This window comes from Salmo salar, chromosome 29 (assembly GCF_965601325.2).
Source record: "Salmo salar chromosome 29, fSalSal1, whole genome shotgun sequence".
Taxonomy (NCBI): Eukaryota; Metazoa; Chordata; class Actinopteri; order Salmoniformes; family Salmonidae; genus Salmo; species Salmo salar.
Window position 1 is genome coordinate 31,443,352 of NC_138319.1, and position 60,948 is coordinate 31,504,299.

General features: G+C 46.0%; 2 protein-coding genes, 1 long non-coding RNA gene and 1 pseudogene across 3 annotated transcripts in view; all 4 read right to left on the reverse strand.

The window, feature by feature from the left end:
- LOC145850400 (uncharacterized) overlaps window positions 1-5,328 on the reverse strand; it is an 11,496-nt pseudogene extending 6,168 nt beyond the window's left edge.
- Window positions 1-7,108, reverse strand: part of LOC106590583 (uncharacterized) — a 14,453-nt gene extending 7,345 nt beyond the window's left edge. Inside the window, exon 1 of the long non-coding RNA XR_014383098.1 lies at window positions 5,341-7,108. This is a non-coding gene — a long non-coding RNA (uncharacterized LOC106590583). The remainder of the gene's footprint in view (window positions 1-5,340) is intronic.
- A 12,823-nt stretch (window positions 7,109-19,931) lies between these two features.
- Window positions 19,932-23,606, reverse strand: LOC106590585 (APC membrane recruitment protein 2). The gene has a single exon (XM_014181698.3). It carries the CDS (start codon window positions 22,960-22,962, stop codon window positions 21,022-21,024), a length of 1,941 nt encoding a protein of 646 aa, XP_014037173.3. The 5' UTR covers window positions 22,963-23,606; the 3' UTR covers window positions 19,932-21,021.
- Window positions 23,607-30,409: 6,803 nt separating this feature from the next.
- LOC106590572 (phosphatidylinositol-3,5-bisphosphate 3-phosphatase MTMR6) lies at window positions 30,410-60,490 on the reverse strand. The gene is made up of 14 exons (XM_014181681.3): window positions 60,227-60,490; window positions 47,051-47,170; window positions 43,359-43,521; window positions 42,894-43,051; window positions 42,644-42,772; window positions 39,621-39,755; window positions 39,399-39,531; window positions 39,171-39,280; window positions 32,965-33,090; window positions 32,427-32,570; window positions 32,245-32,351; window positions 32,023-32,157; window positions 31,591-31,717; window positions 30,410-30,982 (listed from the first exon to the last, which is right to left on the reverse strand). The coding sequence occupies exons 1-14, from the start codon at window positions 60,248-60,250 to the stop codon at window positions 30,668-30,670; spliced, it is 1,926 nt and encodes a 641-aa protein (XP_014037156.2). The 5' UTR covers window positions 60,251-60,490; the 3' UTR covers window positions 30,410-30,667.
- Window positions 60,491-60,948: the final 458 nt, after the last annotated feature.

Consider the following 60,948-nt stretch of genomic DNA (forward strand, 5'->3'; position numbering starts at 1 on the left):
TATAAAATCATCAGTTGTTTTAGTTCTAAACTCAGAATATACAAGTAGATGTTCCCAGTTAAGATTGTGCCTGATTCATATTGAATTATACAGTATACTACAGTACCTAGATTGTGCTTGATTCATATTGAATTATACAGTAACTACAGTACCTAGATTGTGCTTGATTCATATTGAATTATACAGTATACTACAGTACCTAGATTGTGCTTGATTCATATTGAATTATACAGTATACTACAGTACCTAGATTGTGGGAGTATTAAAGATGCAGTTCGTTGTTGTTAAGTGCTTACAAATTCATAACACATTGTACAAATTGGAATTCGTAACATATTACACGAATTTCAAAAGTAATACAAATATATTTGAAAAACAATTGCAGGATGTAACATATCATACAAAATGGATGACGTGGTACACAATTCTGCACAATTTTCAGGGACCCGTTACAATGGGGTCACAATTAAATACCTGTCTGTAATAGATAAAATAGCTTTTTAGTAACAACAGAAAAACAATTTCTCAAGCATGAATTTAGCTAGGACTGTCTGGGTGTGGTCTGAGTGGGGAGGGGACAACTGAAAACTAGCTGTTATTGGGAGAGAGGTTTGGAACTCTTTCTTATTGGTCTATTAGCCAATTCACCACATGAGGATGTCACTATGGAAAGACGAAACTCCCGCCCATGCAAAGCTTGTAATTAGAATGTCCTGTGCATATTGTATTTTCAACCAGCAACTATCAGGAAGTAACACTGATCAATTTTGTTCACACTTTTACAGTGTCAGTTTCATCAGCTGTTGTACAGTATGATATAAAACACAGGACTTTTGACTGCACTGGGCCTTAAATCAATACTGTATTCACCGAATCTAAAATACAAACCTAAAATAAGTGTTCCTGGTCATGTCACATGATCAGGAAAAACTCTAGTTCTTTTGCCTTGAACAAAACCTTCCATAGATGTTTGCCCATGTTAGAAGTGCTCATTAAGTGACTTTTTGGACCTGAATGCCAAAACACTCAGGAGACAGAGGTGCTCAAGTTTGCCCATTTTGCATACCCCACCCTGCCATGAGACATCCATGTCTTCATCACCGAATAAGATAAATGGTTGAGTTTGACATTATTTTAAGGTTTACAAACAGTGGTGTCAAACCTTTTTCTAATGTCTTAAAAAAAGTATTCTTAATCAAATATAATTTGTTTTTTACTGTTAACGTTAATGATGTAAAAACACGTAATTTTTCTCATTTTCACACACTGTATGTTGTAGCCTAGTCCTTAATTTGCATTATCTGAGGTTTTTGTATTGCTCCTGTCATCGGTTGAGACACAACATGCAGGGTGGGTGTCATTTCATTCATAGAAATAGAATTTGTAGAATAGACCTATCCTATTAGACCACTGCAATTTAGTTGGTACATCATTGAAATTTAAATATAATAGAAATGTTAACTTCTAATTAATACCAGAAAGATGGCCGCCGGTCCACCCACCATTGATTGTCAACTTGAATGAGAATGTTTACTCTGTTTATCTATGATCATTTCAATAGGTTTCCTATGGAAGATCGACAGTTTAATTTGTAACAAGGGATATTTACACTCAACTCAACATTCTCTGATGTGTGGACCTCCAGCCAATGTTGTGGTACCATTTGAAAGTTTTATTTTACATTTTATTCACATTTTAGTACATTTATCAGCCAAAACATGACACCCACCCTGTATTCAAGAGAATGCTGTGACTCAATCGATGGTGGGCACAACACAAACACCTCTGATTATGTAAAATAGGGTTTAAGCTAAAACATACAGAAATAATCTGAGTTAATGCGTTTCAGATCATTTACATTAAAGGTTAAGAAATTACATATTTTTTTATTCCAAAACTTTTCTTTTTCAATACATTTTCAGTGATGAAGACATGGATGTCTCATGGTAGGGTGGGGTATGCTAAATGTTTTGACTTTGAGCACCTCTATCTCCTAAATGTTTTGACATTCAGGTACCAGAAAATCCCTTTATGACCACTTCTATCATCAGCAAACATGTAGGCTATGGAAGGTTTCAATCAAATCATAAGGGGTGCTGTCAGAAAGTGATTGAAATTATATGGAACTACCCTATAGTCATAGTTAATCATGCAATTACAAACATAATGTTTTTATCACTCATTTGACGGCTTTACAGTTGAATACATTCAGTTGGACAACTGACTAGGTATCCCCCTTTCCCCTATTTATGGGTAATCCAACTAACCAACTTGGTTCCTAAACTGATAACTTTATTAGGCTAAATAACACGATACTGAAGTATTCAATAAAATAGTCAAACTGAACAACAGCTGCTATGGTCATTCATTCTCCCCTTACTATGAAACTACTTATACCAAATACGCAGCCTAATCATGGCCCTTGGCAGCTTAACTCACTTCTGCTATCAGAAGAACCCTGTTGCTTTTACATCATCTCAAATTGAGCCATTTCCAGTTGTCTAAAGTAACAAAGTAGAAATACTTTGTTACTGTACTTAAGTAGTTTGTTAGGGTATCGGTACTTTACTATTTATATTTCTGTCCATTTTTACTTGTACTTCACTACATTTTCAAAAGAAAATGTATACTTTTACTGTGACACATTTCCCCTGACACCTTCGTTACTCGCTACAAAATCAAATCAATCTGAAGCTGGAAGAAAAAAAACTAATAATGTTGGAAAAAAAGATGCAACGTCGGCGAGTCACTGATGGGTGAACTTGTTTTGCTAGGCAGCAGGCGACGACATACGAGCAGAGTTGAGACAAACCTCATATGTTTGGGAAAATCCAAGGGCCCTAAAGTGTAAACCCCACCCACCAGGGAGCCTTTCACTTGCAAAACAGTCATCCCCTCAATCATGTCCGACATCACGCTACCACCACCTCCTGATTAGGACGAACACCCTTGGCTGTATTTAAAAGAAATGTTTTATTTTCTCGGAATGAAGGATTCATCCTACCGGATGGAATGTCTGTTACGTTTACCAAACGTTCAGGAAATACAAGTGTTCAAGAACTTGCCATCTCCTGCATTGTCTTGGCTGTGTGCTTCGGGTTATTGTCCTGTTGGAAGGTGAACCTTCGTCCCAGTCTGAGGTCCTGAGCGCTCTGGAGCAAGTTTTAATCAAGGATCTCTCTGTACTTTGCTCCGTTCATCTTTGCCTCGATCCTAACTAGTCTCCCAGTCCCTGCTGTTGAAAAACATCCCCACAGCATGATGCTATCACCACCATGTTTCACCGTAAGGATGGAGCCAGGTTTCCTCCAGATGTGATGCTTGGAAGTCAGGCCAACGATTTCAATCTTGGTTTCATCAGACCAGAGAATCTTGTTTCACATTGTCTGAGAGTCCTTTAGGTGCCTTTTGGCAAAACTCCAAGCGGGCTGTCATGTGCCTTTTGCTGAGGATTGGTTTCCGTCTGGCCACTCTACCATATATGCCTGATTGGTAGAGTGCTGCAGAGATGGTTGTCCTTCTGGAAGGTTCTCCCATCTCCACAAAGGAAATCTGAAGCTCTGTCAGAGTGACCATCAGGTTCTTGGTCACCTCCCTGACCAAGGCCCTTCACCCCCGATTGCTCAGTTTGGCCGGACGGTCAGCTTAAGGAAGTGTCTTGGTGGTTCCAAACTTCTTCCATTTAAGAATTATGGAGGCCACTGTGTTCTTGGGGACCTTAAATGCCGCAGAAATGTTTTGGTACCCTTCCCCAGATCTGTGCCTCGACACAATCCTGTCTCGGAGCTCTACGGACAATTTATTCGACCTCATGGCTTGGTTTTTGCTCTGAAATGCACTGTCAACCGTGGGAGCTTAAATAGACAGGTTTGTGGCTTTCCAAATCATGTCCAATCAATTGAATTTACCACAGGTGGACTCCAATCAAGTTGTAGAAACATCTCAACGATGATCAATGGAAACAGGATGCACCTGAGTTATATTTCGAGTCTCATACCAAAGGGTCTGAATACTTACAGTACCAGTGAAAAGTTTGGACATACCTACTCATTCAAAACTATAAATAACACATATGGAATCATGTAGTAACTAAAAAGGTGTTAAACAAATCAAAATATGTTTTAGATTTTAGATTCTTCAAAGTAGTCAACCTTTGTCTTGATGACAGCTTTGCACACGCTTGGCATTCTCTCAACCAGCTTCACCTGGAATGCTTTTCCAACAGTCTTGAAGGAGTTCCCACATATGCTGGGCACTTGTTGGCTGCTTTTCCTTCACTCTGCGGTTCAACTCATCCCAAACCATCTCAATTGGGTTGAGGTCGGGTGATTGTGGAGGCCAGGTCATCTGATGCAGCACTCCATCACTCTCCTTCTTGGTCAAATAGCCCTTACACAGTCTGGAGGTGTGTTGGGTCATTGTCCTGTTGAAAAACAAATGATAGTCCCACTAAGTGAAAACCAGAGGGGATGGCGTATTTGTGCAGAATGCTGTGGTAGCCATGCTGGTTAGGTGTGCCTTTGAATTCTGTAATAAATCAGAGACAGTGTCACCAGCAAAGCACCCCCACACCATCACATCTCCTCCATGCTTCACGGTGGGAACCACACAAGCGGAGATCAATCATCCATTCACCTACTCTGCGTCTCACAAAGACACAGCGGTTGGAACCAAAAATCTCACATTTGGACTCATCAGACAAAAGGACAAATTTCCACCGGTCTAATGTCCATTGCTCATATTTCTTGGCCCAAGAAAGTCCCCCACCCTCGTCCCATTGATGCGTGCAGAGGGAACATCTGCTCCTTCATCCTTCATAGCTTGAGGGAGGCGCTATCAATAACAAATCTGTAAATCTTAACCTGAAGGGTGCGTGACCCTCCTTGTGGGATTTCGTTACAACAGTGGCATTTTCTGCTGGGTTGACAGATGGAATTGTAGGACCCTTCAATACTGACACCATACTGACCTACAGTAAAGTTATCACCAACAGGCCTGCAACCCAACTACAGGTAATAACCACACTAATATGTGTGGTCATGTGACCGATGGTGTTTTCCATTCATATACAGCCATTGATTTTGTCATTCATGTGCTCAGAACCAGCAGTATCATTTTAGAACGACTAGAGGGCGATCTTGTCCTGTATTTAGACTGCCTCCGAGTCTACTCCCCAGACACACAGGGTACATTACAGTTTTATATCAGCTGAAACTGTACCAAAAAAATGATTATTTTGTACAGAAATCTATTAAATTACTACTGTCTGAAGGGTTGTACCAAGGTTACGTAATTGTTCTAGTGTGTGCATGAAGATCCCGAGCAAATTCTATCCCTTACCTTATGCATTAACTCAGTACGCTCCCTCTTATGTCAATGCAATTTTCTTCTTGTCATTTTAATCCAAACTTGTGCTGACTGATCAACAGTGTCAAGTTACTTTTCAATGTGTTACCGAAAAACTGAAGTCGCTATCCACAAGTTAAAAGTAGCATGGGTGCAGTTTGCACACAAAGCAAAGTAAAGCTAAAATAACAATGTAGCGACCTGCACAAACAGCTGTGTGTTATGTGTTAAGCTATTCGTTGGTTGTGTTGTATTTACCAGTACCCAGTGTTCGCGGGGTCCAACATGCCAATCAACCTGCTATCTGCCAATCACGGGAATGCCTGGATTGTTCTGATGCCGGGCATCCTGGTGGTTGGCGGAGTGGCGTGGAGGGGGGTTGGGCAGGGGGATGGAGCGTTGGAAGTTAAGACCATGTTTAACCTTTGTTCTCTCTCTTACGTCTGGGCTTCACAAGAGAAGGTCACGGTTGTTTTATAGGGTGTCCTTCATTTATTTGGCGTGGGCTACGGCCAATCAGTAGCCTGTGTAAAGTTGGTTAATAAACCGTCCATTCGTTAACTCCATCCTCTGTCTGGACAGCTGTTCCTTTATGATCTAGTTAGGTCATTACAATAATAATCATCATTGCTTGCTTGCGCGATCTGTACGCAGTCAAAAGAAAATGCCATGCTAACTTGGTTAGCTATGTGATAAAATGTAACAGTTTTCAACACATCAACTGTTTTACACTATTTTTTAACCAAGCAGGATAAATAATCGTTCAATCAGCACTGAGTGAATGAATAAAAACATTTTGGAACAAACGTCATCACCAGACTGTCCATTTCCATAGAGTGGTCCTGGATTCGCGAACCGGAAGGGATATTTTGACCATTCTATTTCCTTGTACAGTTTTTGACACCCCTTACCTTTCCCGACACACATCGGCACGCACACATACACGCTCAAACTCTCAAGGAAGAGGTCTTTGCCCTCATCCGTCAGAAGCACGCCATCCCTACGGTACAAATGCGCAAGATAAATTGCACAGGTTGTAAAAGTTTCTCATTTTCAGGCGCTGCTTTAAGTCATTTGAGAAGCTAAGACATTTTTCAAGCTGGCCCACGTGCATCTGACAAATGACGTAGGCTTATTAATATGCACACAGTAAATCGCACACTATCAGCAGCACGTACAGTATGTACTGTATAGTCTGTTCCAGATCTATCAATACTCCCATCTGTTTTCAGATTTACACTGAGTAAACCAAACATTAGGAACACCTTCCTAATATTGAGTTGCACCCCTGGTTTGCCCTCAGAGCAGCTTCAATTTGCTGGGGCATGGCCCATGTTGACTCTAATGCTTCCCACAGTTGTGTCAAGTTGGCTGGATGTCCCTTGGGTGGTGGACAATTCTTGATACACACAGGAAACTGTTGAGAGTGAAAAACCCAGCAGCGTTAAAGTTCTTGACACAAACCGGTGCGCTTGGCACCTACTACCATACCCTGTTCAAAAGCATATGGGGTGGCAGGTAGCCTAGTGGTTAGAGTGTTGGACTTGTAACCGAAAGGTTGCAAGATCGAATTCCCGAGCTGACAAGGTAAAAATCTGTTGTTCTACGCCTGAACAAGGCAGTTAACCCACTGTTCCTAGGCCGTCATAGAAAATAAGAATTTGTTCTTAACTGACTTGCTCAGTTAAATAAAGAAAATACATATAATCTTTTGTCTTTCCCATTCTCTCTCTGAATGGCACATATCCATGTCTCAAGGCATAAAAATCCTTCTTTAACCTGTCTCCTCCCCTTCATCTACACTGATTGAATTGGATTTAACAGCTGACATTAATAAGGGATCACAGCTTCCACCTGGTCAGTTTACTGTGTCATGGAAAGAGCATTCTTAATGTGCAGTATACTCAGTTTATATATCATTTGGCTGTATGTCTTTTTAGATATAGGCCTATTGTAAATGTGTATTATTGTTGTGTCCCCAAATAAATACAAGTACAAAGATAACTTTAAGCTACATATTCATTTGACAGAGGTAATGAACTGTCCATTGATCAGCACAACAACTGATTATACAGGACCATGCTGGAAAAAACAAGTGGTTCTGAGCTTATGTCAATATTACACAGGTAAGCTAAGAGTTCCAGAAATCAGGAATGCAGACAGGCTCTATATACCTCTATATCTATATGAGTGACTGTGTCTAACACATCACCTTCTGTTGGGTACCTACTGACAAAAATGATGTCATGAAATATTCATATTTTTCAATGGCATGTATTGTTAAATAAATGTTTAAGGAAATACAGGCAGGCACCACATTACTACAAAACAGCTCTGAAAGTTGAAATTTGCATGCTTTGAAGGTGTGTGTGTATGTGTGTTTGCGTGTGTGTGTGTGTTTCACTGCACCAGTCCAACTCCAATCAGGTCTCTCAGATTCTCTGTGTCAGCACCCCCTCCTGCCTCCCTCCTCCCCCACCCTCTCCCTCCTTGCCCAGCCCCCTCTTCTCATTGGATGACCTAGTGGGGTTGCCAAGGAAACATCTGTGGTGAGGCTACCCTGCGAAATGTGGGGTGCATCTTTTTTGAATGGGCCTCAAGCACACACAAACACACACACACACACACAAACGGGAATGCATGCATGGACACACATGTACGCATCCACATTGTCGAATACACACACACACACACACTCAGGGGAAAATCAGTGGTGAGGTTTTATAGAAGCAAGGCTAGTTACCCCTGGCGATGTAATGATGGAGGAAAAGATGACAGGAGGAGAGAACTGCTATCATTGTTACCTGGTGGTTTTATCCAAAAGAGAATATTATCTACTATAAACTGGGTGGTTCAAGCCCTGAATGCTGATTGGCTGAAAGTATGATGGGTATGACAAAACATGTATTTTTACTGCTTTAATTACATTGGTAACCATTTTATAACAGCAGCAAAGGCACCTGGGGGGTATGTGGTATATGACCAACAGGCTTGGGTAGGTTACTTTCTAAATGTAATCCGTTAGTTACTAGTTACCTGTCCAAAATTGTAATCAGTAACGTAACTTCTGGATTATCCAACTCAGTAACGTAATCTGATTACAATCCGTTACTTTTAGATTACTTTCGTCCTTAAGCGGCATTAGAAGAAGAGAAAAATGTATGTTACAAATTGAACAACATCTATTGCAGGATAAATCAATGTTAAAGTTTACATAGCTGGCCATATATGGATGTTACATTTTACGTTATGGGTTGGTTATGTAGGCCTCTTCTAACCCCATCGCTTTCTACTACATATAATAATATGATAAAATTATATCTTTACATTAAAAACCAAAGTCTATCAGAATTCCAGTCATTCCAATAAATGTTATACCCCTTGATCTTCAAGAATAGGACTTGGAAATATGGAAGTATAGATTAGTCAAATTGTTTTACCTGAGCATAACCCCAAAACGAAGGACTTATTATCCAGCCTACTTTGTTGTTTAAGATTTTGTTGTCATGGAGGACTGATTGGGCTCATTGACTCCAGTTGAAAAATAAATGCTGCGCTCATGGAATGACATGCTTTGAGCACTACTGAAAAATAGCTATTTACATGTGATAAATGAATGTCATATGCTGCATTTGCTATAGGCCTATTGTTTACCTTTTTGTTGGTGACACTTCGATATCTTGATAATATGAAGTTGTTTAAAGGGAAAATCCACAGATGAAACAATAACAACGGTCGCCCCGCCTCTGTTTTGGTAAAAAGCTGAGCGATGGACCTGGAGAAATGTAACCACTCTTATTGTTTTAACCATTTTGAGGCTTTTTTTTTGGTATATTTATTTGATAAAAAATGTTTAAATGTAACTACATTGTTGGTTAGGGGCTTGTAAGTAAGCATTTCACTGTGAGGTCTACACCTGTTGTATTCGGCACATGTGACAAATACAATATGATTTGAGTTACAGTGTTAGTTTTACATTTACAATGTTTACAAACATTGGAGAAAAACAAGCGTGTGTATATATATATGGGTTCTCATGGAGTGTGACAGTTGAACTAGGCTCATTAAGCATTTCTAAATTATATTCTTCAATAATCAATGGAGATATATATACACACTACCGTTCAAAAGTTTGGGGTCACTTAGAAATGTCCTTGTTTTTGAAAGAAAAGCTACTTTTTTTTGTCCATTAAAATAACATCAAATTGATCAGAAATACAGTGTAGACATTGTTAATGTTGTAAATGACTATTGTAGCTGGAAACGGCAGATTTTTAATGGAATATCTACATAGGCGTACAGAGGCCCATTTATCAGCAACCAGATACTCTACTAGTCTAAAGAAGGCCAGTTTTATTGCTTCTTTAATCAGAACAACAGTTTTCAGCTGTGCTAACATAATTGCAAAAGGGTTTTCTAATGATCAATTAGCCTTTTAAAATGATAAACTTGGATTAGCTAACACAATGTGCCATTCAAACACAGGAGTGATGGTTGCTGATAATGGGCCTCTGTACGCCTATGTAGATATTCCATTAAAAATCTGCCGTTTCCAGCTACAATAGTCATTTACAACATTAACAATGTCTACACTGTATTTCTGATCAATTTGATGTTATTTTAATGGACAAAAAAAGTAGCTTTTCTTTCAAAAACAAGGACATTTCTAAGTGACCACAATCTGGATGTAGCAACTACATATTGCCCCTTTAAGGCTATGAAAAGTGTGTGAGTGTCACGTCCTGACCAGCAGAGGGCGTATTGCTTAGTCTTGGTCAGGATGTGGCAGGTGGTTTGTGTTTGTTGAATGTTGTGTTGGTGATTGGGACTTCCAATTGAAGGCAGGTGTGTATAGTTGCCTTTGATTGGAAGTCCTATATAGGTGTGTGTGTTTGTCTTTGGGGTTGTGGGGAATTGTTCTTGCACTGCGTTTTTGTATGCCTGTAAGACTGGGCCTGTCGTGTGCATTGTTTTTCCAGTGGATGCTTTACTCCTTTTTTGAATTAAAACATGAGCATCCACAATCCCGCTGCGCCTTGGTCCTTCTCTCTCACATACGACATATTCGCCGAAGAGTACGACATATTCGGTGACAGTGAGTTTGAACAAGTGTCCATTAGGCCTATGGATTTAATGTTTTTATCAGCATGAATAATTTATCAGCATTTTTCACTGTCTGTCCACTGGTTTCAAAAACAATGATTGATAGGTAGTTTAAACTTCTTGAATTCAACCATTATTGGGTTTAAATACACATTTAGATTTGTTAACAGCCATCCACAACAATCCGTAAGGCACAAATAGCTAAATGATAGAGCAGCAGTGTGATTCACCTCAATGCGCTATGTAGATATCAATAAGTGATATCCGTATCGCTGTAGACTACACCACTGCTGTCATCCTTACCTCCAAGGGTTTATTCGAGTTGGATAATCTTTGGATGCCGACAGCAGTCATAACATTGGAAGACATATCTTGGACTGTAGCCTATAAAAGCCTATTCCTGCTCTTTCCCTGCAATCAATCAAACACATTGGTGTGTCATCATAGTGGTCTCTGATTTATGGTCAGACTCGCTCACATTGAACAAATTAACATTTGTGCCTTTTTTGAATGTCATTGAGAAAACAGTGTCAAAGATTTTATTTCGCAAACATCCTTTCTGAATTTAAAAGTAATCCTCGAAGTAATCATCTAGTTTCTAAAAAGTATCTGTAATCTGATTACAATATTTTTGCTGGTAACGTAACAGATTACAGTTAGTTTTTTTGTAATCCATTACTCCCCAACCCTGATGGCCAATGTACCACGGCTAAGGGCTGTATCCAGGCACTCCGCGTTGCGTCGTGCGTAAGAACAGCCCTTAGCCGTGGTATATTGGCCATATACCACACCTCCTCATGCCTTATTGGTTAAGTATATCATCATCATCATCAGTACAGTCTGACCTGAATAGTCATGCAGGTATAATTCTTCTACATTATGCAGATTCTCACACACACACACGTGCACACGCACACACAGACACTTACACTTACACACATTCTTCTCCTCCCTACCCCTCATTCTTCTCCTCCCTACCCCTCATTCTTCTCCTCCCTACCCCTCAGTCTTTAGTTCTCTTTTTCATTCTCTTAGTCTCTCATTTCTCTTCTCAGTCTGTCGTTTTTGTTTTCATCTGTACAAAATTGTAAATAATTCCACCCAGTCTTTTTTGTCAAATATAAACCCACGCTAAATGTGTGTGGGGTCAAAGTCCAGGTTGCCCAGAAAACTAAAAGGAGATGAGATCAGCAACAGTGTCTATAACCCACCACAAATGCACACAAACAAGTACACACATGTACACACACAGACCCCTCTCTCTTTCATCATGAGAAGCTTTGATCTGGTATTACCTAATGCTTTTACATAAACTACACTCTGCAGGGAGCGAGAGAGGGGGAGAAGAAGATGGGGCTAGAGATGGAGGGGAGAAAAAGAAAGATGGGGGAGGGGAGAAAGCGGGGGAGAGAGAGATTTTTTCTGCACCATTACAAAGGGGATTCACACTGCACCAAATCCTCCTGCCTTCCTTAGGCGTACACACACACACACAAATACATCCTTTCTCCAGCAACACGTGCGTCCCTCTAACAATGACAGAGAAAGATTACAAAAAGAGACATTCCCTCCCATCTATATTCAACACTCAAACACACACACTTAAGCAGATAGGGGGGTCTTAAAGTAAATGTACACACACACACACACACACACACACACACACACTTGCCCCGTTTCATATTGACAGAAAGCCTGTATCAGCTGCAGCCAGGCTCTCTCTTTGTGTCTCTCTCACACCTTCACCATTCATTCAGTCTCAGAAAGACCACACAATCTAACAATCAATATAACATTTGGATGTCTTCTTGAGGAACAAGTGATGTGAGTTGTATATCCATCAGCAGCTGTAGCTCTCTGAGCCACACACAACAACATCACCCCCCATTGCAGCAGAACAACAACATCACCCCCCACTGCAGCAGAGCAACAACATCACCCCCCACTGCAGCAGAGCAACAACATCACCCCCCACTGCAGCAGAGCAACAACATCACCCCCCACTGCAGCAGAGCAACAACATCACCCCCCCACTGCAGCAGAACAACAACATCACCCCCCACTGCAGCAGAGCAACAACATCACCCCCCACTGCAGCAGAACAACAACATCACCCCCCACTGCAGCAGAGCAACAACATCACCCCCCACTGCAGCAGAGCAACAACATCACCCCCCACTGCAGCAGAGCAACAACATCACCCCCCACTGCAGCAGAGAAACAACATCACCCCCCACTGCAGCAGAGCAACAACATCACCCCCCACTGCAGCAGAGCAACAACATCACCCCCCACTGCAGCAGAACAACATCACCCCCCACTGCAGCAGAGCAACAACATCACCCCCCACTGCAGCAGAGCAACAACATCACCCCCCACTGCAGCAGAGCAACAACATCACCCCCCACTGCAGCAGAGCAACAACATCACCCCCCCACTGCAGCAGAGCAACAACATCACCCCCCACTGCAGCAGAGCAACAACATCACCCCCCACTGCAGCAGAGCAACAACATCACCCCCCCACTGCAGCAGAGCAACAACATCACCCCCCACTGCAGCAGAGCAACAACATCACCCCCCACTGCAGCAGAACAACCACATCACCCCCCACTGCAGCAGAGCAACAACATCACCCCCCACTGCAGCAGAGCAACAACATCACCCCCCACTGCAGCAGGGCAACAACATCACCCCCCACTGCAGCAGAACAACAACAACACCCCCCACTGCAGCAGAGCAACAACATCACCCCCCACTGCAGCAGAACAACAACAACACCCCCCACTGCAGCAGAGCAACAACATCACCCCCCACTGCAGCAGAGCAACAACATCACCCCCCACTGCAGCAGAACAACAACATCACCCCCCACTGCAGCAGAACAACATCACCCCCCACTGTAGCAGAGCAACAACATCACCCCCCACTGCAGCAGAACAACAACAACACCCCCCACTGCAGCAGAGCAACAACATCACCCCCCACTGCAGCAGAGCAACAACATCACCCCCCACTGCAGCAGAACAACAACATCACCCCCCACTGCAGCAGAGCAACAACATCACCCCCCACTGCAGCAGAGCAACAACATCACCCCCCACTGCAGCAGAGCAACAACATCACCCCCCACTGCAGCAGAACAACATCACCCCCCACTGCAGCAGAGCAACAACATCACCCCCCACTGCAGCAGAACAACAACATCACCCCCCACTGCAGCAGAGCAACAACAACACCCCCCACTGCAGCAGAGCAACAACAGCATCACCCTCCCATCCCTCCTCCTGTGTGTGTGTGTGTGTGTGTGTGTGTGTGTGTGTGTGTGTGTGTGTGTGTGTGTGTGTGTGTGTGTGTGTGTGTGTGTGTGTGTGTGTGTGTGTGTGTGTGTGTGCTAGCAGGCGACTGAAATGGATGCCAACACTGAGCCAGAATCGTCTCTATTAGCGCGAACACAGCGGTTTATTAATTAAACAAAGATATTCACACCATTAACAGAATGGAGGAAAACAAAGATATTCACACCATTAACAGAATGAAAGAAAACAAAGATATTCACACCATTAACAGAGTTAAAAAAAAACAAAGATATTCACACCAGAGGGAATAAAAGAAAGACAGAGAGATGGACAGACAGGTAGGTAGATGTAAGGCTGAGAGTGACATCATGCTGCATTCAGATCTCATTGTCTATAGGTCTGTAACTCCTAATGGTATAGAATAACAGCAGGACGAGGGAAGAAGAGCGTGTCTATGATTTTGGGATGGAGGGTGAAGGTTACTCCTGATTTGGGGATTGAGGGTGAAGATTACTCCTGATTTGGGGATGGAGGGTGAAGGTTACTCCTGATTTGGGGATGGAGGGTGAAGGTTACTCCTGATTTGGGGATGAAGTGTACTCCTGATTTGGGGATGGAGGGTGAAGGTTACTCCTGATTTGGGGATGGAGGGTGAAGGTTACTCCTGATTTGGGGATGAAGGGTGAAGGTTACTCCTGATTTGGGGATGGAGGGTGAAGGTTACTCCTGATTTGGAGATGGAGGGTGAAGGTTACTCCTGATTTGGGGATGGAGGGTGAAGGTTACTCCTGATTTGGGGATGGAGGGTGAAGGTTACTCCTGATTTGGGGATGGAGGGTGAAGGTTACTCCTGATTTGGGGATGGGAGGTGAAGGTTACTCCTGATTTGGGGATGGAGGGTGAAGGTTACTCCTGATTTGGGGGTGGGAGGTGAAGGTTACTCCTGATTTGGGGATGGAGGGTGAAGGTTACTCCTGGTTTGGGGATGGAGGGTGAAGGTTACTCCTGATTTGGGGATGGAGGGTGAAGGTTACTCCTGATTTGGGGATGGGAGGTGAAGGTTACTCCTGATTTGGGGATGGAGGGTGAAGGTTACTTCTGATTTGGGGATGAAGTATACTCCTGATTTGGGGATGAAGTGTACTCCTGATTTGGGGATGGAGGGTGAAGGTTACTCCTGATTTGGGGATGGAGGGTGAAGGTTACTTCTGATTTGGGGATGAAGTATACTCCTGATTTGGGGATGAAGGGTGAAGGTTACTCCTGATTTGGGGATGGAGGGTGAAGGTTACTCCTGATTTGGGGATGGAGGGTGAAGATTACTCCTGATTTGGGGACGGAGGGTGAAGATTACTCCTGATTTGGGGATGGAGGTTGAAGATTACTCCTGATTTGGGGATGGAGGGTGAAGGTTACTCCTGATTTGGGGATGGAGGTTGAAGATTACTCCTGATTTGGGGATGGAGGTTGAAGTGTACTCCTGATTTGGGGACGGAGGGTGAAAGTTACTCCTGATTTGGGGATGAAGTGTACTCCTGATTTGGGGATGAAGTGTACTCCTGATTTGGAGATGGAGGGTGAAGGTTACTCCTGATTTGGGGATGGGGGATGAAGTGTACTCTTGATTTGGGGACGGAGGGTGAAATGTAATCCTGATTTGGGGATGGGAGGGTGAAAGTTAGTCCTGATTTGGAGATGGAGGGTGGGGGGGTGGTGAAATATACTCCTGAATGTATGCCACAGGCAAGCTTTGGCCCCCACCCCCACACACACCTCCTTCATAAATCAGAAACAAAAACGAAGGCCCACTAAGTAGCTGGTGTGTTCACAGTCAAGGTTGGTTGCGGTGTCTCATGAAACATTATTCTATAAAAAAGAGTATGAAAACTAGTGAAGAACAAAGTACTCAGTAGAAAAAAGCATTGTATTCATGTGTCCTGGTAGAGAAGAAAGTAATCCAGGGTTGGTACGAAAGACAGTTCTTGACGTGGTGTGTGTGTGTGTGTTTGCTGAGAAGCTGCTTCAGTACCTGCCCCTCGTTGCACGCTTGGACAGCCTCGGGTGGAGGTGCAAGCTGGTGGTCCTGATATTTGGCATTCTCAGCCACGTACACAGGCTTGCAGTGTGTGACCTCTAGATTGCGCGCCTGACAAAAACTAGGGCAAAGCAGTAGGCTAGGTATTGCCCTGGGCAGCCTAGCTGTTTGGAGAAGGAGCTGCTTTCTGTACCCTTGAGTACCATGCAAAAAAGGGACTTTGAAATGTTTGGATCCTTTTTTTTGTAAATTTGATTGGTGGATTCAAAAAAAGTATTTAAAATATATATATATATATATATATATATATGTGTGTGTGTGTGTGTGTGTGTGTGTGTGTGTGTGTGTGTGTGTGTGTGTGTGTGTCATTGTTCCCTGATCCTAGTGCCTTGTGTTCCAGGCACGTCATGCAGCGAGTGTTCAGTTAGTTTTCCAGTTTTCCATTAGGTGATTTGTTATGGTTGTAAATCCCAGAGAGATAGAACCTGCAGCTGTTTTCCCAGATTGCAGTGCGGCTGTGTAAGGTCATCACAGTACAGTAGTTGCTCGTTTGAGTGGTAGAGTCCATCAGGTCCAGAAGACCATGTGTGTGTTTATGTTTCACTAAGGAGGATGTTTTAGGGACGTTTCTTGGTTACATTCACTGGCAAGGTGAGGTATCCTGTGATCTCCATGTGTACCTTAATGAATAAACATACATACATTCTCTCGGATTTCTTTTAGCAATGTTGTCATCACTGCCATCCACTGGTACTTTAGCACTGGCAGAAAAATAGTCAGCAGTACAACCAATCAGGTTTTAGAAGACGGTGGTCCACTGTAGCTCAGTTGGTAGCACATAGCGCTTGCAATGCCAGGATGGTGGGTTTGATTCCTGGGATCACCCATCATAAAAAATAATCTAATAATATGCATGTATGACTCACTGGTGGGAGGATGGGCTCAATGGAATAAATGGAATGGTATCACACATATGGAAACATGTTTGACTCTGTTCCATTCATTCTTTCCAGCCATTACAATGAGCCTGCCCTCATATAGCTCCTCCCACCTGCATTACTGTACATCACTTTGGAAAAAAATGGCTGCTAAATGGCATGACAAAGTTATAGATACAGATTAAGGATTGGAGTCTGGGATTAGGAGGTAATTTGTTACAGATTAGATGATGACACATTCCAAACTGTTTAATTAGATTAGGCTGTTGTTAGATTAAACACGTTGTATCATATAAAATCTGTGTTTTAGAAAAAAGGACTTGAAAAGGTAAAGGTGCTCTGGTCCTTCCTAGCGGTGTGAAAGGTGTCCTGGTCCTTCCTAGTGATGTGAAAGGTGTACTGGTCCTTCCTAGTGGTGTGAAAGGTGCTCTGGTCCTTCCTAGCGGTGTGAAAGGTGCTCTGGTCCTTCCTAGCGGTGTGAAAGGTGTCCTGGTCCTTCCTAGTGGTGTGAAAGGTGCTCTGGTCCTTCCTAGTGGTGTGAAAGGTGCTCTGGTCCTTCCTAGTGGTGTGAAAGGTGCTCTGGTCCTTCCTAGTGGTGTGAAAGGTGTCCTGGTCCTTCCTAGTGGTGTGAAAGGTGCTCTGGTCCTTCCTAGTGGTGTGAAAGGTGTACTGGTCCTTCCTAGTGGTGTGAAAGGTGCTCTGGTCCTTCCTAGTGGTGTGAAAGGTGTCCTGGTCCTTCCTAGTGATGTGAAAGGTGTCCTGGTCCTTCCTAGTGGTGTGAAAGGTGTCCTGGTCCTTCCTAGTGGTGTGAAAGGTGTCCTGGTCCTTCCTAGTGATGTGAAAGGTGTCCTGGTCCTTCCTAGTGGTGTGAAAGGTGCTCTGGTCCTTCCTAGCGGTGTGAAAGGTGTCCTGGTCCTTCCTAGTGGTGTGAAAGGTGTCCTGGTCCTTCCTAGCGGTGTGAAAGGTGCTCTGGTCCTTCCTAGTGGTGTGAAAGGTGTCCTGGTCCTTCCTAGTGATGTGAAAGGTGCTCTGGTCCTTCCTAGTGATGTGAAAGGTGTCCTGGTCCTTCCTAGTGGTGTGAAAGGTGTACTGGTCCTTCCTAGTGGTGTGAAAGGTGCTCTGGTCCTTCCTAGTGATGTGAAAGGTGTCCTGGTCCTTCCTAGTGGTGTGAAAGGTGCCCTGGTCCTTCCTAGTGATGTGAAAGGTGCTCTGGTCCTTCCTAGTGGTGTGAAAGGTGCTCTGGTCCTTCCTAGCGGTGTGAAAGGTGTCCTGGTCCTTCCTAGTGATGTGAAAGGTGTACTGGTCCTTCCTAGTGATGTGAAAGGTGCCCTGGTCCTTCCTAGTGATGTGAAAGGTGTACTGGTCCTTCCTAGTGATGTGAAAGGTGCTCTGGTCCTTCCTAGTGATGTGAAAGGTGCCCTGGTCCTTCCTAGTGGTGTGAAAGGTGCTCTGGTCCTTCCTAGTGATGTGAAAGGTGTACTGGTCCTTCCTAGCGGTGTGAAAGGTGTACTGGTCCTTCCTAGTGATGTGAAAGGTGCTCTGGTCCTTCCTAGTGATGTGAAAGGTGTACTGGTCCTTCCTAGCGGTGTGAAAGGTGTACTGGTCCTTCCTAGTGATGTGAAAGGTGCCCTGGTCCTTCCTAGTGGTGTGAAAGGTGTACTGGTCCTTCCTAGTGGTGTGAAAGGTGTACTGGTCCTTCCTAGTGGTGTGAAAGGTGTCCTGATCCTTCCTAGTGGTGTGAAAGGTGCCCTGGTCCTTCCTAGTGGTGTGAAAGGTGCTCTGGTCCTTCCTAGTGGTGTGAAAGGTGCTCTGGTCCTTCCTAGCGGTGTGAAAGGTGCTCTGGTCCTTCCTAGCGGTGTGAAAGGTGCTCTGGTCCTTCCTAGTGGTGTGAAAGGTGTACTGGTCCTTCCTAGTGGTGTGAAAGGTGTACTGGTCCTTCCTAGTGGTGTGAAAGGTGTACTGGTCCTTCCTAGTGGTGTGAAAGGTGCTCTGGTCCTTCCTAGTGATGTGAAAGGTGTCCTGGTCCTTCCTAGTGATGTGAAAGGTGCCCTGGTCCTTCCTAGTGATGTGAAAGGTGTACTGGTCCTTCCTAGCGGTGTGAAAGGTGTACTGGTCCTTCCTAGTGGTGTGAAAGGTGCTCTGGTCCTTCCTAGTGATGTGAAAGGTGTCCTGGTCCTTCCTAGTGATGTGAAAGGTGTCCTGGTCCTTCCTAGTGGTGTGAAAGGTGTCCTGGTCCTTCCTAGCGGTGTGAAAGGTGCTCTGGTCCTTCCTAGCGGTGTGAAAGGTGTCCTGGTCCTTCCTAGTGGTGTGAAAGGTGCTCTGGTCCTTCCTAGCGGTGTGAAAGGTGTACTGGTCCTTCCTAGCGGTGTGAAAGGTGCCCTGGTCCTTCCTAGTGGTGTGAAAGGTGTCCTGGTCCTTCCTAGTGGTGTGAAAGGTGCCCTGGTCCTTCCTAGTGGTGTGAAAGGTGCCCTGGTCCTTCCTAGCGGTGTGAAAGGTGCCCTGGTCCTTCCTAGCAGTATGTAGTGCAGTTGATTTATATGACCAAAGTTCACATATCTGGTCAGGAAGCGATGAGAGTTGTCTAAAAATGTGGATCCCAAACATTATGGTGTGCTCCCTTCCCCCACTTGAAGCGTTGCCAAGTTTCTTGTCCCATACACATAATTCCAGTGATGTTGAATACACACGTCCAGTGATGTTGAACACACACGTCCAGTGATGTTGTACACACACGTCCAGTGATGTTGTACACACACGTCCAGTGATGTTGTACACACAAGTCCAGTGATGTTGAACACACACGTCCAGTGATGTTGTACACACACGTCCAGTGATGTTGTACACACACGTCCAGTGATGTTGAACACACACGTCCAGTGATGTTGTACACACACGTCCAGTGATGTTGTACACACACGTCCAGTGATGTTGAACACACACGTCCAGTGATGTTGTACACACACGTCCAGTGATGTTGTACACACACGTCCAGTGATGTTGTACACACAAGTCCAGTGATGTTGAACACACACGTCCAGTGATGTTGTACACACACGTCCAGTGATGTTGAACACACACGTCCAGTGATGTTGAACACACACGTCCAGTGATGTTGTACACACACGTCCAGTGATGTTGTACACACACGTCCAGTGATGTTGTACACACACGTCCAGTGATGTTGTACACACACGTCCAGTGATGTTGTACACACACGTCCAGTTATGTTGTACACACAAGTCCAGTGATGTTGAACACACACGTCCAGTGATGTTGTACACACACGTCCAGTGATGTTGTACACACACGTCCGGTGATGTTGTACACACACGTCCAGTGATGTTGAACACACACGTCCAGTGATGTTGAACACACACATCCGGTGATGTTGAACACACACGTTCGGTGATGTTGTACACACACGTCCGGTGATGTTGAACACACACGTCCGGTGATGTTGAACACACACGTCCGGTGATGTTGTACACACACGTCCGGTGATGTTGTACACACACGTCCAGTGATGTTGTACACACACGTCCAGTGATGTTGTACACACACGTCCAGTGATGTTGTACACACACGTCCAGTGATGTTGAACACACACGTCCAGTGATGTTGAACACACACGTCCAGTGATGTTGTACACACACCTCCAGTGATGTTGTACACACAAGTCCAGTGATGTTGAACACACACGTCCAGTGATGTTGTACACACACGTCCAGTGATGTTGTACACACACGTCCAGTGATGTTGTACACACACGTCCAGTGATGTTGTACACACACGTCCAGTGATGTTGAACACACACGTCCAGTGATGTTGAACACACACATCCAGTGATATTGAACACACACATCCAGTGATATTGAACACACACATCCAGTGATGTTGTACACACATGTCCGGTGATGTTGAACACACACGTTCGGTGATGTTGAACACACACGTCCGGTGATGTTGTACACACACGTCCAGTGATGTTGTACACACATGTCCAGTGATGTTGTACACACACGTCCAGTGATGTTGAACACACACGTCCAGTGATGTTGAGCACTTATGTTCAGTGGTTACAATATGTCAAACTTTTTTTGCCACCCAAAGTTTATTTAGTTTTCTTGTGACCCACTAGGATCCAATGGGAGAGTTGCTCTTCTCACTTTATTTCCAGTGTCTATCATTGTCTGATGCCTTCCACAACCCACCAGTCCAGCAATGTCTTACACATAAGACCAGTGATGGTGTACACAGGTTTCGTCCAAAGACACCAAAGTTCATGGCTGCCTGGTCCAAAGCTACTTCCTGGGGGCTGGCCCTTGTGTAGCGTTGCCGGCTTTGTTCCCAGGGCGACGGACTGGCACCTTGGAGACAGGGATTCTGGTCCGGGCTGGGGGAGGGGCATGGGTGGGTGTGTCAGAGGGAGGAGCGGTTGCGTGGACAGAGGAAAGAGCTGATTGGCTCACAGAGTGAGGGGGTGTGGTCTGTCTGACACTAAGAGGGATTTTGGACTCGCGTGGAAGGCTAGTGCTTCCCTTCATCGAGTGGAAAGAGGAAGAGGAGGAGGAGAAAGGAGGAGTAGTCCGGGCCAGAGGGCTGAGTTTGTACTCACATGCGGAGGTGGAAGGAGTACTCATCAGATCTTCTTCCTCTTCCTCGTCATCAGATCTTTCCAATTCCTCGTTGTAGAGGTCGTAGAGCGCATCGCCAGAGCAGCTGTCACACAATAGGCCAAGCCTCTGGTTCCGCAGGAAGCCGTTGTCTGGCGTTGCCGTGGGGGTTGCAGAGGGCGTATCCCAGTAGCCCTCATCCCTAAGAGCCGGGACATCCTGTTGGGGCAGGACTTCCTCCTTAGTCTCCTTCTTATTGGGCGAGGAGGTTTGGCAAGCGGCGTGAGTGGGGAGTTTAGTCACCCTTCCTCCCCCCACTACAGGGATCTTGCTGAGTCCCAGAGACTTGACCTGGGTGAGTTTCCGCTCTGTACCCCTCGGGGGAGCCAGGTGAGAGTTGGATCGGAGGAAGGTGGGGGAGTTTTCTCCCCCAGAGGGGAGCATGTGCCAGAGCCCCTGCATGTCTGCGTCGTCCACCCCGTCAGGGCTGGCCATCTCCTCCCCACCCCCCATGTAGGCCACCACGCCGCTGCCAGAGGGCTGCTGAGTTGGGGCAGAGTGAGAGGGCATCAGCCGTGCCCTGGCAGGGAGGGGGGCAGGGGCAGAGGCTGTAGTGGAGGTGGAGGTAGGGGTGGAAGGGGTGACATCGGTATTAACGGAGCTTCGTACTCCTCCTCCTCCTCCTTCCCCACTACTAGTGCTACTGCTAGTAGCACTTCCTCCTCCTCCCCCATTTCCTGCCCCCTCCTCTTCTGCATCTGCGATGATGTCACCGCACCCCGTCAGTGAATCGAAGCTCTTGAGTGAAGTGACGTCAGTGAAGAGGACTGAACAGAGCCGGTCCACTGAGGGTTCGGATGGGGGGTCACACTGATCCAGAGGGGGGATGGCCGTTACAGAGGAAATTGACGTTTTGGGTTTTGAGTGGAGGACGGTGCGGAGAGGGGAGGGGGATGGCGTATAGAGGGATTCTGACAGGTTTGTCGTCAAGGCGATTGATTGCGTGAGTGGTGTCGTGGCGTTGTTGGAAGGAGAGGTTCCTGCCGATTCTGTGTTTTGCTCAGCCTCTGAGCTACCATGATCCTCCTGGGGTGGGCGGGGCTGGGGTTCGAGGGTCAGAGTGATGTCTTTCACTAGTTCTGTTAGAATCACTTCCCTCTCTCTCACCTCCGCTACCTCCCCCTCTCCCTCCGTCACGTTCTCCTTCCGTCGCCATTTCATACTACTGAAGAAGCCTTTTAAACCCCTCCCCCTTCTCCCAAACCCTGTATTCTCATTGGCTCTCACACTTCCTCGTCTGAGCAGCGAAAAGAAGCTCAGTGATTTGCTGAGAGACTTCACCTGTCCCGCCTCTGATATTCCGGACTCCTCCCCTCTCTGTCCGTCTGGTTCCAAGCTCGTTAGTCCGTCATGCGTTTTACTCCTGACGAGCTCGTTAGTCGCCCCCACAGAATTCACATTCACAGAATTCCCGTTCCTGTTGACCCCTTTGTTCCTGAAAGAGAAGAATCCGGCCATTCCGGAGCGTCGTTTTCCGAACAGCTTGAAGGCTGCTTTGTTGATCTTCCCTGGCGGCTGGGGATCGCATGGAGGTGGAGGAGGCTCAACGCATTCTGACTGAACCTCCATCTTCTAGCTATCACTATCACTCTATCACTCTTTTACTCTGGCTGTCTCCCTCTGTCTCTCTCACTCTCTCTCTGTCCTGCAGCTTGGTGTTCTCTCGCTTCCTCACTGGTTCTGTCTGACGCTTGCCTGTTGGTTTTCCCTCCCTCTCTCTCTCTCTTTTTTCTCACACACACAAGGTGCTGCCCCTGACTGTATCCATGGCAACTGGTTGCGCTAAGCAGCTTTCGTCAGCGTTGGCGGCTTGCCCATGCCTCTCTCTCTCTCTTCCCCTCCTCGCTCTCCACCCTCAATATACTCCTCCCTCCCCATCCCACCAGCACTATGGATCCCTCTCTTCTTTTCTCTCCTTTATTTATTTATCTATGTATGTTCACGCCCCAGATTTAATACTCCCATCACCGTGAGACAGAGAGAGAGTGACTGTCTTGTGCTGCACTGCTGTATGTGGTTGTGTGTTTGTGGTTGTGTGTAGGTTTTTGTGAGAGTTTTCAATAGTATGAAACAAATTAGCTTGTTTTTGCTTATGAACGTGTGACTGATACAGAACTTACACGATAATGTGTGTGTGTGTGTGTGTGTGTGTGTGTGTGTGTATTTAGATTTAAAAACTTTAAGTAAACAAAACTAAGCCTCTCAAATCCCACTTAGATGAGAAGATTCAGTTGTGTCGTTTTTTTCTGTGTGTGTGTGTGTGTGTGTGTGTGTGTGTGTGTGTGTGTGTGTGTGTGTGTGTGTGTGTGTGTGAGAGAGAGAAGTAGGATTTGAGCAGATCTGCTGATCAGCGGTATCTAGAGGATGAAGTAGATTTAGAGAAATATTTCAGCATTGCTAATGTTCTTAACACACACACACAAGACTGCAGACATGTCTCTGTGCATAGCATATTACCCAATCCTCTCTCTCTCAACAAATGTCTGTTTCTTCCACACATTCTGCTTCGTGCTGTCACTCTCAACAAAAGTGTTTCTTCCACAGATTCTGTTTCGTGCTGTCACTCAACAAAAGTGTTTCTTCCACAGATTCTGTTTCGTGCTGTCACTCAACAAAAGTGTTTCTTCCACAGATTCTAAGTCATCTAGATGAGCTCTGTGGGTAATATTTTTCTATTCCTCCAATCCTCCCAATCTCCCCGGGCGCCGAAGACGTGGATGTCGATTAAGGCAGCCCCCGCGCACCTCTCTGATTCAGAGGGGTTGGGTTAAATACGGAAGACACATTTCAGTTGAATGCATTCAGTTGTACAACTGACTAGGTATCCCCCTTTCCCTAAGCACCTGACCTACTTTCAGCACCTCTCTCTTCCCTCCTCCATCATCTCCTCTCTTCTTTCCTAGCTTTGAGGCACAATACCCCTTTTCCACCTCATTGCTATCAAACAATGTCTGCATTCACACACTCTCACACACACACACGAGGGCTTCCGCATAGTGAAGCATTGAGAAAGAACTTATGCTCTTTCCCAACCAACTCTGATAGACAGAGCTCACCTAGGTCTGCATGGAGGCCATGTTACCAGGTCACGTTGTCTGCCTGCCTGGAGGCCATGTTACCAGGTCAAGTTGTCTGCCTGCCTGGAGGCCATGTTACCAGGTCAAGTTGTCTGCCTGCCTGGAGGCCATGTTACCAGGTCAAGTTGTCTGCCTGCCTGGAGGCCATGTTACCAGGTCAAGTTGTCTGCCTGCCTGGAGGCCATGTTACCAGGTCAAGTTGTCTGCCTGCCTGGAGGCCATGTTACCAGGTCAAGTTGTCTGCCTGCCTGGAGGCCATGTTACCAGGTCAAGTTGTCTGCCTGCCTGGAGGCCATGTTACCAGGTCAAGTTGTCTGCCTGCCTGGAGGCCATGTTACCAGGTCAAGTCGTCTGCCTGCCTGGAGGCCATGTTACCAGGTCAAGTTGTCTGCCTGCCTGGAGGCCATGTTACCAGGTCAAGTCGTCTGCCTGCCTGGAGGCCATGTTACCAGGTCAAGTTGTCTGCCTGCCTGGATGCCATGTTACCAGGTCAAGTTGTCTGGGTGCCTGGAGGCCAAATTACCAGGTCACGTTGTCTGCCTGCCTGGAGGCCATGTTACCAGGTCAAGTTGTCTGCCTGCCTGGAGGCCAAATTACCAGGTCACGTTGTCTGCCTGCCTGGAGGCCATGTTACCAGGTCAAGTTGTCTGCCTGCCTGGATGCCATGTTACCAGGTCAAGTTGTCTGGGTGCCTGGAGGCCAAATTACCAGGTCACGTTGTCTGGGTGCCTGGAGGCCAAATTACCAGGTCACGTTGTCTGCCTGCCTGGAGGCCATGTTACCAGGTCAAGTCGTCTGCCTGCCTGGAGGCCATGTTACCAGGTCAAGTTGTCTGCCTGCCTGGATGCCATGTTACCAGGTCAAGTTGTCTGGGTGCCTGGAGGCCAAATTACCAGGTCACGTTGTCTGCCTGCCTGGAGGCCATGTTACCAGGTCAAGTTGTCTGCCTGCCTGGATGCCATGTCACCAGGTCAAGTTGTCTGCCTGCCTGGATGCCATGTCACCAGGTCAAGTTGTCTGCCTGCCTGGAGGCCATGTTACCAGGTCAAGTTGTCTGCCTGCCTGGAGGCCATGTTACCAGGTCAAGTTGTCTGCCTGCCTGGATGCCATGTCACCAGGTCAAGTTGTCTGCCTGCCTGGAGGCCATGTTACCAGGTCAAGTTGTCTGTCTGCCTGGAGGACATAACCACTAGGCTACCTGCCGCCCCAAAACCTTATTAGACAGACATCTGTCCAAGGACAGATTTGAGGGATTTAACAGGTCACGTCCTCCGCTCTGAAAGGTGCACTATACACTAAGTACAACCCTTCTTCTAATGCAGAATTAAGAACACACACACACATGTGCATGCAGACAGAAAAGACACTGGTCACCCCTTTGTAGCCCCAGGTGTCCTGTAATGAGGATTGTGGGGGAGTAGGGGCTCCAAGAGGACTGTCTCCCCAGTGTGTCTGGGGCAGGATTACACTAAACCTGTGTGTACTCCCCCAGGATTATGTAGTTCCTGTAATGAATAGAGAGCAGCTTTACATCTTATGAACTGGCAGAGACTCTCCCCACACTCTGACATAATAAGTACACACACATACAGTGCATCCGGAAAGTATTCAAACCCCTTGACTTATTCCACATTTTGTTACAGCCTTGTTCTAAAATGTATTTTACCTCAATCTACACATCATACCCCATTATGAGAAAGAAAAAAACTGTTCTAGAAGTTTTCAAATTTATTAAAAACAAAAACAGGAACATCACATTTACATAAGTATTCAGACCCTTTACTCAGTACTTTGTTGGAGCACCTTTGGCAGCGATTCCAGCCTCAAGTTTTCTTGGTTATGACGCTACAAGCTTGGCACACCTGTATTTGGGGAGTTTCTCCCATTCTTCTCTGCAGATCCTCTCAAGCTCTGTCAGGTTGGAAGGGGAATGTCTCTGCAATGATTTTTTTCAGGTCTCTCCAGAGATGTTCGATTGGATTCAAGTCCGGGCTCTGGCTGGGCCACTCAAGGACATTCAGAGACTTGTCCCGAAGCCACTCCTGCGTTGTGCTTAGGGTTGTTGTCCTGTTGGAAGGAGAACCTTCGCCCCAGTCTGAGGTCCTGAGCGCTCTGGAGCAGGTTTTCATCAAGGATCTCTCTGTACTTTGCGCCGTTCATCTTTCCCTCAATCCTGACTAGTCTTCAAGTCCCTCCCGCTGAAAAACATACCCACAGCTTGATGCTGCCACCACCATGCTTCACCATAGGGATGGTGCCATGTTTCCTCCAGATGTGACAGTTGGCATTCAGGCCAAAGAGTTCAATCTTGGTTTCGTCAGACCAGAGAATCTTGTTTCTCATGGGTGCCTTTTGGCAAACTTCAAGCGGGCTGTCATGTGCCTTTTACTGAGGAGTGGCGTCTGTCTGGCCACTAGACCATAAAGGCCTGATTGGTGGAATGCTGCAGAGATGGTTGTCCTTCTGGAAGGTTCTCCCATCTCCACAGAATAACTCTGGAAATCTATCAAGAGTTACCATCAGGTTCTTGGCTGCCTCTCTGACCAAGACTAGGACTAGTGTATGTGTGCGTACCTCTGTAGTGTCATGGCCGGCTGGGGTATAGAACATGGCAGAATGTTGGAGCGCTCTGGGAAACGGTAGGGGAACCATGTAGTCTAAAATACCTGTTAATGTTTAATGGAAGGTAAAGTGCAACGGTACAAAATGGATTAAGGAGGCCCAGTTCACCACGCAGAAAGAGAGGGAGAAGTGTGTGGGGGAAGGGGGGGGGGTAGGGGTCTTGTCTATGCAGTCCAACCCTTCACCAGACACTATTGATGGAGTGAGAGTGCAAATACAGAATGTGTGTGTCTGTGTAGTAACAATGACCTCCAGAGCTCTTATAGAAAAAGGAGTTCTTTGTCTCAGGCCACAGGGCTTTAGCTGGTCTTTACAGAAAGCTGACACACAACTACAGAGTAGCCATCTTCAGAAGCCAACAATGTGTTATTGAAAGCAGAGACAATCAGCTAGCCAGGCTAGGAATAAAACCAGCCAGGTCACCGGTGATACAAGTCAGTTTCCGATGCCCATCCATGTCGGAGGACGTTGGGAGATGTAGTGGAAACCGGCCAATAGGGGGCCACAGTGAGAGCTGTTACTTTCAAGAATGTTTTGGTTTGGCTAGGTTGTTGTGAACAGAGATGGGCGTAAGCATTCGCCTCTGAGTCAAAAGGTTGCAAGTTTGAATCCAGCAATAGAAAGTTGTTTTTACAAGAGAAAAAAAAACAAATCCCATCTCAAACCTTAACCATTCAGAGTTAACGCCTAAAGTTAAAACACTGAAAATTGACAGTTTGGAACATCTTCGAAAATTGACATTTGATTAACATGGACGAACGTCTAATTCTGACATGAGATTGTGAGAGCTGGTAGCAGAAAATAGCTGCTGAGTGTCTTCATTGAGGTTCGTAGAGAACTGGTGAAAAGAGATCACTGCTCAGGCCGAGCATATTCATGGAGAGTTTAGGAGCAAGTAGACTCACACACACTCTACATCGCTGGGGGACAGCAATGTCCTGTTCTCTCGGCACGGGCCATAGTATGACTATACTACACTGTAGTGAGAATCCACTTAAGCCGGGGACCCAAGGAAAATCAAGGAGGGCCTAGTCCTATAGTGACAGTAGTCTGTTAACCTAGTCCTATAGTGACAGTAGTCTGTTAACCTAGTCCTATAGTGACAGTAGTCTGTTAACCTAGTCCTATAGTGACAGTAGTCTGTTAACCTAGTCCTATAGTGACAGTAGTCTGTTAACCTAGTCCTATAGTGACAGCAGTCTGTTAACCTAGTCCTATAGTGACAGTAGTCTGTTAACCTAGTCCTATAGTGACAGTAGTCAGGGATCTGTTAACCTAGTCCTATAGTGACAGTAGTCTGTTAAGCTAGTCCTATAGTGACAGTAGTCTGTTAACCTAGTCCTATAGTGACAGTAGTCTGTTAACCTAGTCCTATAGTGACAGTAGTCTGTTAACCTAGTCCTATAGTGACAGTAGTCTGTTAACCTAGTCCTATAGTGACAGTAGTCAGTAGTCTGTTAACCTAGTCCTATAGTGACAGTAGTCAGGGATCTGTTAACCTAGTCCTATAGTGACACTAGTCTGTTAACCTAGTCCTATAGTGACAGTAGTCTGTTAACCTAGTCCTATAGTGACAGTAGTCTGTTAACCTAGTCCTATAGTGACAGTAGTCTGTTAACCTAGTCCTATAGTGACAGTAGTCGGTTAACCTAGTCCTATAGTGACAGTAGTCTGTTAACCTAGTCCTATAGTGACAGTAGTCTGTTAACCTAGTCCTATAGTGACAGTAGTCTGTTAACCTAGTCCTATAGTGACAGTAGTCGGTTAACCTAGTCCTATAGTGACAGTAGTCTGTTTAGAGGTCAGATCCACCATGATGACAGGGCTAAAAGCAACAGGAGACTGTCTCATTGACTGCTGTCACCGCAGTGTGTTATAGTGACCACCTGCTGGATGTCCACTAACATCAAGGCGGTGACCCGATCCTGTAGGTTCATGCTCTACAACATTCGCAGAGTACGACCCTGCCTCACACAGGAAGCGGCGCAGGTCCTAATCCAGGCACTTGTCATCACCCGTCTGGATTACTGCAACTCGCTGTTGGCTGGGCTCCCTGCCTGTGCCATTAAACCCCTACAACTCATCCAGAACGCCGCAGCCCGTCTGGTGTTCAACCTTCCCAAGTTCTCTCACGTCACCCCGCTCCTCCGCTCTCTCCACTGGCTTCCAGTTGAAGCTCGCATCCGCTACAAGACCATGGTGATTGCCTACGGAGCTGTGAAGGGAACGGCACCTCCATACCTTCAGGCTCTGATCAGGCCCTACACCCAAACAAGGGCACTGCGTTCATCCACCACTGGCCTGCTGGCCCCCCTACCTCTGAGGAAGCACAGTTCCCGCTCAGCCCAGTCAAAACTGTTCGCTGCTCTGGCACCCCAATGGTGGAACAAGCTCCCTCACGACGCCAGGACAGCGGAGTCAATCACCACCTTCCGGAGACACCTGAAACCCCACCTCTTTAAGGAATACCTAGGATAGGATAAAGTAATCCTTCTAACCCCCCCCCCCCCCCCCTTAAAATATTTAGATGCACTATTGTAAAGTGGTTGTTCCACTGGATATCATAAGGTGAATGCACCATTTTGTAAGTCGCTCTGGATAAGAGCGTCTGCTAAATTACTTAAATGTAATGTAAATGTAATGTCAGGGAACGATGGCTGTTTTCACTGATTTAACATGGTCTGAAAACTGTCTAGAACTGTCTGAAACATCTTGAAGGCCGATGTGTCTCTCCTCTTAGAATCTGGGATTGATTGGTTAATAACTCTGATAGTATATAGAAAGAGCCTGTCAAATCAGCTCACACACACAGCCTCCTTGCTCTCCTGCTGTCCCCATGTGACCCCTCTAGTGTTCCATGACCCCGAGTTACCATGGCAATGACTTCAAAATGGGGTCATGACCTCATCCAGTCAGACAGAGGTAACCAATTGGATTATCCGATCAATGCAAGAGAACCAGTGGGATGATCTCATCTATGCCATGTCCATGGCTGACTGTTGGACTTGGACATGATGCAGCAACGCCGACATTCAGCATCCATCATCATTCAGATTAAAGTGGAATCATGTTAAAACAGGGTTATTCAAAGTTGATCTGGCTTTGACAGAGGATGGAACAGTTTTAGGACTAAAATCTGTACCTGGCTGTGGTCCCATTGGGAGGATCTCAATATTGAGAACATTAAATATGGGATGTTCACAACAACTCGGCTAGGATCTGATGGTTTAAACATCAAGAGATCAGAGCACAGTGAAGTCTGGAAGGGGTCCTACAGTGCTTTAGTTACTGACTTGAATAATACATAGAACAAACGGTTTCATCTTTTCATTTATTCTCTTTAGAGATTTTCAACATTCATAAAACAGCCTTTCTAAGTGCAGTAAATGCCATAATGTCTCTTTCCACAGAGACGTACATTACAGGCATACAGTACATCCTCATAGGAATATGGCTGAACACGACACACACCAACACACAGTCACACATCTTTCAGTCACCGCATCGCTCAGTCTCCCCCCCATCTCTCCCCCCATTCCAGTCCAATCTCCCCTCCTCCAGTATCCCACAATGCCTCAGCATGTCATGCGGGCCACTCCAAACTCCAGGCTGACCACAGCGGGCTCCACCTTAGCTCCGTATGTCCCCTGCAGGTCTCCGTAGCTCTCCTTGCGCTCTGAACCGCTGCTTCCCTCTACTGTCCGCTCTGTGTCACTGCAGCATTCCTTTGCCTCCTCTCCTACCTCCTCCTGATGCTGCGCCTCCTTATGTCTGAGGGGGGCTCCCAGGATGAGGGAGTGGGGCCGTGTGTGGAGAGGGAGGGTGCGTTGATCTTTAGGGGGGGCCTGGGGGTCTGGGGTGGGGGGGCTGATGCCATGCTTCTGTAGTCTCTGGAGGGAGAGAGAGGAGACCGGGTTAAATTAGGTCACGAGAGAGAGCTATAGAGGGTGAGAGAGAGAGATATAGAGAGGGTGAGAGAGAGAGCTATAGAGAGGGTGAGAGAGAGAGCTATAGAGAGGGTGAGAGAGAGTGATATAGAGAGGGTGAGAGAGAGAGATATAGAGAGGGTGAGAGAGAGAGCTATAGAGGGTGAGAGAGAGAGATATAGAGAGGGTGAGAGAGAGAGCTATAGAGAGGGTGAGAGAGAGAGCTATAGAGAGGGTGAGAGAGAGAGCTATAGAGGGTGAGAGAGAGAGCTATAGAGAGGGTGAGAGAGAGCTATAGAGAGGGTGAGAGAGAGCTATAGAGAGGGTGAGAGAGAGAGCTATAGAGAGGGTGAGAGAGAGAGATATAGAGGGTGAGAGAGAGAGCTATAGAGAGGGTGAGAGAGAGAGATATAGAGAGGGTGAGAGAGAGAGCTATAGAGAGGGTGAGAGAGAGAGCTATAGAGAGGGTGAGAGAGAGAGCTATAGAGAGGGTGAGAGAGAGAGCTATAGAGAGGGTGAGAGAGAGAGCTATAGAGAGGGTGAGAGAGAGTGAGAACAAGGAGTGTACTCACAGCCTCCAGTTTCTTTATTGTGTCTTCCAGTTGGCGGTTGCTCTCTTTCAGGGTGAGAACGTTTTTCAGGACAGACTGACGGGGGTGCATGGAACGATCAAACTGGTGGTACATATTCCTCCAGAACCTGACGGGGGGGAATGAGAGAGAGAGAAATTAGGGCAGGGTTGATGAGAGGAGGAGAAAGAGAGCGAGAGAGCGGAGGAGAAAGAGAGCGAGAGAGCGGAGGAGAAAGAGAGCGGAGGAGAAAGAGAGCGGAGGAGAAAGAGAGCGGAGGAGAAAGAGAGCGGAGGAGAAAGAGAGCGATGGAGAGGAGTAACAAAGCTGAGGGAAGGACAGAGAAAAGAGGACTAATGCTTAGGGTAGAGTGGATGAGATTGAAAGAGAGATATAAGGAGAGAGAGCGAGATGAGGTAAACAACTAGATCTTACTTGAGGTGGCAGGGCAGGGTGGAGGGTTCTAGGACGGGGTGTGTCTCTGCGTAGGTGGGGCAGTAGGCGGGGTTTAGGTAGTTCTGCCCCTCACTCAACAGAAACGCCCACAGAGAGTGAGTCCTGTCTTTGAGTCTGGTGGGAGAAGATAGAGTTTAGTAAGTATACTGTGTGTGTATGTGTTTGTGTGTAAAGGAGTGAGTGCGTGTGTATGTTACTCACTGCAGCTCTTCTCTCTGTCTCTGGTTGTTGGCCAGGAAGTTTCCGTACTGACAGGAGTGAACATGTTCATGGATCTGCAGCAGCAGCCACTCATTGAACTCAAACGCCTGAGGAAGAGTAGGCATCATCACCATCATCACTCATGGCTGCTATGTGGTGAGTATTCTGGCACACACACCTACCTGGGGGAACTGTTCCGTGAGCTGCCACACACACTCCAGGAACTGTGTGAAGACGGGGGACACCTCCTTGGGGTCACCATCCAACTGATCACATCTGTCTGCAAACTTGTGTCCAAATGAGATCCAGTCTTTCTCTATGAGGACCTGAACCACAGAGAGAGAACAGAGTTTCTAATGGCATGACATTCCTTTTACCCATCTCTACAGGCATAGGGAAGTTGTGTTGTGTCCTAGCACGAAGCCTTTGATGGTGCGGTAGTACACAGACCTACCACGAAGCCTTTGATGGTGCGGTAGTACACAGACCTACCATGAAGCCTTTGATGGTGCGGTAGTACACAGACCTACCATGAAGCCTTTGATGGTGCGGTAGTACACAGACCTACCATGAAGCCTTTGATGGTGCGGTAGTACACAGACCTACCATGAAGCCTTTGATGGTGCGGTAGTACACAGACCTACCACGAAGCCTTTGATGGTGCGGTAGTACACAGACCTACCATGAAGCCTTTGATGGTGCGGTAGTACACAGACCTACCATGAAGCCTTTGATGGTGCGGTAGTAGGGGTCCATGAGCAGAGCTCCCAGAGAGCAGACCTGGGCTGTCCGATCCCAGCCATCTGAACAGTGGACCAACACACTGGCTCCTTCTACTGTCACTGCCTATGGAGGGAGGAGGGGAGAGAAGAGGAGGAAAACAGAGATTTGTGACCTGTTACCACAAGAAAAGGGCAACCAGTGAAGAACAAACACCATTATAACTACAACCCATATTTATGTTTATTTATTTTCCCTTTTGTCTTTAACTATTTGCACATCATTACAACACTGTATATAGACATAATATGGAAGTTGTGTGTTTAAATGCTAAATTGTAATTACTTCGCCACTATGGCCTATTTATTGCCTTACCTCATTTGCACACACTGTACATAGATTTTTTTCTACTGTATTATTGACTGTATGTGTGTTTATTCCATGTGTAACTCTGTGTTGTTGTATGTGTCAAACTGCTTTGCTTTATCTTGGCCAGGTCGCAGTTGTAAATGAGAACTTGTTCTCAACTGGCCTACCTGGTTAAATAAAGGTGATATATATATATATATATATATAAAATTACATTTGAAATGTCTATTCCTTTGTAACTTTTGTGAGGGTAATGTTTACTGTTCATTTTTTATTGTTTATTATCTACTTCACTTGCTTTGGCAATGTTAACATATGTTTCCCATGCCAATAAAGCCCTTTGAATTGAATTGTGAGAGAGTGAAAGGTTAATCATTGTCATTATCAAAACATGTAACAGATGGTGGATGCAGTCCAGTGAAGACATCCCAACATCAGTGGGACTAACTAGATCTGTAGAGCAGAAGGGGATGGGACTAACTAGATCTGTAGAGCAGAAGGGGATGGGACTAACTAGATCTGTAGAACAGAAGGGGATGGGACTAACTAGATCTGTAGAACAGAAGGGGATGGGACTAACTAGCTCTGTAGAACAGAAGGGGATGGGACTAACTAGATCTGTAGAACAGAAGGGGATGGGACTAACTAGATCTGTAGAGCAGAAGGGGATGGGACTAACTAGATCTGTAGAGCAGAAGGGGATGGGACTAACTAGATCTGTAGAGCAGAAGGGGATGGGACTAACTAGATCTGTAGAGCAGAAGGGGATGGGACTAACTAGATCTGTAGAACAGAAGGGGATGGGACTAACTAGATCTGTAGAGCAGAAGGGGATGGGACTAACTAGATCTGTAGAGCAGAAGGGGATGGGACTAACTAGATCTGTAGAGCAGAAGGGGATGGGACTAACTAGATCTGTAGAACAGAAGGGGATGGGACTAACTAGATCTGTAGAACAGAAGGGGATGGGACTAACTAGATCTGTAGAACAGAAGGGGATGGGACTAACTAGATCTGTAGAACAGAAGGGGATGGGACTAACTAGCTCTGTAGAGCAGAAGGGGATGGGACTAACTAGATCTGTAGAACAGAAGGGGATGGGACTAACTAGATCTGTAGAGCAGAAGGGGATGGGACTAACTAGATCTGTAGAACAGAAGGGGATGGGACTAACTAGATCTGTAGAACAGAAGGGGATGGGACTAACTAGATCTGTAGAACAGAAGGGGATGGGACTAACTAGCTCTGTAGAACAGAAGGGGATGGGACTAACTAGATCTGTAGAACAGAAGGGGATGGGACTAACTAGCTCTGTAGAACAGAAGGGGATGGGACTAACTAGCTCTGTAGAACAGAAGGGGATGGGACTAACTAGATCTGTAGAACAGAAGGGGATGGGACTAACTAGATCTGTAGAGCAGAAGGGGATGGGACTAACTAGATCTGTAGAACAGAAGGGGATGGGACTAACTAGATCTGTAGAGCAGAAGGGGATGGGACTAACTAGATCTGTAGAACAGAAGGGGATGGGACTAACTAGATCTGTAGAGCAGAAGGGGATGGGACTAACTAGATCTGTAGAGCAGAAGGGGATGGGACTAACTAGATCTGTAGAACAGAAGGGGATGGGACTAACTAGATCTGTAGAACAGAAGGGGATGGGACTAACTAGATCTGTAGAACAGAAGGGGATGGGACTAACTAGATCTGTAGAACAGAAGGGGATGGGACTAACTAGCTCTGTAGAACAGAAGGGGATGGGACTAACTAGATCTGTAGAACAGAAGGGGATGGGACTAACTAGATCTGTAGAGCAGAAGGGGATGGGACTAACTAGATCTGTAGAGCAGAAGGGGATGGGACTAACTAGATCTGTAGAGCAGAAGGGGATGGGACTAACTAGATCTGTAGAGCAGAAGGGGATGGGACTAACTAGCTCTGTAGAACAGAAGGGGATGGGACTAACTAGATCTGTAGAACAGAAGGGGATGGGACTAACTAGATCTGTAGAACAGAAGGGGATGGGACTAACTAGATCTGTAGAACAGAAGGGGATGGGACTAACTAGATCTGTAGAGCAGAAGGGGATGGGACTAACTAGATCTGTAGAACAGAAGGGGATTGGACTAACTAGATCTGTAGAACAGAAGGGGATGGGACTAACTAGATCTGTAGAGCAGAAGGGGATGGGACTAACTAGATCTGTAGAGCAGAAGGGGATGGGACTAACTAGATCTGTAGAGCAGAAGGGGATGGGACTAACTAGATCTGTAGAACAGAAGGGGATGGGACTAACTAGATCTGTAGAACAGAAGGGGATGGGACTAACTAGATCTGTAGAACAGAAGGGGATGGGACTAACTAGATCTGTAGAGCAGAAGGGGATGGGACTAACTAGATCTGTAGAGCAGAAGGGGATGGGACTAACTAGATCTGTAGAGCAGAAGGGGATGGGACTAACTAGATCTGTAGAACAGAAGGGGATGGGACTAACTAGATCTGTAGAGCAGAACGGGATTGGACTAACTAGATCTGTAGAGCAGAAGGGGATGGGACTAACTAGATCTGTAGAGCAGAAGGGGATGGGACTAACTAGATCTGTAGAACAGAAGGGGATGGGACTAACTAGATCTGTAGAACAGAAGGGGATGGGACTAACTAGCTCTGTAGAGCAGAAGGGGATGGGACTAACTAGATCTGTAGAGCAGAAGGGGATGGGACTAACTAGATCTGTAGAGCAGAAGGGGATGGGACTAACTAGATCTGTAGAGCAGAAGGGGATGGGACTAACTAGATCTGTAGAACAGAAGGGGATGGGACTAACTAGCTCTGTAGAGCAGAAGGGGATGGGACTAACTAGCTCTGTAGAGCAGAAGGGGATGGGACTAACTAGATCTGTAGAACAGAAGGGGATGGGACTAACTAGCTCTGTAGAGCAGAAGGGGATGGGACTAACTAGATCTGTAGAGCAGAAGGGGATGGGACTAACTAGATCTGTAGAACAGAAGGGGATGGGACTAACTAGCTCTGTAGAGCAGAAGGGGATGGGACTAACTAGATCTGTAGAACAGAAGGGGATGGGACTAACTAGCTCTGTAGAACAGAAGGGGATGGGACTAACTAGATCTGTAGAACAGAAGGGGATGGGACTAACTAGATCTGTAGAACAGAAGGGGATGGGACTAACTAGATCTGTAGAACAGAAGGGGATGGGACTAACTAGATCTGTAGAACAGAAGGGGATGGGACTAACTAGATCTGTAGAACAGAAGGGGATGGGACTAACTAGATCTGTAGAACAGAAGGGGATGGGACTAACTAGCTCTGTAGAACAGAAGGGGATGGGACTAACTAGATCTGTAGAGCAGAAGGGGATGGGACTAACTAGATCTGTAGAACAGAAGGGGATGGGACTAACTAGATCTGTAGAGCAGAAGGGGATGGGACTAACTAGATCTGTAGAGCAGAAGGGGATGGTACTAACTAGATCTGTAGAGCAGAAGGGGATGGTACTAACTAGATCTGTAGAGCAGAAGGGGATGGGACTAACTAGATCTGTAGAGCAGAAGGGGATGGGACTAACTAGATCTGTAGAACAGAAGGGGATGGGACTAACTAGATCTGTAGAACAGAAGGGGATGGGACTAACTAGATCTGTAGAACAGAAGGGGATGGGACTAACTAGATCTGTAGAACAGAAGGGGATGGGACTAACTAGATCTGTAGAGCAGAAGGGGATGGGACTAACTAGATCTGTAGAACAGAAGGGGATGGGACTAACTAGCTCTGTAGAGCAGAAGGGGATGGGACTAACTAGCTCTGTAGAGCAGAAGGGGATGGGACTAACTAGCTCTGTAGAACAGAAGGGGATGGGACTAACTAGATCTGTAGAGCAGAAGGGGATGGGACTAACTAGATCTGTAGAACAGAAGGGGATGGGACTAACTAGATCTGTAGAACAGAAGGGGATGGGACTAACTAGATCTGTAGAACAGAAGGGGATGGGACTAACTAGATCTGTAGAACAGAAGGGGATGGGACTAACTAGATCTGTAGAGCAGAAGGGGATTGGACTAACTAGATCTGTAGAACAGAAGGGGATGGGACTAACTAGATCTGTAGAACAGAAGGGGATGGGACTAACTAGATCTGTAGAGCAGAAGGGGATGGGACTAACTAGCTCTGTAGAACAGAAGGGGATTGGACTAACTAGATCTGTAGAACAGAAGGGGATGGGACTAACTAGATCTGTAGAGCAGAAGGGGATGGGACTAACTAGATCTGTAGAACAGAAGGGGATGGGACTAACTAGATCTGTAGAACAGAAGGGGATGGGACTAACTAGATCTGTAGAGCAGAAGGGGATGGGACTAACTAGATCTGTAGAGCAGAAGGGGATGGGACTAACTAGATCTGTAGAGCAGAAGGGGATGGGACTAACTAGATCTGTAGAACAGAAGGGGATGGGACTAACTAGCTCTGTAGAGCAGAAGGGGATGGGACTAACTAGATCTGTAGAACAGAAGGGGATGGGACTAACTAGATCTGTAGAGCAGAAGGGGATGGGACTAACTAGATCTGTAGAACAGAAGGGGATGGGACTAACTAGCTCTGTAGAGCAGAAGGGGATGGGACTAACTAGATCTGTAGAGCAGAAGGGGATGGGACTAACTAGATCTGTAGAACAGAAGGGGATGGGACTAACTAGATCTGTAGAGCAGAAGGGGATGGGACTAACTAGATCTGTAGAGCAGAAGGGGATGGGACTAACTAGATCTGTAGAACAGAAGGGGATGGGACTAACTAGATCTGTAGAACAGAAGGGGATGGGACTAACTAGATCTGTAGAACAGAAGGGGATGGGACTAACTAGATCTGTAGAACAGAAGGGGATGGGACTAACTAGATCTGTAGAACAGAAGGGGATGGGACTAACTAGATCTGTAGAGCAGAAGGGGATTGGACTAACTAGATCTGTAGAACAGAAGGGGATGGGACTAACTAGATCTGTAGAACAGAAGGGGATGGGACTAACTAGATCTGTAGAGCAGAAGGGGATGGGACTAACTAGCTCTGTAGAACAGAAGGGGATTGGACTAACTAGATCTGTAGAACAGAAGGGGATGGGACTAACTAGATCTGTAGAACAGAAGGGGATGGGACTAACTAGATCTGTAGAGCAGAAGGGGATGGGACTAACTAGATCTGTAGAGCAGAAGGGGATGGGACTAACTAGATCTGTAGAGCAGAAGGGGATGGGACTAACTAGATCTGTAGAACAGAAGGGGATGGGACTAACTAGCTCTGTAGAGCAGAAGGGGATGGGACTAACTAGATCTGTAGAACAGAAGGGGATGGGACTAACTAGATCTGTAGAGCAGAAGGGGATGGGACTAACTAGATCTGTAGAACAGAAGGGGATGGGACTAACTAGCTCTGTAGAGCAGAAGGGGATGGGACTAACTAGATCTGTAGAGCAGAAGGGGATGGGACTAACTAGATCTGTAGAACAGAAGGGGATGGGACTAACTAGATCTGTAGAGCAGAAGGGGATGGGACTAACTAGATCTGTAGAGCAGAAGGGGATGGGACTAACTAGATCTGTAGAACAGAAGGGGATGGGACTAACTAGATCTGTAGAGCAGAAGGGGATGGGACTAACTAGATCTGTAGAACAGAAGGGGATGGGACTAACTAGATCTGTAGAACAGAAGGGGATGGGACTAACTAGATCTGTAGAGCAGAAGGGGATGGGACTAACTAGATCTGTAGAACAGAAGGGGATGGGACTAACTAGATCTGTAGAACAGAAGGGGATTGGAGGCCCATGGCCTTACCTTGGTGAGGAAGATGGCTGCGTCTACCACAGCTTTGACGTGTCGTAGCCAACCACAGCTCTCCAAGCCCAGCAGGTAGTCATTCACTGACAGAGAACGAGTTCCCACCACTAAGAGACAGAGAGAGGTAGAGGGAGTCTGAGTGTCTGTCTGTGCTGAGTGAGTGAGTGAGTGAGTGAGTGAGTGAGTGAGTGAGTGAGTGAGTGAGTGAGTGTGAGCGTAACCAACCTTCCAGTAGTTTCTGTAGGCTGGTCCTCATCACGTGGATGTTCTCGATCCCCACAAACTGAAAGCGGATGTTGGAGTAGTTATCTTCGTTCTCATAGCCTTTACCTGCTGCTCTGTTGGCCATGGCATTCAACTGCAGACAGGGAGGAAGATTACAGAGGGACTGAGAATGTCCACATACTTCTGTGGGAAGAGATAGCTAGCCATGTCGGGATTGGGTACCTTGGGCCTGGTATCCATGACGTAGACAAATCGGCTGTTGTGATTGGCTTTGCTGATGGCCTGCAGCATGCTCTCGTCCTCCAGGCATCGTGCGCTGAACCCAGAGAGAGGCTGGCTGCACCGACACACCGCTGCCTGCAGGGGGCGGAGACAAGCATACAGATTAGGCCACACATATCTGACGATGTTTTAGGGATAATATCACAGGAGGAGGACGTGCTTGTGTTAATGACTGGAGCGGAATCAGTGGAATGGAATCAAACATATGGTTTCCAACTGTTTGAAGCCATTCCATTCACTCCGTTCCAGACATTATTATGAGCCTTCCTCCCCTCAGCAGCCTCCACTGGGTTATATGTAGGTTTGGGATGTAGGTAAAATGTTAGGAGGATGCTGGGTAAGGTAAGGGTTAGGAGGAAGCTGGGTAAGGGTTAGGAGGACGCTGGGTAAGGTAAGGGTTAGGAGGATGCTGGGTAAGGTAAGGGTTAGGAGGACGCTGGGTAAGGGTTAGGAGGAAGCTGGGTAAGGGTTAGGAGGATGCTGGGTAAGGTGAGGGTTAGGAGGACGCTGGGTAAGGTAAGGGTTAGGAGGACGCTGGGTAAGGTAAGGGTTAGGAGGACGCTGGGTAAGGTTAGGGTTAGGAGGACGCTGGGTAAGGTTAGGGTTAGGAGGACGCTGGGTAAGGTTAGGAGGACGCTGGGTAAGGGTTAGGAGGACGCTGGGTAAGGGTTAGGAGGACGCTGGGTGAGGGTTAGGAGGACGCTGGGTGAGGGTTAGGAGGAAGCTGGGTAGGTTAAGGGTTAGGAGGACGCTGGGTAAGGTAAGGGTTAGGAGGAAGCTGGGTAAGGGTTAGGAGGAAGCTGGGTAGGGTAAGGGTTAGGAGGAAGCTGGGTAAGGGTTAGGAGGAAGCTGGGTAAGGGTTAGGAGGAAGCCGGGTAAAGGGTTAGGAGGACGCTGGGTAAAGGGTTAGGAGGACGCTGGGTAAAGGGTTAGGAGGACGCTGGGTAAAGGGTTAGGAGGAAGCTGGGTAAAGGGTTAGGAGGAAGCTGGGTAAGGGTTAGGAGGAAGCTGGGTTAGGGTTAGGAGGAAGCTGGGTTAGGTAAGGGTTAGGAGGAAGCTGGGTGGGGTAAGGGTTAGGAGGAAGCTGGGTAAGGTAAGGGTTAGGAGGAAGCTGGGTGAGGGTTAGGAGGAAGCTGGGTAGGGTAAGGGTTAGGAGGAAGCTGGGTAAGGTAAGGGTTAGGAGGAAGCTGGGTAAGGGTTAGGAGGACGCTGGGTGAGGGTTAGGAGGAAGCTGGGTAGGGTAAGGGTTAGGAGGACGCTGGGTAAGGTAAGGGTTAGGAGGAAGCTGGGTAAGGGTTAGGAGGACGCTGGGTAAGGTAAGGGTTAGGAGGAAGCTGGGTTAGGTAAGGGTTAGGAGGACGCTGGGTAAGGTAAGGGTTAGGAGGACGCTGGGTAAGGTTAGGGTTAGGAGGACGCTGGGTAAGGTTAGGGTTAGGAGGACGCTGGGTAAGGTTAGGAGGACGCTGGGTAAGGGTTAGGAGGACGCTGGGTGAGGGTTAGGAGGAAGCTGGGTAGGGTAAGGGTTAGGAGGACGCTGGGTAAGGTAAGGGTTAGGAGGAAGCTGGGTAAGGGTTAGGAGGAAGCTGGGTAGGGTAAGGGTTAGGAGGAAGCTGGGTAAGGGTTAGGAGGAAGCTGGGTAAGGGTTAGGAGGAAGCTGGGTAAAGGGTTAGGAGGACGCTGGGTAAAGGGTTAGGAGGACGCTGGGTAAAGGGTTAGGAGGACGCTGGGTAAGGGTTAGGAGGAAGCTGGGTAAGGGTTAGGAGGAAGCTGGGTAAGGGTTAGGAGGAAGCTGGGTTAGGTAAGGGTTAGGAGGAAGCTGGGTAGGGTAAGGGTTAGGAGGAAGCTGGGTAGGGTAAGGGTTAGGAGGAAGCTGGGTGAGGGTTAGGAGGAAGCTGGGTAGGGTAAGGGGTAGGAGGAAGCTGGGTAAGGTAAGGGTTAGGAGGAAGCTGGGTGAGGGTTAGGAGGAAGCTGGGTAGGGTAAGGGTTAGGAGGAAGCTGGGTAAGGTAAGGGTTAGGAGGAAGCTGGGTAAGGGTTAGGAGGACGCTGGGTGAGGGTTAGGAGGAAGCTGGGTAGGGTAAGGGTTAGGAGGACGCTGGGTAAGGTAAGGGTTAGGAGGAAGCTGGGTAAGGGTTAGGAGGACGCTGGGTAAGGTAAGGGTTAGGAGGAAGCTGGGTTAGGTAAGGGTTAGGAGGACGCTGGGTAGGGTAAGGGTTAGGAGCACGCTGGGTAGGGTAAGGGTTAGGAGGACGCTGGGTGAGGGTTAGGAGGAAGCTGGGTAAGGGTTAGGAGGAAGCTGGGTAAGGGTTAGGAGGAAGCTGGGTAAGGGTTAGGAGGAAGCTGGGTAAGGGTTAGGAGGAAGCTGGGAAAATGGGTTAGGAGGAAGCTGGGTAATGGGTTAGGAGGAAGCTGGGTAGGGTAAGGGTTAGGAGGACGCTGGGTAGGGTAAGGGTTAGGAGGACGCTGGGTGAGGGTTAGGAGGAAGCTGGGTAAGGGTTAGGAGGAAGCTGGGTAATGGGTTAGGAGGAAGCTGGGTAGGGTAAGGGTTAGGAGGAAGCTGGGTTAGGTAAGGGTTAGGAGGAAGCTGGGTGAGGTAAGGGTTAGGAGGAAGCTGGGTGAGGTAAGGGTTAGGAGGAAGCTGGGTGAGGTAAGGGTTAGGAGGAAGCTGGGTGAGGTAAGGGTTAGGAGGAAGCTGGGTGAGGTAAGGGTTAGGAGGAAGCTGGGTCAGGGTTAGGAGGAAGCTGGGTGAGGTAAGGGCTAGGAGGAAGCTGGGTCAGGGTTAGGAGGAAGCTGGGTCAGGGTTAGGAGGAAGCTGGGTCAGGGTTAGGAGGAAGCTGGGTCAGGGTTAGGAGGAAGCTGGGTCAGGGTTAGGAGGAAGCTGGGTCAGGGTTAGGAGGAAGCTGGGTAAGGGTTAAGAGGAAGCTGAGTAGGGTTAGGAGGAAAATGGGTAAGGGTTAGGTGTTACCTTCTTCTCCTGGTAGAAGTATGTGAGGACAGGGAAGCGTCCTTTGCTCCTGAACTTGGAGCTGCCGACGATGATGGGCTTACTGGCTGTGATGGGCACATACAGGTCCCTGGGATACGTCTCACATATCTACAACACAACGAGAGGGAATATTACATTACAATACTATTCCATTAGATCTGGAGACACCAAAGGGTTGTTTCTGGACAGGGCCAACGCCTCTAACATTTACTATTGATAGACCCCCCACCTTGTAGTTCCTGTTGACGTCAGTGAGCTGCCATTGGTCGCAGGGGACGCCCATCCTCTCAAACTCTGCCCCCAAGTCGATGAGCTGCCAGCCCTCCTCTCTCTGTTGCTCGTTCTGCTTGGGGTTGTAGGAGAACGCATAGAGCTCCTCATAGGATACTAGGAAGGGAGAGAGAGATGGAGAGGAGAAGAAAGAGGAGGAGGAGGCAGAGAGGAGCGAGATGGAGAAGGGGGAGAGGGGGAGGGGTGGGAGAGAAGAGGGAGGAGGAGAGAGAGGGAGGGAGAGGAGGGAGATGATGGAGAGGAGAAGGGGGAGGGAGAAAGGGGAGGGAAGATGAGGAGAGAGGGAGGGAAGGAGAGTAGAAGGGGAAGAGAGAGAGAAAATGTGAACATTCTTTTGAAACTTCACTTGACTCAAGCATCTTGCACACACTCAAAGACAGAGATCCAGACACACATTAGGTACCTGGTCGTAGCAGTCTGAGCAGTGAGCTGTAGATATCGTGACAGTCTCTCTCTCTCTGGACCACAAAGTGGACCACTCTGAAGTTACGACACTGGATGACCAGAGGACAACCGCTGGTGGTCAACGACAGCTTCTCCACTGACCCTATGTGGTGGTGCAGGATCTGGAGGGGAAGACAAAACAGACATGACACCTGATAGACTGATCATGACACATGGCCTAAATACTGGACATGTTCAGTCTGATGTCATTTATACAGGTGGACTTTATTTTATTCTCTTGCTCTATTGAACATTTCACACACACACACACACACACACACACACACACACACACACACACACACACACACACACACACACACACACACACACACACACACACACACACACACACACACACACACACACACACACAAACTCATCGCAATCAGCATAGATCATCATATATCTTTCTGTATGTCAGCAGTGTGTGAATGCATATTAGATAACCCACAACTCTATAGGGACTTTGATCCTGGGAAGTTACTCAAATGTGCATTCATCAGCATAGTTAATCACTAGCAGAACATTCCAGCACAGACAGAGGTGTGTGTGTGTGTGTGTGTGTGTGTGTGTGTGTGTGTGTGTGTGTGTGTGTGTGTGTGTGTGTGTGACAAGTGAGTGAAAGTGGTGTTGGGGGGGGGGGGAAACATACAACATTATAAAATCCATGTACACAAACCACAAGTGTGCAGCTATTATGTGAAAAACAAAAGCAGATTTCCTCAGTGCTGGGGGGGGGGGGCAGCTTAAGCCCCACCCTCATCAACACTTTTAACTATGAATTGACAAGGGCCCTAGAACAGTCTGCAGCACCCGGCCTCACCCTACTAGAATCTGAAGTCAAATGTCTACTGATGATCTGGTGCTTCTGTCCCCAACCAAGGAGTGCCTACAGCAGCACCTAGATCTGTCCCCAACCAAGGAGTGCCTACAGCAGCACCTAGATCTGTCCCCAACCAAGGAGGGCCTACAGCAGCACCTAGATCTGTCCCCAACCAAGGAGGGCCTACAGCAGCACCTAGATCTGTCACCAACCAAGGAGGGCCTACAGCAGCACCTAGATCTGTCCCCAACCAAGGAGGGCCTACAGCAGCACCTAGATCTGTCCCCAACCAAGGAGGGCCTACAGCAGCACCTAGATCTGTCCCCAACCAAGGAGGGCCTACAGCAGCACCTAGATCTGTCCCCAACCAAGGAGGGCCTACAGCAGCTCCTAGATCTGTCCCCAACCAAGGAGGGCCTACAGCAGCACCTAGATCTGTCCCCAACCAAGGAGGGCCTACAGCAGCACCTAGATCTTCTGCACAGATTCTGTCAGACCTGGGACCTGGCAGTAAATCTCAGTAAGACAAAAATAATGGTGTTCCAAAAAAGGTCCAGTTGCCAGGACCACGAATACAAATTCCATCTAGACACTCTTGCCCAAGAACACACACAAAACTATACATACCTCGGCCTAAACATCAGCGCCACAAGTAACTTCCAGAAAGCTGTGAATGATCAAGGCAAGAAGGGCCTTCTATGCAATCAAAAGGACATCCCAATTAGGATCTGGCTAAAAATACTTGAATCAGTTATAGAACCCATTGCCCTTTATGGTTGTGAGGTCTGGGTTCCGCTCACCAAGAATTCACAAAATGGGACAAACACCAAATTAAGACTCTGCATGCAGAATTCTGCAAAAACATAATCTGTGTAGAACGTAAAACACCAAATAATGCATGCAGAGCAGATTTAGGCCGATACCTGCTAATTTTCAAAATCCAGAAAAGAGCCGTTAAATTCTACAACCACCTAAAAAGGAAGCAATTCCCAAAACTTTGTCAGGTTCTAAATTAACCTATTAAAACTCACGGACGCTTAATAAAGCTCAAACCAAGTTCATTCACCCATTGGGTCGATACAGCTGCATAAGACATTCACACAAGCACTGATATTTAACCCTTTCTCCTATGCTGAGTCTCCTTCTACACGTCTGAACAGCCAATGCATCTCTGTTGCTAGACAGAACCTTAGTGATATCTGTTCTTCCTCACTTCATCTGATCTGACCTCGGCCCAAAGTGCTCCGCCCCAACGCACGGCTGTCAGGTTGACTCGTACCAGGCTGTCTTTTCACCTCCCGTAGGATCCCTGATGGATAACAATAACATATCCGGACAGAATATAAACGTTATACATTCCCCTCTCATTAACATGAATTAGTATATTTCATATTTTCAGAACCCAACACCTTCCATCACAAAGCCCTCACCTACAGAGAGATGAACCTGGAGAAGAGTCCCCTAAGCAAGTTGGTCCTGGGGCTCTGTTCACAAACACACCCCACATAGCCCCAGGACAGCAACACAATTAGACCCAACCAAATCATGAGAAAATATTATTTCCAATGTGTCAAGTAATTAACAAAGAAACAGCAAACAGGAATGTTATTTGGCCCTAAACAGAGAGTACACAGTGGCAGAATACCTGACCACTGTGACTGACCCCAACTTAAGGAAACTTTGACTATGTACAGACTCAGTGAGCATAGCCTTGCTATTGAGAAAGGCCACAGTAGGCAGACCTGGCTCTTAAGAGAAGACAGGCCATGTGCACACTGCCCACAAAATGAGGTGGAAACTGCGCTGCACTTCCTAACCTCCTGCCAAATGTATAACCATGTTAGAGACTCATTTCCCTCAGATTACACAGACCCACAAAGAATTCGAAAATAAATCCAAGCTTGATAAACTCCCATATCTGTTAAGTGAAATATCACAGTGTGCCATCACAGCAGCAAAATATGTGACCTGTTGCCACAAGAAAATGTCAACCAGTGAAGAACAAACACCATAGTAAATACAACTTATATTTATCTATTTATTTATTTTCCCTTTTGTACTTCAACTATTTGCACATTGTTATAACACTGTAGCCAATAATATAACATTTGAAATGTCTACAGTGAAATGGATAAACAAAAGGGAAATAAACAATCAGAAATGAATAGTAAACATTACTCTTTAATATAAATTAAAACTTAATTTCTGATTGTTTATTTCCCTTTTGTTTATCCATTTCACTTGCATTTGGCAATGTAAACATATGTTTCCCATGCTTAAAATGCTGACTGACTGATAGCTACCAAATTAACTCCTACACACATACTTTCCCTGCGATCAACAGTAGAAGAGGAAGGAATTGTGTAGGAACATTGGCAGCAGTTTCTCTGCTAAAATCTGTAGACTGTAACTTCATAAACCAGAGATGTGACTGAAAGCCCTGAAGAGCCACAGGGTTTCCAGACTTGTGTTCCAGGCTCCAGCCCAGCACCAGCTAACACACCTGATTCAGCTGCTTAACATAGGCCATTCCTACTCCCTCTCCTTCATCTCTCCCTCCTTCCCTTTCCACCTAGCACTGTCAACACGTTACCAAGGCGACGGGAGACAAGGCGGGGCCGGCAGGTTATTGTAGCAACAGTTGTCACGTGAGGAAGGCTGAACCCGGTTCCCACGGTGTCTCAACAGTAAATCTCGTTCACTGCTAGACAGGCAACAATACGCCCACACAATCAAACACCCATGTGTCAAGTACACTGTAGATGTGTGTGTCAAGCAGGAGCTAAAGGAAGGTGTGTTCTGCATTGAATAAAGGTCCTTCTCACCCAGATCTCCTGTGCAGCGGCGGCATTGCTCTCCACGAAGATGAGGTGTGTAGCCGTCAGGTGCAGCCTCCCGCTGGTCGACTTGTTACTGAAGCGGTCCAACAGACGCACCTGCTCCACCTGCACAAGTACACACACAGGTAAACAACGGTTAGAACCCAGGTAAACAATGACCCCACCCACAGAACTGAAATAGGAAACACAGCTGTCAATCTATATAGATGTGTCAGACACAGTACTTGTTGTCAGTTATACAACAAGCAGAGCATTAGCCACTTAGCCAGGAAGAAAGGCTGGCAGTTATAATTACAGCTGTATATATAGAAGAGCTTTGGAGTGGCTGTGACTTGCATGTCACCTGTTACTGGAATTTCAATAAACTTCCCTCAACTCATCTCAGCTCCCACACATGAACGCACTGTTATTCTCTCTCGCTCTCTCTTTCTCCCCCTTTCCTCCTCTCGACCTCTCTCACTCAAACACATAGATCCAAGAAAAAAACTGTCCCTATTTTTATTTATTGAACTAGGCAAGTCAATTAAGAACAAAATTGGGGACGGGGGCTGAGATAAAAAAATGTTTTAGAAGTAAGACAAAACGGACAACACAGACAGAAGATACTGGCAACAGCACAAATACAACAGCAAGCAAACAGTCTCTGTGTGTGTGTGTGTGTGTGTGTGTGTGTGTGTGTGTGTGTGTGTGTGTGTGTGTAAAGTAAAACATGCTTCCTTACATAAGACAACGCAAACTAGTGACATCAGGTGACATCTAGAAACAACTACATGTCTCAACAACCAGTTTCTCTATTTGCCCATTGACCTCCTCCAGGGACACCAGGACCTGTAGTTGTAGGTTGGCTGGGAGGGAATTCCAACACCAGGGGGCTGAGTAATGAAAGGACCCATTTCCATGCTCTGGTAACATTTTCGGGACTGTTAGCATGAGATCTGAGCTTGTATGGCTTTTCATTTCGAGCGAGAAGAGAGAATAGATACAATAGCAGTTTTAATAAATAAGAATGTAGCCGTGTTTGAGCCTGCGTGTTGCTAGTGATGTCCACCCGGCAGCACTGTAGAGATCACAGCACTGTAGAGATCACAGCGACAGCACTGTAGAGATCACAGCAACAGCACTGTAGAGATCACAGCGGCTGTAGAGATCACAGCGGCTGTAGAGATCACAGCGGCTGTAGAGATCACAGCGACAGGGCTGTAGAGATCACAGCGACAGGGCTGTAGAGATCGCAGCGACAGGGCTGTAGAGATCGCAGCGACAGGGCTGTAGAGATCGCAGCGACAGGGCTGTAGAGATCGCAGCGACAGGGCTGTAGAGATCGCAGCGACAGGGCTGTAGAGATCGCAGCGACAGGGCTGTAGAGATCACAGCGACAGGGCTGTAGAGATCACAGCGACAGGGCTGTAGAGATCACAGCGACAGGGCTGTAGAGATCACAGCGACAGGGCTGTAGAGATCACAGCGGTGAGTCAGACGTCTCTGACTGGTGACAAACGAAGGGCTGCATGATACACGGAGTCAAGAGCCTGCAGCGTAGAGCTGGAGACTTGTACATAAATAGTATCACCATAGTCTAACACAGAGAGAAAAGTACAACGAATCACCTCCTTTCAGGCAGTAAAGGAAAAAACAAGCCTTGTGCTGGTAATAAAACCCATTACGCAGCTTGTTCTCTACATGGCTGGTGAAGCTCAACTTCTCATCCACCTAAACTCAGATTGTTGTATGGTTTTGACTCGCTCTATGGAATGTCCTTCCAATGTAGTAATTTCATGGTTTTAGTATTGGAAAATACCTACTACCATGTCCTCGTTAACACTGCCCCAGCTTTAACATCAGCAGAACATTGAGTCAGTGGGACCAGGGTAGAACACTGACTGACTGGTTACAAGATGAATAACCAGGCTAACTTAACTCTGTAACCTTTTGTCTTCACTCCCTGTAGGTTGTCTCACTTTAATGACATCATTCAGAACACTTGACTGAATATAGACAAATAGCCTACTCTCTCTTTGAAAAGGTCTCTCTCTGTCTCCCAGCAACCAGTGTGGCGCTAGGCAACTCCACAGGATGGCGATCAGTCAGCTCAGTCATGGACAGGCTGAAAACAGAAGAACAGGAAGTGTGTGTGTGTAGGCTAAAGGAGATGGAAAAAAGATGATGAGGGAAGAAACGGTTGTTTCTTGGCCTGAAGTCAAGCTGATGACTCGGTCTGTTCTGTTTACCATTTATCCTAAGTGCATTGCTGTCCCAATTTAATACATTATATTTCCTTGCTCCGGTCCGGATATTTGCATGATCCACTTTAGTGCAACCAGGAACGAAATATCAGGGGCTGACTGTCTGTGTGCATTAAGAGATCAAACAGGGTTCTGGGGGCAGAGTCCGAAATACCGCAGATGGGACACACCCCTGCAGGCGACCCCTCCCACCCTGTCACCTGAACAAAACAACCACACCCTAGGAGTCAGTTCAGAGAGACATACTCCTTTGTTTTGTTCAGGTGAAAGGGTGGGTGTGGTTGCCTGCAGGTGTTTCCTGTCTGCAGTCTTTTGGGCTCTGGCCCCAGGATCTTCTTGAACAGAGCATTCCCTACAACACTTTTACTGCAGCACCCAGAATAGTTTTTGCTATTGATTCGCATCGGGGGCATAAATATGACCTTGGAACATGTTTAAAAACCCAAATGTATTGCAAATGTCACCTAAATATGAACCATTGTTAATGTTTAAATGGATAAATACAGGCTATTGACACATTTCTACTATTACGTGGGGGATTTTTATTTTGAAATTCCCTGACCCGGAAGTACTTTTTTTTTTATAGTTGCTGAAAAATCACCCTCCAAAAAGGACTGAGTTGGCTCTTCAATCCGGCTTTTTATTAAGCTACACCAGCTACACCAGCATGAAAGCTTTGAGCCTGAGAAAACAGTGGTTGTCACTCACTATAGCATGAAGAAAATATTGTCAACTTTGCTTTGTCATGGAGGACTGATTGGGCTCATTGACTCCAGTTGAAAAATAAATGCTGCGCTCATGGAATGACATGCTTTGAGCACTACTGAAAAATAGCTATTTACATGTGATAAATGAATGTCATATGCTGCATTTGCTATAGGCCTATTGTTTACCTTTTTGTTGGTGACACTTCGATATCTTGATAATATGCAGCTGTTTGAAGGACAAATCCACAGATGAAACAATAGCAAAATGCTCCTTTGACGTAATGGTGGCCCCATGATCCGTCACACTAAATGCATTACCAGGAAACATGCAAGCTAGTCTAATAAATCTAATATTGTGTTTGAGCCAAGGAGGACAAACAGAAACACGAACAAAAACAGGTCACATCACACAGTTATTAAGCGCCATAATGAGAGACAACCGATCGTAAACCAAGAAGTTAATCTCCACTGAGTTACATGATAAAGTGTGTAAGTTATCTACGTCCACAGCGGATTCACCGAGTCGCTCTCCCTTGTTCTGAATCACCCCCCAAAACGCGAGCCTAATAGACAATTACACTCATTCTAAAGACCATCCTATAGACCATTCTGCAGGCCATCCTATAGACCATCCTGCAGGCCATCCTATAGACCATCCTATAGACCATTCTGCAGGCCATCCTATAGACCATCCTATAGACCATTCTGCAGGCCATCCTATAGACCATCCTTCAGGCCATTCTATAGACCATCCTATAGACCATTCTGCAGGCCATCCTATAGACCATCCTTCAGGCCATTCCATCCTTCAGGCCATTCTATAGACCATCCTTCAGGCCATTCTATAGACCATCCTATAGACCATCCTACAGGCCATTCTATAGACCATCCTACAGACCATTCTATAGACCATTCTAAAGACCATCCTTCAGGCCATCCTATAGACCATCCTACAGACCATTCTACAGGCCATCCTATAGACCATCCTATAGACCATCCTACAGGCCATTCTATAGACCATCCTTCAGGCCATTCTAAAGACCATCCTACAGGCCATTCTATAGACCATCCTACAGGCCATTCTATAGACCATCCTATAGACCATTCTATAGACCATCCTACAGGCCATTCTATAGACCATCCTACAGGCCATTCTATAGACCATCCTAAAGACCATCCTAAAGACCATTCTAAAGACCATCCTACAGGCCATTCTATAGACCATCCTACAGGCCATTCTATAGACCATCCTAAAGACCATCCTATAGACCATTCTAAAGACCAGGCCGTGCAGCAGAACCCACTTTTCCTGGAACCAAAACGAGACACACACACACGCGCGTTCAAAAGTTCAGAGTCACTTAGAAATGTCCTTGTTTTTGAAAGAAAAGCACATTTTTTGTCCATTAAGATAACATCAAACTGATCAGAAATACAGTGTAGACATTGTTAATGTTGTTAAATGGCCCGGGTATCCTGGAAGGATATTGACCTCATCCCATCAGTAAAGGATGCCTGGTTATTTTTTTTAAATGCCTTCCTCACCATCTTAAATAAGCATGCCCCATTCAAGAAATTTAGAACCAGGAACAGATATAGCCCTTGGTTCTCTCCAGACCTGACTGCCCTTAACCAACACAACATCCTGTTGCGTTCTGCATTAGCATCGAACAGCCCCCTTGATATGCAACTTTTCAGGGAAGTTAGAAACCAATATACACAGGCAGTTAGAAAAGCCAAGTCTAGCTTTTTCAAGCAGAAATTTGCTTCCTGCAACACAAACTCAAAAAAGTTCTGGGACACTGTAAAGTCCATGGAGAATAAGAACACCTCCTCCCAGCTGCCCACTGCACTGAGGATAGGAAACTCTGTCACCTCCGATAAATCCACTATAATTGAGAATTTCAATAAGCATTTTTCTACGGCTGGCCATGCTTTCCACCTGGCTACCACTACCGCGGTAAACAGCACTGCACCCCCCACAGCTACTCACACAAGCCTTCCCCATTTCTCCTTCTCCCAAATCCAGTCAGCTGATGTTCTGAAAGAGCTGCAAAATCTGGACCCCTACCAATCAGTCAGGCTAGACAATCTGGACCCTTTCTTTCTAAAATGATCTGCCGAAATTGTTGCAACCCCTATTACAAGCCTGTTCAACCTCTTTCGTGTCGTCTGAGATTCCAAAAGATTGGAAAGCAGCTGTTGTCATCCCTCTTCAAAAGGAGGGGACACTCTTGACCCAAACTGCTACAGACCTATATCTATCCTACCCTGCCTTTCTAAGGTCTTCGAAAGCCAAGTCAACAAACAGATTACCGACCATTTCGAATCCCACCGCACCTTCTCCGCTATGCAATCTGGTTTCAGAGCTGGTCATGGGTGCACCTCAGCCACGCTCAAGGTCCTAAATGATATCGTAACCACCATCGATAAGAAACAATACTGTGCTGCCGTATTCATTGACCTGGCCAAGGCTTTCGACTCTGTCAATCACCACATCCTCATCGGCAGACTCAATAGCCTTGGTTTCTCAAATGATTGCCTCTCCTGGTTCACCAACTACTTTTCTGATAGAGTTCAGTATGTCAAATCGGAGGGCCTGTTGTCCGGGCCTCTGGCAGTCTCTATGGGGGTGCCACAGGGTTCCATTTTTGGGCCAACTCTTTTCTCTGTATATATCAATGATGTCGCTCTTGCTGCTGGTGAGTCTCTGATCCACCTCTACGCAGACGACACCATTCTGTATACTTCTGGCCCTTCTTTGGACACTGTGTTAACTACCCGCCAGACGAGCTTCAATGCCATACAACTCTCCTTCCGTGGCCTCCAACTGCTCTTAAATACAAGTAAAACTAAATGCATGCTCTTCAACCGATCACTGCCCGCACCTGCTTGCCCGTCCAGCATCACTACTCTGGACGGTTCTGACTTAGAATATGTGGACAACTACAAATACCTAGGTGTCTGGTTAGACTGTAAGCCCTCCTTCCAGACTCATATCAAACATCTCCAATCCAAAGTTACATCTAGAATTGGCTTCCTATTTCGCAACAAAGCATCCTTCACTCCTGCTGCCAAACATACCCTCATAAAACTGACCATTCTACCAATCCTCGACTTCGGCGATGTAATTTACAAAATAGCCTCCAATACCCTACTCAATAAACTGGATGCAGTCTATCACAGTGCCATCCGTTTTGTCACCAAAGCCCCATATACTACCCACCACTGCGACCTGTACGCTCTCGTTGGCTGGCCCTCGCTTTATACTCGTCGCCAAACCCACTGGCTCCAGGTCATCTACAAGACCCTGCTAGGTAAAGTCCCCCCTTATCTCAGCTCACTTGTCACCATAGCAGCACCCACCTGTAGCACGCGCTCCAGCAGGTATATCTCTCTGGTCACCCCCAAAAGCCAATTCCTCCTTTGGTCATCTCTCCTTCCAGTTCTCTGCTGCCAATGAGTGGAACGAACTACAAAAATCTCTGAAACTGGAAACACTTATCTCCCTCACTAGCTTTAAGCACCAGCTGTCAGAGCAGCTCACAGATCACTGCACATGTACATAGCCCATCTATAATTTAGCCCAAACAACTACCTCTTCCACTACTGTATTTATTTATTTATTTAGCTCCTTTGCACCCCATTATTTCTACTTTGCACTTTCTTCCACTACAAATCTACCATTCCAGTGTTTTAATTGCTATATTGTATTTACTTTGCCACCATGGCCTTTTTTGCCTTTACCTCCCTTATTTCACCTCATTTGCTCACATTGTATATAGACTTATTTTTCTACTGTATTATTGACTGTATGTTTGTTTTACTCCATGTGTAACTCTGTGTTGTTGTATGTGTCGGACTGCTTTGCTTTATCTTGGCCAGGTCGCAATTGTAAATGAGAACTTGTTTTCAACTTGCCTACCTGGTTAAATAAAGGTGAAATAACAAAAATAATAATAATGACTATTGTAGCTGGAAACGGCAGTTTTTTAATGGAATATCTACATAGGCGTAAAAGGCCCATTATCAGCAACCATCACTCCTGTGTTCCAATGGCACGTTGTGTTAGCTAATCCAAGTGTATAATTTTAAAAGGCTAATTTATCATTAGAAAACCCTTTTGCAATTATGTTAGCGCAGCTGAAAAATGTGGTTTTGATTAAAGAAGGAATAAAATAGGCCTTCTTTAGACTAGTTGAGTATCTGGAGCATCAGCATTTGTAGGTTCGATTACAGGCTCAAAATGGCCAGAAACAAAGAACTTTCTTCTGAAACTCATCAGTCTATTCTTGTTCTGAGAAAGGATGGCTATTCCATGTGAGAAATTGCCAAGAAACTGAAGCGTACAACGTTCAACGCTGTGTACTACTCCCTTCACAGAACAGCGCAAACTGGCTCTAACCAAAATAGAAAGAGGAGTGGGAAGCCCCGGTACACAACTGAGCAAGAGGACAAGTACATAAGAGTGTCTAGTTTCATTAAATAGTACGTTCCAACAGGAATCTATTCCAAAAACTTCGTAAATAACAAGGTTTCCAAAAAACAACGCATACAAAGTTGTACAGCGGCAGAATATGATACCAGGTAGGGGGTGGTCTATTTCATTGCGTTTTTCACTCATCACGTTTATTCCGAAAAATGTCTGTCCTCACATGTCTGTTTGCCTATGGACAAACATTAAGAATAAGCTACGTGGTGAGTTGATGCCTATTCGGCAGCTAGTTAGCTAGGTTTGTATGCGTTGCTACTTGGTACGCGTTGTTGGTTGGCAACCTTTTACTTTACGTTTTTTGGAACAGATTCCTGTTGGAACATTCCACAAATTATACCCACCCCTTCAAGCCTATCAACTCCCAAGATTAGGCTGGTGTAACCGATGTGAAATGGCTAGCTAGTTAGCCGGATGCACGCTAATAGCGTTTCAAATGTCACTCGCTCTGAGACTTGGAGTAGTTTTTTCCCTTCCTCTGCATGGGTAACGCTGCTTCGAGGGTGGCTGTTGTCAATGTGTTCCTGGTTTGAGCCCAGGTAGGAGCGAGGAGAGGGACGGAAGCTATACTGTTACACTGGCAATACTAAAGTGCCTATAAGAACATCCAATAGTCAAAGGTATATGAAATACAAATCGTATAGAGAGAAATAGTCCTATAATTCCTATAATAATATAATAACTACAACCTAAAACTTCTTACCTGGGAATATTGAAGACTCATGTTAAAAGGAACCACTAGCTTTCATATGTTCCCATGTTCTGAGCAAGGCACTTAAACATTAGCTTTCTTACATGGCACATATTGCACTTTTACTTTCTTCTCCAACACTTTGTTTTGCATTATTTAAACCAAATTGAACATGTTTCATTATTTATTTGAGGCTAAATTGATTTTATTGATGTATTATATTAAGTTAAAATAAGTGTTCATTCAGTATTGTTGTAATTGCCATAAACAATAATAAATCGGCCGATTAATCGGTATCGGCTTATTTGGTTCTCCTATAATCGGCATCGGCGTTGAAAAATCATAATCGGTCGACCTCTAGTCTAAAGGTCAACAGTGAAGAGCCAACTCCGGGATGCTGGCCTTCTAGGCACAGTTCCTCTGTCCAGTGTCTGTGTTCTTTTGCCCATCTTAATCTTTTCTTTTTATTGGCCAGTCTGAAATATTGCTTTTTTTCCCCCCAACTCTGCCTAGAAGGAGCCACCTCATCCCAGAGCCACCTCTTCACTGTTGACGTTGAGACTGGTTTGTGATCAATTTGATGTTACTTTAAACGGACAAAAGATATATGGTTTTCTTTCAAAAACAAGGACATTTCTAAGTAACCCCAAACTTTTGAGCAGTAGTAATATATAGTGCATTCGGAAAGTATTCAGACCCTTTGACTTTTCCCACATTTTGTTGTGTTACAGCCTTATTCTAAGAGATTAAATAACAAATCCTCAATCTACACACAATACCCCATAATGACAAAGCGAAAACAAGTTAGACATTTTTTTTGCACATGCATTACATTTTAAAAACAGAAACACTTTATTTATATAAGTATTCAGACCCTTTGCTATGAGACTCGAAATTGAACTCCGGTGCATCCTGTTTCCATTGATCATCCTTGAGATGTTTCTACCACCTGATTGGAGTCCGCCCGTGGAACATTCAATTGTTTGCACATTATTTGGAATGGCACACCTGTCCATATAAAAGGTCCCACAGTTGACAGTGCATGTCACAAAAAACTAAAACTAGAGCAAAAACCAAGCCATGAGGTCAAAGGAATTGTCCATAGAGCTCGGAGACAGGATTGTGTCGAGGCAGAGATCTCGGGAAGGGTACCAAAACATTTCTGCAGCATTGAAGGTCCCCAAGAACACAGTGGCCTCCATCATTCACTGGCTGTCCACTGGTTTCAAAAACAATGATTGATAGGCAGCTTAAACTACTTGAATTCAACCATTATTGGGTTTAAATACACATTTAGATTTGTGAACAGCCATCCACAACAACAACAATCCGTAAGGCGCAAATAGCTAAATGAGAGAGCAGCAGTGTGATTCACATCAATGTGCTATGTAGATATCAAGAAGATGGAGCCGGAGGGGATGGCTGCCGTCTTATCGACTCTCAACCAATCATGCCATTTTAATTTTTTTTTCGCGTTGTTCGTAACTTGTTTTGTACATAATGTTGCTGCTACCGTCTCTTATGACCGAGAAGAGCTTCTGGTCATCAGAACTGCGTTTACTACCCTCAGATTAGACCAAGAGTTTTTCTTCAATGAGTTGGACGGGAGGGAGATACTACAGACACCCGACCAGGCCCAGATCCCAGATTCGCTGGAGAAGGAAATGAAGATTTCGCGGAAAAAGATCAGGGTGCCATGTGAGGATCAGGTGACGAGTGGCTAATCTGCCCTTTGCATTCCGTCCTGCTTGTTAACATTCAATCGCTGGAAAATAAATGGGATGAACTGAAAGCATGTATATCCTAACAACAGGACATTAAAAACTGTAATATCTTATGTTTCACTGAATTGTGGATGAACAACAACATTAAGAATATACAGCTGGCGGGTTATACACTATCAGCAAGACAGAAAAGCAGCCCGGTGCCTCCGCCGCTACATCACACGCCACAACAGGAAAATGCTCATCCAGAGGCTGCGCTCCTAGTGGCCGGGGGACTTTAATGCAGGGAAACTTAAATCTGTTTTACCTCATTTCTATCAGCATGTTAAATGTGCAACCAAAGGGAAAATTCTAGACCACCTTTACTCCACACACAGAGACGTGTACAAAAGCTCTCCCTCACCATCCATTTGGCAAATCTGACCATAATGCTTTCCTCCTGATTCCTTCTTACAAGCAAAAATTAAAGCAGGAAGCACCAGTGACTCGGTCTATAAAAAAGCAGTCAGATGAAGCAGATGCTAAACTACAGGACTGTTTTGCTAGCACACACTGAAATATGTTCCGGGATTCTTCTGATGGCATTGAGGAGTACACCACATCAGTCACTGGCTTTATCAATAAGTGCATCGAGGACATCGTCCCCAAAGTGACCGTACGTACATACCCCAACCAGAAGCCATGGATTACAGGCAACATTCGCACTGAGCTAAAGGGTAGAGCTGCCGCTTTCAAAGAGCGGGAGTCTAACACAGAAACTTATCAGAAATCCCGATATGCCCTCCGACGAATCATCAAACACGCAAAGCGTCAATACAGGACTAAGATCGAATTGGACTACACCGGCTCCGACACTCGTCGGATGTTGCAGGGCTTGCAAACTATTACAGACTACAAAGGGAAGCACAGCCGAGAGCTGCCCAGTGACATAAGCCTACCAGACAATCTAAATAACTTCTATGCTCACGTTGAGGCAAGTAACACTGAAACATGCATGAGAGCATCAGCTATCCTGGACGACTGTGTGATCACACTGTCCGCAGCCGATGTGAGTAAGACCATTAAACAGGTTAACATTCACAAGGCCGCAGGGTCAGACAGATTACCAGGACGTGTTGTCCGAACATGCGCTGACCAAATGGCAAGTGTCTTCACTGACATTTTCAACCTCTTTAGTCCCCATAGTCTCTGTGCCCAAGAACACTAAGGTAACCTGCCTAAATTACAACCGACCCGTAGCACTCAAGTCTGTAGCCATGAAATGCTTTGAAAGGCTGGTCATGGCTCACATCAACACCATTATCCCAGAAACCCTAGACTCACTCCAATTTGCATACCGCACCAACAGATCCACAGATTATGTAATCTCTACTGCATTCCACACTGCCCTTTCACACCTGGACAAAAGGAACACCCATGTGAGAATTCTATTCATTGACTACAGCTCTGTGTTCAACACCATAGTGCCCCCTCTAAGCTCATCACTAAGCTAAGGACCCTGGGACTAAACACCTCCATCTGGAAATGGATCATGGACTTACTGACGGGCCGCTCACAGGTGGTAAGGGTAGGTAACAACACATCCGCCACGCTGATCCTCAACACGCGGACCCCTCAGTAGTCCATGCTCAATCCCCTCCTGTACTCCCTGTTCACTCATGACTGCACGGCCAGGCACAACTCCAACACCATCATTAAGTTTGCTGATGACAACAGTGGTAGGCCTGATCACCTACAACGATGAGACAGCCTATAGGGAGGTCAGATACCTGACCGTGTGGTGCAAGGACAACAACCTCTCCCTCAACATGATCAAGACAAAGGAGATGATTGTGGACTACAGGAAAAAGAGGACCGAGCATACCCCATTTCTCATCGACATGGCTGTAGTAGAGCAGGTTGAGAGCTTCAAGTTCCTTGGCATCCACATCTCCAACAAACTAACATGGTCCAAGCACACCAATACAGTTGTGAAGAGGGCACAACAAAACCGAATCCCCCCTCAGGAGACTGAAAAGATGTGGCATGAGTCCTCAGGTTTACAGCTGTACCACCGAGAGCATCCTGAAGGGGTTGTATCACTGCCTGGTATGGCAACTGCTCGGCCTCCGACCGCAAGGCACTACAGAGGGTAGTGTGTACGGCCCAGTACATCACCATGGCCAAGCTTCTTGCTATCCTGGACCTCTATACAAGGCGGTGTCAGAGAACGGCCCTAAAAATTGTCAAAGACTTAAGTCACCCTAGTCATAGACCGTTCTCTCTGCTACCGCACGGCAAGCGGTGCCGGAGCACCAAGTGTAGGTCCAAGAGGCTTCTAAACAGCTTCTACCCCCAAGCCGTAAGACTCGTGAACAGCTAATCAAATAGCTACGCAGACTATTTGCATTGTGCCCCCCCCCCCCTTTCCACGCTGCTGCTACTCTGTTATTATCTATGCATAGTCACTTTAATAACTCTACCTACATGTACATATTACCTCGACACCGGTACCCCCTGTATATAGCACCGCTATTGTTATTTTCTACTGCTCTTTAATTATCTGTTATTCGTCTCTCTCACTTCTTTTTAAGTCTTTTTTTTAAACTGCATTGTTGGTTAAGGGCTTGTAAGTAAGCATTTCACTGTAAGGTCTACTACACCTGTTGTATTCTGCGCATGTGACAAATAACGTAGACTACACCACTACTGTCATCCTTAAGTGTTTATTGAAGTTGGTTAATCTTTGGATGCCGACAGCAATCTCACCATTGGAGGACATAGCTTGGACAGTAGCCCACAAAAACCTATCCCTGCTCTTTTCCCGCAATCCATCAAACACATTTGGTGTGTCATCATAGTGGTCTCTGACTTGAGGTCAGACTCGCTCAAGTGGAACAAACTTGTGCCTTTTTCCAATGCTGATTTGAATGTCATTGACAACAGATTAGTGTAATTTGTTTTCTTCCGCAAACATCCTTCCTGAATTTAAAAGTAATCCTCTCGTTTTATACAAGTATTTGTAATCCGATTACAATATCTGCTGGTAACGTAACTAATTCGTTTTTTTTTTTAAAGTAATCCCTTACATGTAACGGATAACATTGCTCCCCAACCCTGAACACACATTAGAAAACTGGCTGGCTAACTAGCCACCCCTGCAATATTATCCTATATCTATTTGGACACCACTGTCAACGCACCATTCGTTATTGCATAGCAAGTCATTATTGTTAGCTAGCTAACTACATAGCATGCATTTTAAATGTTTTTGCTGGGTTGTAGAAAAATAGCTACGCAAGTTAGTTAACGTTAGCTTTCTTACCTTTGGCGTTCGGATATGTTCCATTTCGCTGACAGCTGTCAGTGCAAGCAACGATATAAACAGTTGACCGGTGATATGGCTCGCACATCGACTATCAAGGGTCGGCAAGCTGATGTTATTTGATTGCTTTTTTTACTTGCTACCGGCATTCGTTGAGTGTTCACGATTGTGTATGTTTTCAGTAGACGCTAGCTATCCGCGCTTCACAGCACTTCCTGCTTGGGCGTACTTCTCCGCTACGGACTACAACCACACCAGGCATTATGGGACATTTAGTTTCTAACCTGTGATTAGCAATGCCGCGTTCACAACAACTGAGAACTCGGAAAACTCCGACTTCAGACATCAGTAATTTCAAAAGGGGCAACTCGACTTCCGGTCATCCAACACGGAATTCCAACTCGAACTCAGGCCTTTTTATTTTTTTAATTCAAAATACAGATCAACAATTTACATTCTTACATCATACAAACGAGAAAATTGACGAGAAAATACTGAAACAAACAAATACAAATATTAAATAAATAAACAATTCTAGTGCAATTGTAGTCACTGTGAAAAAATCTTTGTAATGATTTAGGAAAATTATATTCTTGTTATTATTCACCAGGGTTAATGTTTTAATAAAATAATTAAATTCAATCACAAAAATGTGTAATTTTGGTATAGAATTTTGGAATTTTTGTTTGTGTATGAAGTATTTGTCAACAAGAATAAAAAAA

Excerpts from the sequence above, each read along its gene's own strand:
- LOC106590585 (XM_014181698.3), bottom strand. The coding sequence starts at position 22,962 with ATGGAGGTTCAGTCAGAATGCGTTGAGCCTCCTCCACCTCCATGCGAT.
- LOC106590572 (XM_014181681.3), bottom strand. The coding sequence starts at position 60,250 with ATGGAACATATCCGAACGCCAAAG. Across the intron at positions 32,571-32,964 it reads GCACCATCAAAGGCTTCATG|GTCCTCATAGAGAAAGACTG; the intron begins GTAGGTCTGTGT and ends TCTGTGGTTCAG. Across the intron at positions 31,718-32,022 it reads ACCCTGCCCTGCCACCTCAA|GTTCTGGAGGAATATGTACC; the intron begins GTAAGATCTAGT and ends CCCCCCCGTCAG.